Below are 72,089 nucleotides of genomic sequence, written 5' to 3'. Positions count from 1 at the left end.
GGCTCTCTTCTCTGCACAAATTGTTTTTCTAGCGGTTTATGTGTGTACATGAAAGTTAAAATACATTCAACTTTTCAGCTCAACACGTGGAGTCTTAGTGCTTGTCAATGTCACTTTTGACCAAAGCAGCCAATCAAATCAAGTACAAGGATGAACATCCATTTTTAAACTTCATTTCCCCTCCTGGTCTAGGAGCAAAGCAGCAGCAAGAGCTCTATGTGTGTTAAAATTCCATTTATCCCACTTATGCTGTTGCCACTTAACCGTTTATTTACCCGTTATTTAAGAGTGCTAAAAGGCCCCTGAGATTCTTTTTCTAATAATATGGTCCAGAGTTTATAATACTGTCATCAATGGGCCATAAGCTGAATCATAATGTTTTAACTTGGTCTGCATAGATACAAATGATCCAAATTTGACATAAACTAAATGTTCTGGAATGCATCTGTGCAATGTTTATAGGTGCCTAAAATGACTTATTATGTTATGTTGATATTAAAATTATGTGCGCAATTATTTGTAGGAATTCATCCCTTACATTTAACAAAGAATACAAGAATGCAGACACATACAAACAGAAAAAAAATATATATATATATATATATATTTTCAGAGGTACTTGTGACAAATTGTTTCCTTTTCACAGCATAAAACATAAAGACAATACTGCTGAGACATTCTGCCTTGCTCCCTCATTTTCCTGTCTCTGTCTGTTCTCTGTGTCCTTGCCTTGAAAAAGAGCTCAGATAGCCTGGGAACGGCTAACTACCAGAGGATCCGAGCAGCGCTACATCAAAGGCCACCCCATTTCCACAGCAGCTTACACACACCCACACATACACAAACAGCAGCTTACATATTTAGGGTTGCTTTCTCTGAAGTTCATTACGAGTGGCAGAACTATTACTCTGTTTGACAGCATGCATGTGAGTCAACTACAAAAGGGGAGAGTTCAGCTCATAAACACTTGAGAAGTTGGAAAGTTTTATAACCGTTTCTACATTAACATTCTTTTTTTTCGGTTTGTAAGAGTCTTGTCGTGTACAGTAAATGGTTTACAAAAAATATGTTTGACTGGTGGTTTCAGTTTGAGTCCCAAAACAGCAAGAACCATAAGTATAAGGATTAACAAATATCTCCTCCTACAACCACTGATATTTTACTGCAGCTTGGTGTGAAGAGACATCCTTATTCATCTAGTACATTTCATCTGATGTTGAAATATTAGCTTGATCCTGATGTGGTGCCAAGAGAAATGCAACTAGCACACACACACACACACACACACACACACACACACACACACACACACACACACACACACACACACACACACACACACGATGTGTACCATGTTGAAGAAAACCAGGTGGGGGGGTTCCCACATGAGCAAAAAGAAGAGTGGAAATTAACGCAAATGAACGTGAGAACAGAGGAGGAGTGTATCGTGTGTGTGGGAGGGACAGATGATGGATACAAGATGTGTGAAGATCCTAAAGCAGGATGAAAGACTTGGAGGAGTCATATTGAGTTATTGGACTAAGACTTTGAGCAATATGATAATAACAGCAGAGAGTGTGACCGCGGAGGTCATCTTGACATCATTAGTCAGAGGATTAATGTGCAGTTACACCTTAAAAATTAAGGTGGGAAGAACAATCTAATTTTCCCTGTGGCTTTTTGTTACTAAAATACGGAGCACAGTCTTAAATTTAAGGCCGGCCTGCTCCAAACATGAAACTAAAGTAAGGATGAATAGAAACGTAAACAGAGCCGAGACAGCAGCGGTTAAAGTGGATGGAGAAACTTTGTTGTAAACTTGACTTTGCATTCCTGCATCTTCAGGCAGTTGGATACAACTTGTCTCGCCACATGTTGGAACCATTACATGATGTCATGGTGGTACAATTTCCCACCAGTGCCTGCATGTGAGAGGAAGTGATGTCACAGGCTCTGGTCCTACAGATGGCACACTGATAGACCAAGAAAGATAATATCTTTTCCGTGTGTGGGTATGTGTGTGTGTGTGTGTGTGTGTGTGTGTGTGTGTGTGTGTGTGTGTGTGTGTGTGTGTGTGTGTGTGTGTGTGTGTGTGTGTGTGTGTGTGTGTGTGTGTGTGTGTGTGTGTGTTCGTCAATGAGACGAACAAACAGATGCACATTTCCATCAGTTTATCTAGAAATCACAGTTTCTTAAACATGTTTATTCTTATTCTTTTGATTTTCAAATAATATAAATAAATCTTTGGATGGGGGCATTAAAGCTGCTCTAATATGTTTTATATCTAAAATGGATTACATTTTTTTTATTGTGGGTCACCCATGGTAACAAACCCACAGAGACTTGTCACTGCTTACTCTACTCTATAGCCCCTTTCCAACAAGCAGTCCAGTATGATCAGTACAATTTGATACAGTTTGGTTTGGTAAGGTCTGACCCTGTTTGCATTTCCACAGTCAACCATGCCATATTTGGTAGGAGACGTGTGAAATAGTTCAAGCTACGGTGAGGAACTTTAATTTTGTGTTGATATGCTCTAGTGGACATACTGTAGTGGTACATCTAATCGTTTTGCTTTGTTGAGGTGTTTTCTGACCAAAAAAAAAAGTCCTTCTGCTGTCTTTAACTTACAAACATTTAGCAAAGCCTTTGTTGTAGAACATTTTAACAAAGGCCCTTTCAGCACTGCCCAGGTGACAGCAGTAAGAGTTGTTAAAAATAGATACTGTATATATGATCCTAAATCTTGTCCTTCGTCTCTTTTGCTTTAGCGGGTCATAAAGTATATAGTTAGTGGCCAAAAAAAGTTCAGCAAATTGAGAAACAATATTAGTTCAAAAGCAGATGCAAAAGTCCTAAACATGCTTCAAGTAAAGGAAATGACATGCAATCCCCCAAAACAACTTCAATAACATCAAACTTCCTGCAATTACGTTAACGTACGAAAACATTGTGGATGAGACAGCTGAAAATTACTCAATGAAAGTTTTTGATATCCAAAAATGAAAATGCTATAGAAACAAAATAACCCGTATATAAAAACCTTTTATCATACTTGAAAATACTAACATTTCAATTCTTCCGGACAGTGAAAATGACTCTCAAGAGGTCTTAATATGAATTGATTCTTTCCAATTCTGTTTTGAGTTAAAAAGATTTAAAGTTGAATTACAATATTTAGTTATACAGCCACACTTACAGATAGTTAAACTACCTGAAAAACTTAATATTCATATGCAGATGAAGTAATAGGAATTAAGTACTGACACAACAACTCACAAAGTCATAAACACAACCTCAAAAGTCCCAGGTGTTTTTTTTTGTTTGCATTTCAAACACCTCTGTCTTTGTGTGTAAACTGGTTAAGCACTTAATCACTAGTTTCAGGGGAACGGAGAGAGGAAATGGAGCGGGACGGTTAAAGTGGATTATTTTGCAAGAGGGAAAAAAATGGGGGTAGAAGAAGGAGAAAAAGGAGAGGGAGGCTGAGTAGCAATCGATGGTTTTTCCCCTGCAGCTCCTTAGGGATTTACGCTGAGTGATCTGAAGTGGCGCCCTGCTGTGCAAACCTGAGTGCTTTGACTCCACATAAAACCGTTCAATCACAGAGCACCATGTTCTACTAAAAAGCCCCTTATGAGATCATTACCAAGGATGAACAAACAGGCACTAATGAAAAAGCCAGAGCCCTTTGAATGATATGGAAAACAAAGGAGAAGTTGGAACGATAGCCACAGTCACTGAGTCAGGCGGTTCAATTACACATGTTGTCTGTTGCCAATCTTGATCTGATGTCCTGCTGTGACATCTTCGAGCAAGATGAACACATCATTTTATTATGATGATGTTTTCACTGAGATGGGCATCCCACTGATTTAAGGGTCTGTTTACCATCTATGAAATGTACTCAACTATTATAACAGTAGCAACTGTGCAAATGATCCTCTCGGTTTCCTGCTGGAGCTCACCGAGGCTCCTTCAGACCACCGAATCAAAAACTGTGAGCTGAACCGTGTTTCACCTGTCACGACGTTCTTACAAACTTTTACAGGTCGAAGATTTTCTGTTGTTTGGTCAGCTTTGTAATGTCTGCGAAAGTAATAAAAACACTATCAGGGTTATTGAACACTTAGAATGGACACTAAGAATTCCTGAAATGAATATCATGATACAAACTGTACTTAATTATTTTTAAGTTGTTGAATATTTACATGTAAGTTTGAGGGATTGTTTCTCGGAGAGATGTTAAACTTTCAAAAGTTTCAGTGTTTAAAATATGACATTTTGCAGATTTGCTTTGCCTTCTGAGATGTGTGGTCAGCTGCTGCTCAGTTTGTAGAGTCGGTCCCAAGTTGCTCCCGCTGCTTTGTCAGCGGCCTATGAGTGTGCAGGCATTAGTTACTTCTGATAGCCACATAAGTCACATCTGTGTGTGTGAATAGGTGTAGATAAGACTAGAAAAGTCAGTTTTACATGTATAAACTGCTTATGTCAGAGTGTGTTGGTAAACTCATGATAAAAATCATGATGCCATCTTGAATTCAAGGAAAGTTTGGGGAGGTATTTTTCTATTTTCTCCTGATTCATTTATTTTATTTTTTCAAAGGGACCACGTGCAGTATTAAACTGTACTAAAAAAAATGTGCGATTTCATGAATTGTACTATAGCTATAGCTTAGTGCAGACCAATTGCATGTAAAAATTAAAACAATACATGTAAAAACATGAATAAAAACAATAACAAATGAGCTGAATGGATGAAACAGTGCTCTAAAACATTGGAGAAACTTCCAGGATTCCTTTTTTCCCATTCGAACAGAGAGGGTGCCGGTGAGAACCTGTCACTGTTTTAAATTTCATCAGTCCTTAGGATGTAAGCTGGACCCTGCCGACATCAAACAAACTAGGAGGCCCGTTACAAATGAGCCTCAACAACCTCAAACCAAAACAAACTCTTCTCTTTCTCTTTGGAAGTACTTGGGACCTGGGAAAATGAAACCCAAAACGGTCATATTGACAGTCCCTGCTGTTAGCACACACACAAAAACAATGTTAGGATCATGATGCAACCCATCAAGCAGAAACAGAAACATAGGGCAGCCCCTATATGCAAAGTGATACTGCTGTGTTTTAAGGCCCTCATAATGCACCTGCTTGTTTCCACAACACAGGACAGTTCCCATTTGTGAGCAAATGGCTCTTTTAACACATAAACCCTAATGGCTCCTGACTCTGACTCGTTGGTCAACCTTAAGAGGAACGGAAGTATGCTATAAATCACAATGTCAAACATGTCCAAACCTTGGCTGTTTGAGAGCCAAATTTTCCCCCTAGGATTAATAAAGTATTTAGGATTCTGAGCCATCTAAACAATCACTGTTCTTCCTTCGTGCAGGACACATTGTTTTATCCCCTTTAGGCCAATGTCTAAGAATAATCTGAGAACAAAGAAAGAGTTATAAATCAGCTGTCAGCAGTCTTGGACAGGTGACAACAGCTTGCTTGACGAACATTACGTGTCTAGAACACCAACTGTAATACACATGTCACTTGCGGATTAAGAAGCCATGCCATGCACAATGTCCTCTGACTGCAGATGTGAGAGGGTGGAACCACATGAAACGGCCAGCAACAGCAGCAGAAACTATATCACAGGTCTGCCAGTAAAGAGGTCTTGGTCAGCGTACAGTGTGCCCTGTTTTACAGCCACATGCACACATGAAAGGCTTTGGAACATTAAAGGGGTTGACCACCTGTCTCAGTCCTCTCTCAGGCCTGAATGAGACCACAGGGAGATCCTCTTCCTCCAGCACACCACCTGCTACCACTACCTCCCCTCTAATGTCGGGCGTCTCTTTAAAGATCCCACAATGACACTTTGCAAGAGTGCCCAGTTCAGCAATGGATCCTACTTACAAGGAGCTCACCACAGAATAGTGAATTGTCTTAAAATATGAAGAGTTTAACATTTGAGAATTATGGTGATTTATTCCCAAAATAGAGCTCAATGGGATTTTTTTAAAATCATGTTGAACTGCTCCTTCAAATCAAAACAAAAACAAGATGCCTAGAGATCTGTTACATCAGGTTTTGTACCTTTTTTTTTATCCCAGACTTAAAGTCCAATTATCAAAGTTTCAAGGATATGATTGTATTTATAGCCATGCAATATCAGAGGTTTTCATTTTACCAAATGACAGAAACTTTATATAATCTTCTTGCTCACATTTTATTGCTATGTTGCTCTGCATAAGTGTAGGACAGCAAAACTCCAGCCTTTTCTTCACAAGAAGGTCATTCATTTCTTTCCACCTGGTAAATATAATTTTAAATTCCAAATTTGAAGCTGGGATCAAGTTTCTTAAACATAAATCAGGGTATGTTTTAGAGTGCGCTAACGAGGACTCACCTTTGGTTCCATAAAACTGTTTTCAGAGAATATCAATTATTTAAGGCTATACAAATACCACATATCTTATCTGCTCTATAGTGTGATGCTTTTACACTTAAGTATTTACAGTTGTATCTAAGATTAATTTTATTTCAGATAGCAGCTAACTATGGTGCAAATCAGAGCTCAAGTGAGATGGAAGATAAATCTGAAGACAATCAACACCTCTCACTATTTCATCTTTTGTCCAGTCTTATCTCTTTTTTTTTTTTTTTTTTTTTTTCGTGTAACCAGATAGCGGTCAGGAGTGTGCAGAAAACACCACGCTTCAGTAAGCATACATCCTATAAGCGAGGCCAAGTACTTTGGCTTGTGGAAACTGTTATGTGGGTTGAATTTGTGTAGAATGAGATGAAAATAAAATGCTGGATCTGGAACATAAGCAGGAGTCAGCTCAGTGGTAGAGGAAGAAGAAACAAAGTGAATGTCTTTGTAAAAAAAGACAAGTTCATCTTCCTTCTTAGACTCTGTCTTCCTCTTGTTGCTCAAGGCAACTCTTTTTATCTTTAGTACCCACCCAAACAGCCCTCCATGACACTAAGAGGTCCATTTAACTCCAGTAGAATAATAAAGACGGGATTTGCAGCTGATCCCTCAAGTTGAAGTAAATTACAGTAATAAGGAGGGGCAAAGAATATATTAGACGTATGAAGGAACAGCATATGCCCTTTGAAAGAAGTTTATCAAACTGAATACAGCACTGTGCTGACAGGAAAGAGAACGGCAAAGAAAGGACTTTTTGCCAAGTTGTACTCACTGTTGTATGTAATAGTACAAGTCAGAAGGACTTGGTAACATCAAATAACAATTTAAAGAGGGGTTTGTTTTTTTTCTGCTCAAATAAAAGACAAACTGTCATCGTCATTAGACTTGGCTACAGAAAGCTTTTTTTTATCTGTGTTTTGGATAAAGTAGAAAGATCTGGCTCTCCTCATTTCCTCCCCCTGCCATGTAGGTCAGTGTCAGTGAATCAGATGTAACATATATTAGGAGAAAAAATGCCACGCTGAAGCCAGACCCAGACTGACCATCTGGCAATTTTGGCACTCGTTTGAAAGAACAGGCCACTTTTGAGCCATTATTCACTGGAAGGATTTAATGAAAGATATTTGTAATATACTGTAGTGTGAATCTGACAAGGTGTTTTACAGAGTACCTTTACAATAGTTTAAATCCAAAACAAACAAACAAGCACACTTTTTAATTGTAATTACACATTCTCGTGGCTTTTACAGGCCTGCTTAGTTGGCTAACTTTGATATCAACAACTGTTATTTAAAGTCATAACTTCAACAGAGAATTGATCTTGCTGAATATTTTCCTCCCATTACAAACTAAAATATTAGAGAATAGATGATTTTCAAGATGTTCAGTGTAGCACACAGTGGGAGTACCAGTGACGTCAGCCATTGCTTTTGAAGACAAGTTTTGTACACACATTGGAAATGCATTTGATCATTAGCAGCGGACAAAGAGTTACAGCTGAGGCACGGCTTAAACATCACTGCAAATAGCTACAGTCGACTCAGCCATGCAAATAATTATGTAGAATTCTGGATAACACTTAAATTAAAACAGATGAGTTTATTTTAATAGTCACCCCCCATTCAGTGCTTATCAATAAAGACATGAGATACTGATAACAAATTGTAAATAGGAAATGTTGGGAGGATAGGGTGGGGGATGACATGCAGCTGAGGTCAGATTTGAACCCACAGCCACAGAGATGAGGACGATAGCCTCTTCACATGGAGCGCGCAACATAAACACTGGGCTGTCAGCACTCTCCTACCAGAGGTTGTAAACATGTTTATTTCAGCTGTAGAAATGTATCATCATTCTTGGAACTATTGGAGTTTCTCGGGTTTTACAGCCAACCTCAAGCAGATACTCAAGAAACAACTGTTTTTAATGCTTCCACATTGGCTTCATTTCAGAATGGGTTTTGTTAAGAGGCTGTTTTGATGAAGAAATTGGTACCCCATGACCCTCTAAATGGTGACCCTTTGTGTTTTAATCATCTCAGAGTCAGCTGTTTTGCCAGCTTTCCTTGTTGCAGAGTGACAGAACATTTCTATTTTCCGGAGCATAACCAGAACACCTCTCACCCACCACATCACCCCTGTTCTTCAACATCTCCACTGGCACTCCTATCACACACCACATTATCTACAAAATTCTCCTCCTAACCTTTAAGGCCCTCCATAACCTCACCAAACTCCTCCACATAAACACACCCAATCGGATCATCTTCCTCCCTCAGCCTCCTCATCCCTCCTGCCTGCATGACGACCACGGGGTCCAGATCCTTCAGCCGCTCTGTCCCCACTTCTGGAACTCCCTCCCACCTGACATCCGTAACATTGACTCTCTGTCCATTTTCAAATCACGTCTCAAAACCCACCTGTTCAAACAAGCCCACTCACTCTGATTTCCATCCATTTCACTACTGTTTTAATCTTGTTATTTAAATCTTTCGATTATAGCTCCTTTTAACCTTTTTATGTCTATGTTTCATTGTTTTTTAAACCCTGCATGTATGTCCTTGGGTTTTTTAAAAGGTGCCCTCAAATAAAATGTATTATTGTTGTTGTTGTTGTTGTTGTTGTCCATAAGTTTCTTATGTGTTTTTGGTTTGGAATAGTTTCTGAATCCCAACAGGTTTAGCTAATTAGTCTGTCACCGTGTAAAGTAGAATTGCATGTGTATGGGTACACATTTTCCAACATTACAGTATATAAATACACATACTGTCTTTGCAACATGATTTAGGTCATTACAGTGTTTTAACTGCTGGAGGTGCATATGTGAACACAGTTCACATCATCAAAGGAGGTGCAGTCTGTTCCCATGCTTGTTCCTTGGATCCCTCTATTAAATATAAGAAGATCAGGTTAAATGATCAAAGACCCTTGGTTTCTGGGGCTTAAGTGTTGCTCTATTTCATCAAAGGCCAGCAGTCTTTTTAACCTCCACTACCTCAAGGTAACATTAGCCTAACAGGTAATGGATCTTAGAATTTCCTGTAAATACAGTACAGGCCTTTTAACAGTGGGAACCCATATGAAAGAGGACATAATGACACAAAATGGCAGCTTCTTTACTCACATTCCTCCAGCCTCCGACAACAAAGCCACCTGTCTCTTTTATCTGCAAAAAACAATACAGACAGACTTCAAAAGCATATCCAGCTGACACTTGGTTTTCCTCTGACCAAAGCCTTATCAGACATGCATATATCAGACCATGTGGAGCATTGTTTGCAAGTAGCCCACTTCCTCTGGCCCCTGGTTAATTGTCACGACATGTGTCCTTACAAACCATAACTTGGGAGCCATTAGTATCAGCTTCCTGTTGATGACTAAAGCAGTCACATTGAGCTGTGTGACGCTCCTTTCAACAGAACAGCAGTTAAACACATTTCTTTGTGTATTACTCAGCTGGTTTATAAATCAGATGCTAATGAACAAAGGGACTCTTTAATGCCAAAACCAAATTGAACAAAATGTTTGGCACAGTTAAAGTATCACTGAAAGACAAAGTTTATCAAAGACTGTGTTGGCACGCTCTGATAAACAGTACATAATACATAATACAAACCACAAAGAAACTGTGTGGACTGTGCTATGTTAAACAATTGCTAAGATAAAGTTCAATCATTGGTTATGTAAAGATGGGATAAAAGTTGTATAAAATGCCTGTACCTGTCTTTAAAAGATTATAGATTTCAACATGTGAAATGATTATGTTGACGCATCTTGGGTCAAACAAATGACTGGGCATCAAGATCCTTCAGTTTATTATATTTTCCACTATTGCCTTATTGTTGTTGCATGTGTCCTTTTGTTTTGCCCCTTTAAGGCTCATTTGGTTTGGTCTTGTAAAAGCTAGTTTCTAATATCTGGAGCATTGTTGAAGTATTATTCTGCTTTTTGGCTCCCAGATGAAAGTGACCAGAAGAGAACTCTTCTCATATGCAAAGAGTCCACTTGACAACCTGGCAGTCAGTTGTTCGACTTGCTTTTTTCTCCCTCTCCAGCTCCGGCAGTTTGATAGTAAAGAGACATACTTTCTCACAGCCATGTCTCTGGTTTACTGTATCCATCTGCACGCCAGCTAGATCTCGACCAGATGGTAGGAAAATAAAGGCTCCTCTCCCATTGTCAGTGTCTCTCACTTCTTTGTGTGTGAAAGAGAAAAGCACGGAGAATGTGCGAGACAGAAAGTCTCCTAAACATAAGGTCTGCATATGTTTGCTGCTGCACATATAGACTGCTTTGTGTCCAACTTTAGGCCTGTTGAAGCCACATCATCAGTGTTCCATTGACAATGTCAAACAATGCTAAAAGAAAAGAGCTGTATTTCTAATAGAAATTGTAGAAACCCCCATCCTTCTCACTAAATGTGTAACGTTTCTAAGTGATGAGTGGAGTATAAAATGTCATTTTGCATCCTACAAAGATGCTACAAAAAACCCAAGAATGCAACAATTAATATTACTGTTACTGTTCTCTCCTACTTTCCTCGTACCATCCTTCAATTTTCGGACAGTATATGCGTAAAGAGTTACATAACTTTGATTTTATCAGGACCTCTAAAATAAAAGTTGGTTCTTTTTGTCAGTGCTGTAAGGCCATTTGACATGCTTGTAGGGAGTCAGGATATTGAGTATAAAAGTTCAGTTACCTTGAACTTGGCTGCAAAATCTGGCAGAAAATCAGGGCAGTGAGTGCCACTATGACTCAACTACAGCTATCTTTGGCAGCTCCACATGCTCTATGGCTAGGGGCAATGTTGCACTTGCACATTTAGTGTTAAAGTAGGATAAAAGGGGTCAGAAGATTTCAAGCAAATACACAGATTGTCAAATAACGTTTGAACTGCTACCTACCACACCTTTCTTATAGTGGAGAATAGGTCTGCATTCAACTGTTTTTGTATTAACCACGTTTAACAATCATGCTTTCCAGGAGAAGCTGTCCCAGAGTTTCAAACATTAAACAATTAATACCATTGAAACATTTTTACGTTCAGTTGAGCTCAGACAACGTTTTTTACATGAAAGCATATTTCCAGCACCAGCCTTGAGGATGTTCTAAGAAAAACATTGAACTTTATCAAACGTAAAACATTCACTGTCAATGACTGTGCAAAGAAATACCTGGAGGGGGGAAGCAAGATGAAATACTTTGTTTACACACAGCATAGTACTGTGCATCATTTAAAGTTAATAACACCCAACAGAGGGTTAAAATGATTGCCACAATATACAGCCAAGTAAAAAGTTAAAAAAAAAAGTACATGTCAGCTAATATTAAAATTTTTGTTAAGTTGAATTAAATAGAGGTGCTGGTGGCCTGGTGGTTGGTGTGCCAGCCCCATGTGGGGAGGATGTAGTCATTCCGGCAGACAGCCTTGGTTTGGGTCCAGCCTGTGGCTCTTTTCCGGCATGTCATTTCCCACTCTCTCTGTCCCTGATTTCCGGCTCTGTCCACTGTCCAATCTCTCCAAAAGGGGCTTTAAAAAGGACAAAAGCCATTTTTGTTGTTATGTTTCAGTGTCTCATCTTTTTTCCTTGCTTTACTTGGAAAGATGATCCCATTAACAAACAGAAGTTGAATACCTGGTATAGCTTTGCTTTTACAGAACATTTACTTTTTTTTTTAAAAATCGAACAGTTTTCCACTGCCTCTCAAAGATCCATCACTTCTAATTGTTTGCATCAACTTTCTTACGCTTTTTTCAGATTTTTGTAAAGAAGTCAGGATTGTCAGACCTCATTTAGTGACACTTCTATGAAAACATATTGCATATAGAATAGGTGATAGACTGAGCATTTAGCCAAGGTCATCTGAAATAGATGAACTCTTTACTCCCCATATGCTTCCTGCGCACTAATGAGCACCTTAGAGCCCTATGAACATTTGTTTTTTTAAAGATAAAACATACCTCTCCTTTTTCTTAACTGTATGGTCTTTTTTGGACTCCTCCAAACTCTGCTGCCAGCTGGCTGGGAACCCAAGCTGTGCTCTGTGTATCTGTAAATATTCCATACAGCTCTTTGGCCTGACATTATATCTTGTGACTTCACAGCACCAATCAGATCTTCAGTCTTATGAAGCTCTGCTGATCTCACTTTGTAACCAACAACAAATAACATGCACTTTTATTACTTGTTATAGTTTTTTATTATTTCCCCCCTAATCCTTTCGAGTTTGTCCTTAGCAGCAGTGTCTGTGCTGTGATCCGTCCCTCGCTCTCTCCCCATCCCTCATCCTTCTCTCTCTCTAATCCCAGACGAAAGGGAGTTGGACTCTCCGAAAGTTGGATTTGTAAATAGTTTGAACCACCACATCTAAGAGGTTGTCAGAATTAGCTGGGCGGGGGGGGGGGGGGGGGGGGGGGGGGGGCGGACGGGACTCAACGCTAGGGAGGGAAAGAAACACATTTTATTGTTCAATATTCCATCCAAAAAATCCTCTACAAGAGGTTACAGAAGACGGAAACATAAATATTTCAAGTTTAAAGTTAACCTTGAAGTCGAACACAATTTCCGTCCTCTCTCAAAATAAGTTTTATTTGTTTTCTGTTTCTCTAAAGAAATTACAAAAGGCTATTTGATCACTGTTAGTTCCATAAAGGCTCTCTGACAACAAAGTGAGCAATAGTGATCATTACGGAACTTTTATACTCCAAACTGTCTTTCATGTTGGTGACTAGCCCGCCTCTCCAGGAGACGCCAGCAGCAGGACACCATGGTCCGATCAGGGAGCTGCTGGCAAACAATACCAGGGCCCAGTGCCATCTCCAGCTGCTTCCTCTCTACAAAGGCCTCTCTGGAGGTGGGTTGTACTTATTTATTCCTCTTTTATATGGCTCATATGAAAACACACATTTTTTGTGTGTGTTTATTGTGACTTTGTTTCCCAGTAGGAACATTAAGGAAGACTCCTCAGAGAGAGAATCAAAGTTCGGAGATGCATGGCTCCTAATGTTTGGATCAGCTGGTAACACTGCTGTGCTGACTTTTAAGCATGTATATCTTTTCTGATTTACTTTCGGACTTCCTGTCCCCCTTATTGGGCTGTGAATGTAAAGCAGATACAGTAGGCCACGCAAGGTTATTTTCCAAAATGTCGAACAAACAGTTTTGCGTCAGTGGATTGATTCATTATTTGCACGTTCACATGGAATATTTCTGTATATGAATAAAAATGTGTTTGGAAATGTCAAATCTTGTTCAGAATCAGAGATGTGTGAATTTAGGTTAAGATTAATACTTTTAATTTCAAATTAGGACATGGCAATATAAGAAATGACCATTTAGCCCATACAGTATACAGCTCATTCTTTTGGGCTTTTTAGCTCTATTTTTGTTTCCTCTTGTACTGTCCCTCATATGTACTGCACATTTTTATACATACAGCATATATATTTCAAGAAACTGGCTATGACAAAAAAGTAGTTTGAGGTGGGACTACTACTAATTTAAAGTTGTTTCAATATTAATTTTATGTTTTTCACATTTCATTTATTTGTGAACAACCTGAAGTGATTGGTGGAAGGTTTCTCTCCCCCTGTTCATCAGGTGTATCATACTTTGCCTAATTGGGCAATTCCCCTGTAGACACAGAGCTAAATTAAGTATAGAACGTGATTGTAAATCATGAAGGGTTTCCTGTTACACAAAAACAGACAACCTCCACAAAATAACGAAATAAACACAATGAGGCCTGTGCTGTGAGAGTGAGACTTCTGTACCCGTGTCCGCAGGTTGAGCTCTAAGAGTGGTTGAAGGAATGGGATCAGCAGGAGGGTGGAAGGAATCATGATTGGTCCACGCTCATCATCCCAGCGTGGACTGGGATGATGAGGTTTTCAGCCTCCAAACCTGGCCTCAAGCCTCACCCACTATGAGTGGGGTTATGATAACGTTAGAGCAGGAGCCACTTAATTTACATCTTTGACCTCCACACCTCCTGTGTTTACATCTGACTTTTGTTTTAGGGTAAATTTTACATTTGAGAAGTGTTAGGGGTGAACTGCTGTTCTTGGTTATTGTCTTTTGGTTTTATGAGTTTTGTTTTCTTTGTTATTTGGGAATTTGTTCACTCTGAACTTATTTTGCATTTGTTTTGTGAATTCAAAAAATTGAATCCCCCCACCCCCCCCGGACAAGTGCAAACATTTCCTATGTCAACGTGTCTTCCCACTGATTACAGCAGCACAACCTCTTCGCTTCTCTTCAGTAGTATGTCCTGCATCTCAACAGATTTAGAAATGTTGGAAGCAAAAGACAAGGTGACACATGGATTTCTTTAGCATGAAAGAGAATACACTTGTGCCATTGTTCCACCAAGTTCCTCTGCACTCACTCTGAGAACTTGGCCATATCCCATGTGCAGCCCTGTGGGGAATGGCAAAGCCTCACGTCTGCAGCCGATTAGGGAGACAGATTAAGGCCTGCCAGGAGAAACCGGGCCATTGTGGAGGTGTGGGTACTGGGAGAGATGGAATGAATAAAAGACGAGTTCAAACCAAATCAGCCCTGCTGGGCTTATCAACCATCAGCTGCAGAGTGGTTGAAGCTTCCTGATAAAGATGCAAGGAGCCATGCTGAGGAGAAGAAAAAGAAGAAAAATAAAAAGCTGAACCATTAAGTTTACATAGGTTTCAACTCCCACCACCAACTGCTCACATGCTATCTGAAATCTGCCTGCCCTTTTCTTCTTTTACCTTCATGTCTACCCTCACCTGATGTGATGGTTGCTTTGATTTTGGAGCCATGCTGGCGTTTTAAGAGTTTAACGAGCCAGCAGAGATTGTTCTGCCCATACTGTAATTTAAAGTAATATATTTATCTGAATATGTTCATTTATTGATGGCAGAAATCCATCCCATTTATCGCTACTGACAGGTATACAGTATTTGAAATCAACCATTTTTTACCTGACAAACTTCCCATCTTTGTTCATACAGGAAGTTTACGCTGGTTATATCATGTGGAATTGATTGACTTTACAACAACACATGTGCAGAACTGCTGTTTTTTGTCTTGCCAAAATGTTTTGACTATTAAAACTTCCTGCTTTACGTTCAGTAAGGTTTAGATGAAATGATGATCCATTGTTGGACCCTATATTCTTCTGTGTACTTTCATCCATGTCTGCCTCACCAAGCCAGTAATATCCATGAACACGTTATCCAACTCTCCACCCCACCAACAAATTAAAATTTACCAAAAAAAACAAAAACAAAACTACCATTTGTGTTTGTTAATTTTGTGCTTAATATTTCTTACAGTAGATCACTGATGCTTCTGTCTCTGTCCTTTTCTTTGTTTCACTCTCTACACATGGTTTTTCTGAAATCTGGACTCACACTATGTGACAGATGTATGGGTACTATGTATATCTAGGTGTTCAAGGGTGTGTATTGACTGATCATGTTCATTAACACTAGGATGAAAATTTGTTTTAAATTGTGATAATGTTTTTTTAAATATCCTCTGGTACCTAATTTCTTCCTGTTATTCCAGTTTCTTCCTACTTGTAACCCAGCTCCTTCTGATGCAAGAGTAGCTCCACCATCTAGTGGTTGTAACTGAAACATATAAGCTGTCTTTGAAACACACCTACCTCTTTCACACTGCCACAGCCTCCAACACAGAACATAAAATAGTACCCATGTTGCTTCTGTGGTAACATAAATAACTCCAAGCGAATCATTTGAAGTTCATCCATACTGCGCTAATGATGCTAATAAGGCTAATGACAAAGACGATCTTCTGTTCTCCTTTCATGTCAGCCTCGAAAGAAGAACAACAGCTCCCTTCCTTAGGACAGTATTGAATGAATTTTGGCTTCAGAGAGTCGCTTTGAAAATTGCAGATTTTTTTTCTCTTTCAGAGAGGAGGCGACTAAAGCAAGTGAGAAAGCGGGAAAAGGATTGTTTGGCGTCAGAAAGACATTTCAAAGGCTTCTCCAAAAAACAGCCTGCAAAATCTGAGATGAAACTAGCTAATAAAGCGCCACACGGCAATAAATAATGCAACAAGAGGAAACAACATGAAAGATCTTTTCATCTCCATATAGAGAAGAAAAGGGAAGGAAAACAATGAGTGTGTACGCTCTTCAATACAATAGTTTTGTTGGACTTGCCTTTGAAACTTTTGGTCAACAGGAGGAATGTTTTCTTGTTTATCGTCTTGATGGTTGGCTCAATCACTGTGGCAAAAACGATAAAAGATTAAATGGAAAAGGCCTTATATATTTGTTTTTTACACAAACTGATTTTCCTGCACTTTCTTTGTTTAAATTTCTTATTTACATTTTGGTATGTGTCTTATTAAAATATGCCTCTGTCTTAGCTGACGCCAATCTTTCTCCTTTCGTTTTAAAAATAAAACCAATTCCGATGACCCAAGCCAAAAAAATCCCTGTGTGCCCACACAAAATAGTTCTGTCCACCAGCTGACGACCAAGGACAGAAATCAAACCGACCACAAAATGAGGGGTGGGCAAAAGCAACAAAGGGGTTTCCTTTCCTAATCTTTGTTAAATTAGAGTAAATGTGCATGGCAGTGTGCGCTTCCTGAAGCGGATAAAGGGGCTCAAGCAGTGACTGGAAGTAGATTGTGTGGTTATGATCTCATTAAAAAAGGCAGCATGAAGGCTGGACAAGAGCTAACATTGAATTTTAAACTTGTTCGTGTGTGTTTTAAAGGATGAATACAAGACAGAGTAAGAAAGAAAGAGCAAAGATGCAGAAGTTCATTTGTATTAGACTGACATCTTGTGGCCATTCATGTATTTTGTATTAAATGCTTAGGTTGTCTGACATCTCCTAAACAATAAAGAATTGGGGAAAAAAACAGCTTAATGCATTTACTTTTAATGAACTGTTATGGTGTCTTTGTATAGAGTCTAAACACAAGCATTAAGAATTGCTGAGCGTTCATTAATTTGCAAAAAGAACCCAAACTTAACATTGACTTCATAAAACAATCAAACCAACCGGAGATTCCTAAATGTTAGTCCATGTTTAAAGACGCTTTTATAATTACTTAAATTCAACTTCCCTGACTTATAGGTCCACCCATACAATCCTCTCTTTCTCTCAGTGAAATCTCTCTAGAAATGGTCTTTTCACTTATCAATTATTACTGAAATGTGCAAATGTTACACCTCTTTTTCATTAAAAATGACAGTGTTCTTCATTTAATTCTTTATTTTCATTTCAATCTTACACTCAATATACTTTAATCTACCTTCTAAATCTTGACAAGATCCACTTTTTTAGGGAGAAGGACTCATAGCTGTGAGCAAAGGCTATGACTGTGGGTGGCAGTAAAGCATTGACGCCAGGAGGAGGAGCCAGAGGACAATTAAATCTATCTATCTATCTATCTATCTATCTATCTATCTATCTATCTATCTATATAATAATATTGGCAATAATTGTCTATTAAGCATTATGTGAGTTCAGTAGCTCAGGTAAACTGTGTATCCTACACATATGCTGCCCACAACGTGTAAGACATAGATTGAGGAGAAAGGGATGCAGGTGTGTAAACAACACTGACCTCGCAGCGAATCCCTCTCTATTCACTGTTGTGTTGTCCTTTAGAAGCGTGTGTGTGTGTGTGTGTGTGTGTGTGTGTGTGTGTGTGTGTGTGTGTGTGTGTGTGTGTAGAGAGAGAGAGAGAGAGAGAGAGAGAGAGAGAGAGAGAGAGAGAGAGAGAGAGAGAGAGAGAGAGAGAGAGAGAGAGAGAGAGAGAGATTACTGAAGCCTAAGCCGCGTGCTCCTCACTCGTGTACATCTCGCGCGCGCTCACCTGCTCTGGAATTTTATGATACGCAGCATTTAGATCAGACATTTTGAGCTGTCCTCCTCATGCTACCGAGACGCCAGGTGACATGGATTAACTGTATTCTCACTCTGTGAACAAGGTGCGGCTTTTTGCGCCGCTTCCCGAAGTTATTCCACATCCAGGACGGTCGGGACGGCAGGCTTTGCGCTCAGGAGGGGATTAGAGAGGAGATAGCCTACCTGCCACTCGGTAAGGTCTTTACACCTAATTAACCTTCTCTTCAGACAACTAAACTGTGTGACAACAAGAAACAGAGTGTATAAAATAGATTTAAAAAACAAATGGTGTTTGTTTCACTTGTGTACCCTCTCTTGGTACAGAATGGGTGGAATTCAAACGCCGGTTAGGGTAGATATTTATTGGTCGTTCAAAACAAATTTAAAAAAACTTAAATAAATGCTCAAGTCCATTAAAGTATAACAGACAGCCGACGTGTTAAAGCTCGACATTACCAGGTGCACGTTAGCAATCATTCAAGACTATAGGCTGTTTAAATCTATATGTCAATTAATGAAATAAGGTTGCACATGGAGGGAAGTCTGACAGACGAATTGTGTTGAATGGACTCTGAGGAAGGCTATCAGAAGAAGTGTGGTCCTCATGCTCAGTCAGTACAAACACACTGAGGCATTCCCTGCCCCCTTTTAAAGCAAATGACTCAGTCATTTTCTATATTCACCCACTGCTTAAGAATTGATGAACAGACTAACAGTAGGCTGTCTGTGTGAAATCAAAATGTGTTTTACTAATGCATCACTGCAAGCACAAACATGATCAACCATATAAGACTCTAATGTTGTGCACACAGTCACTCTAAACACACACTCACACATTACAACATCCACAGCAAGATCATGCTCCAGATATTCTGCTGCATCATGCATCATCTTCAAACACATCATTCTTTGATGCTTCCATTGTAACATGTTAATAGATGGCTCATATTGCTGCTGTGCATGGGACCTGACTCCACATGGTTGGTGTCCACATTGGTGGGTGTGTGCATATACAGAAATATGTTTGTAAAGCAAAGCCATGGATACAAAGACAATGCATGACACTGGAACTGAATTGAAACAGAGGAAGAACATGAAGCTGCTTTCTGAAGGCCCTCTCAGGCTTTACTAATTTATGATGTTATTTTTAGGCTCAGCTACATTTTTGATGCTTCGTATTTGTCAAGTTTAATACTGAGCGAAAACTCGGGGTGTGTCTGTCAACCTCTTTGTAGGAAACTGTGTGCACACAAACAAAGCACACACACGTCTGCACACACACACAGACACACACATTATGAACAGAAATGAAATGTACGGTGACACAGCAGTGTTTCGATTGATTATGAAGTTAATTGGCACAGTGCTTTCCACCACTGTTAATTTTTACAGACATGAAACTGCAAACACTCAGACACAAGTGCACTTGTTTAGCTCTAGTCCCTGATGTCAGCGTATCTCCCTCAGCTCCATCTACTCTGTCAGAGCCTCTGAATTTTACACACAATGGTAAAATAATCAACGGAGTGGAAAATTCATAATTTTTCCTAACCAAAGAATTTATGCATTTTTCAGAACCTGAATATTATTGGAAGTTAATGTGTTTTTAAAAGCTTATTTAAAAAAAAATAAAAAATTCAGGAAGTGAAGTCATCAAACAATTAAAAGGGACGTCTTCCCAGGCACCAGAACTGTGAGGGCTGAAAATACAAGATGTTAGCCTTAATACATATTTGGAGAACAGTGGATCAAAAACTGGGAAGGACTGCTGTAATGAGCTCTATAAAAGGGTTAAAGTCAACCATAATCTCTTCAGCCATAGAGGGAGCACTTTGAGCTTGTTTGGCTTCAATCTGCAAACTCTGATTAAAGAGTTTCCGACAACAGCTGAAATAGTTACATAAGCACTTTTCAGGCAGTAGGGCCTGAAGAGGCTATCCATCACTTCTTATTGTAGAGACAGACAATACTTGGATACCCGTCTGCTGATTCAGTAAACTTTTCCTGTAATTCAGATTTAACTCTCATTCTTGAATTATGGGTTTAAAGTGATGTGGCACCCAACCCTGAAGAATCGTCAATCAGGTTTTAAATTGAAACTTTTCAGCTGGCCATACCTCATATGTGCCGAGATATTAGTGACAGTGATATTAGTATAGTTTTGACCCATAACATCACGATGTTGCTTCAGTAGCCCTTGTGCGTAGAGAATGTATCCTGTATTTCAAAGCCTTGGTGTTCCACTGGACACTGCTATATTGTGTTTCAGCTCTCTTGCAGGATAGTGTTGTAGTTCCTGTTAGCTGTGCATACTGAGTGTCACAAATGATGTGTCTCAGTTGGGGACTGAACACGCTTTCTTTCTCCACTATGCATGCCTTCTTTACATGTTGGGTCCACATTTACTAAAGCACCTCATGCTAGAGCTGTTCCTCGGAGACTAATAGTCTGTTTAATTGAAATCTATTCAAACCGACCCTCTCGTCGAAACGGAACAGTTTCTTTTAGATTTTCTTCAGACATGTAATAACCACATTTGCACCACAGCCTCTGGTCCTCCTTGCAGGTTAACGCCTGTGCTGAATGTGGTACTTTCCTCCTGTCGATAAGCCAGTTTAGCATTAACACAAATTCCATTCATTTCATGTAACTTTTATTTGTAAAGGGAGCATGTACAATATTAACCATACATGTTGCCATTTGATGTATATCACCAGAGTTTAGAGCTAGTTTACATCTACAGTCCCTTGGCAGATCATAATTAAAACATCACATATTAATTCAAAATATAAACATAGCAGGTTAGCTACACACACACACACACAATTTATCAATTTACACTAATTAATATTTCTCCAAAATCTTCACTCCACTATTCAATCCTTTCCCTGTGCTTGTTTACATCCTTGCAGAAGAGCCAGGGGAGAAGCCCCATTAAATACAACCATCAGTGGTTACAGCACCGGATAATGGGTGGTGGTGTTGTTGCAATATGAGCTTAACATTTAACTCTCATCAAAAATACTGTATATAAAAATATTTAAAGGACGAATGTGACTTTTTGATCCAGTAGATGTCGCCCCTGAGCACCAGCATGAAACCAAAACAAACTGCTGTTTGACGAAACATCCGTTATCCTAAAGCCTCGGCTCTCCTCCAACCCCTCTCCACTCACATGAAGAAATTATGAATTAGAATTAGGGATCTAACGATACAATTCATGAAACTGGGTTCACCATACAATTCTTTCACCAGTATTTTTTACAAAATCGGACTGGAAAAAAAAAAAACAGACAAAAAAAGATTCCATTAATTTTTCATGAAAACAATCTCTTTGGCTCTTACACTCGTTTGGGCGAACGGGGCTACAAACTTACTTGTTAGGACGGTAGTGTCGTGGGGAACAAGACACACACCAGGGTCTGAAATTAACATTAAAACTCACCGGTCAAGGTGGCAGGTAGATGAAACAATTCACCGGCCAAGCAGGTTATTAACGGCTGAAATAACAACTTGTGTTTTTGTGTCACATACACATCTGTTACAGTACATTTAATTGAGAAAGCATTATGTTCTGTTGAATCAAACACAGATTTAAGTCACAGATTCAATGGTTTTATCAGAGCAGAAAACGTGTTTGCTTGCCTTTATTTTTGAAACAGTAGAGGTAGTTCTGACTAGCTTTGTACGGATCAACTCAGTGCTGATGCACTATAAGTTAAAAAGGGACTCGCTGCGCACGTGTGTATGTATGTGTGCGCTGAAATGTATAGATGTGTCCCAGACTCCGAAGGCGTGCTCCACAGTTCTCACAGTCATGACAATGAAAGAGAAAGGAGTATGGCGGCAGCTACATAAAACGCCCTTAATACTCATAGCATAGTTTATATTACTTTAAGGGAAAACATTTTCCTGTCTTGTGAGAGATATCCCTCTGACTCAGCAAACTGAAAATCTACTCACATTTGGCGCTTTGTCTGTGTTGATTTCGGACCCTGTTGCTGCGATTCATATTTTAAAGTATCGATGTGAACCTTGACGCCTTTGAATCTATTTTTTACTGCCTCACCATTAATATGTACATCCCTAATAATAAAGCACCATTAGGAGCAAGCAGTGGACAACATTGTCTTTTTTCTAAATAAGCTTCAAATCTCATACGAAATCCTTAAAGAGTAACTTATTACTTACCAAATGGCGGTCAAGGCAGCCATAGCAAAACATTTCTCAGATAATCTCCAAAATCCTAAAGTCCTTTTCAGTCTTTACTGAAAATGTTGCTGGCATGAGAAAAAAAGTGTCTCAGCTCAGTTAAACTGTTTTGAGCCTATCACCTTAACCTCACTCAAAGAGACTCAAAGAGTTTTTAAAAAGTAATCTGCCACCTGCCCTCCAAGCTCTGATATTACTGGCCCCCTTATTCTTTTTATTATAAACAGCTCTATGTCAACTGGAGCTTTCTCCCTCATTTAAAATGCTATAAGCCCTTGTTTTTTTTTTTAAACCTGGCCCCTCAACACTTTCCAACTACAGACCCATTTTAAAACTATCCTGTCTAAAGTGCTGGAAAAGGTTATTCGTCAGAAATTGCTACCACACCATCATAAAAGAATGTTATATTTCAAATCAGGTTTCAGAGCAGCCCACTGAAAAAGAATCTGCACCCTTTAAAATCTACAACGACCTTCTTCTTACAATAGACTCTGGGAACTGTCCTTTCTGGACCTGACTGCAGCATTGACTATTACATTTTAGTTAATCTCCTGCAGCATTGGGTTGGAATTGGTGGAACTGTCCTGACATGGTTTACCTCGTACCTGAAGAATAGAACTTTCCCTGTAAACATAACCAACACCACATCCTCCAAATCTGATCCGACCTGTGGGATACCACAGGGTTCCATCCAAGGCCCCCTACTGTTCTCAATATGCATGCTCCCACTGGGTCAAATTATTCAGAAGCACAACCTCTAATACAACTTCTACTCAGATGACACCCAGTTATATCTGCCGGTCACACCAATCAATCTTGCGGAACTCACTACTCTTAAACACCTGTATTAATGTGGAGACTGAAGATAAATGTGCTGTCTGACTCAAAGCCAATAGTTCTATTCTGTTTGACCAAACACTCAAACTCGTTTAATTTTTAATTATTTAGAAAAGCAATGTATTATTTTTACCATTATGAAATCGTTTATATAGAAATCAACTAATGACAAACAGGAAACATATCAATGAAAGTACCTTGGCTTCTACAAATTACAACAAAGGCAATATGTATGCAAAATGTAAGTAAACTAATATTACAGAGGGTTAATTCCATGCAGGACTATTCACGTTTACATGTGGGTTCTCAAGAGACACAAACACTCACACAGCAGGCCACCGCCTATGTTGATGAAGTGACAGGTATTTACCTGAAAAGGTCATGAGGTTACAAGGACAGTGTGTGTGTGTGAGTGTGTCGTATCACCGTGTCTGGCCGGGATGTGAGCGGTTAATTGGATTGGGTCCTCTCCCTGCTCCCTTCAAGGTGCAAGCATTATGTGAGTGTCCAGAGGAGAACAGACAGTAGAAAGTAAAAAAATGAGCACACAATGAACACAGTATGCATTCAGTTTATGACTAGCTATATTATAAGCTGAGTATTTTAGATAATGAAGCCCAAGACTTTCTTAAAGTGAGCTGAGAGCCGAGCAGTGGAAGGTCATCAAACTGAACGTAGAAAGCAGGTCTTTGGACTGTGGGAGGAAGCTGATGTGTGTGGAGAAGTCCTGCTTTACTAGCCATTGGTCTGGACTCCTGTCACGTGTACCCTGCCTCTTACCCTTTTGACAGCTTGAATCAGCTCCAGCCCTCCATTGTCTCATGAATGAATTCAGTGGAAATACAAAAAAAAAACAATTAACTTTCTGATTGTTCTATTATCCGCAAGAAATATGAAATGTGAAAAACATCACCTAAGTCTCCTGCCGCTGTCTTCATCACTCTGTTAGTGTGAAGATTGCATGCTGTGTGACGTGTAGGTGCTAATGTAATCTGAAACAACAAGGGGAACGACTGAATGGGGCTCAGATTTTCTGCATCAACAGCCATTTGCTAATGGAGTGTTAATATTACCTGAAGTGAACAGGGGGGAGATGAAATGGGGCTCAGGTTTTCTGAATTAACAGCTATGTTGCTGATGCATGTGTTGTCGTGGTGAACAGGAAACACATTACAACCAGGGTCCGAAATTCACTTTTTGACTCACCGGCCAAGGGGTCGAGTAGGCCAAACATGTTTTTACTGGCCGAAATAACAAGTTGTGTTTTTGTGTCACGTCTGTTACAGTACATTTAATTAAGAAAGCATTATGTTCTGTTCAGATTTAAGTCACAGATTCAACTTCATCAGATCAGGAGAGGAATTTAAAAAAATATATTTGCTTGTCTTTTTTTTTTTTAAATAGGTAGTTCCCAGACCCCCCTGCTTCCATCTAAAAGTTAAAAAGGGGCGCGCGTTGGTGGCTAGCACTCCAGTGGGTGCGTGCTGAGGTATGTCGGTGTCTCAGCGTGTTCTGCGATGCTCACAGTCATGGCAGCAGAGAGATGCAAGCAGCTACATAAAACACGCTTAATACTAATACTCTGAAATGTACTCGCCAAATGGAAAATCTACATGCATTTGGCGGGCGTTCATTTCAGACCCTGACTACAACACATTCAAATACATAACTTGAAATATAACCTGATAACTGGCATGTCCTTATAACACCAGAAAGCAGTAACACATTGTTGTTTTATATAGCTGTCTCTATAGATCTGTGGATCTTTGGGTGATTGACTAAATTTCAACTATTCAATTCAGAATCAATTTTCCATTCAAAATGATTCTGGATTCATTGCTCCATGGCTTCATTTATGAGTTAGTAATACTTCAGGGTCCAATCAAGTCTTCTGTGAGACTGGCTGAATGTCTTATAGAGCTATTGACACATTACCTGAGGCCGGTACTCTTAGATCCAATACCTCTTGGCTGTTTAGTCACCTCAACAGCAGGAGGGTCCACGGTTTGAACCTTCTGGCGGCAGGGGCCAGTTTCCATTTTCTCCACATGCATCCAGAAGTACTCACTTAAAGTAAAATATTTCTGTGATAGAATGTCAAAGGTATAATCGGATTAAATGTGGAGGGGGGCACAGCTGGCCTAGAGTTAGCAAAATACAAAGGCTCTCTCTCCCCAATCTCTCTCTCCCCTGATTTCCTTCTCTCTCCTGAAAAAAGGGAAATAATGGAATTCAGTCGTTTGCGCTGTTCACGTCCTGATGTTTTCACCACACCGAGTTGATATGTTTGAAATGAAATCCTTCATATTTAGGAGCTCAGTCTTCAGCCAACAACTTGTGCTGCAAATAAAGATGAAGGACCAATCAAGAAGGAGGGGTCTGTATGAAACAGACCAAGCTAATACAAATGTTAAACTCCCCGGAATTTGTGCAGTCAATGTGCAGTCAGTTCTTCATATATTCCTTATCTTGAAAGTTGCAGTGCATCTTTAAAATCGCACATCTATCTCAAGAAACTCCTATTGCTTCCACTTGGTTTAAAGAATGTCATCAGGATTCATCTGTGATCAGATTTCATCTCTGGTATATAAATCAACATTTCTCTTGACTTAAACATTTTGAAGGAATCCTTCTTTGATTAATACTCCTTTGGCATGTTTTACACTTCCCTCAATGACTTCCAGTGTCTGACATTATCCACATTGGGCTCCTCATTTGAACTTGTCAGTGTTTGTAGTAGTAGGCTGTGGATGTTGTTTGGGAATATTTTACTCGCAGTAAAACAGGGGAAAAAGGTTCAACGGGAACGCTCCCGTACATCCCAAATAATATTTCATTTGACCTGGATTTTGGTATTATGGACAAAAAACATGAATAATTAATAACCTGTTTTAGAAAACAATCCCACTTTTCTGAGAAATTGTGCCCATTTTGTGATCTTTCATCCTTCAGTTTCCCTTTAATCTCTCTCTCTCTTTCTCTCTGTCTCTCTCTCTCTCTCTCTCTCTCTCTCTCTCTCTCTCTATGTGTCTCTTTTTCTTTCCCCCTCATTCTCTGTCTTCCTCTGTGCTTCAGGATGCCTGTTAGTTGTTCCTGGTAGAGTGAAGCGGCTGCATTATCTGAATATATTATTGATGCACGCAGCACTTTGACTAACGCGCACAAACACATGCACACATTCACACAAACCTCAACTGCTCGCTCACATAATAAAAACATAGGCCTTCATACACTCATAAAAACCAAGCACAGTGTTATACAAAGACACACGTACACAATCACAAGGAGCATGTGCCTCAATTTGTTTTGGAATGTGAGCGAGTGCAAAAAAGAGAGAGAGAGGGAAGCGCCACACGTGCAAGCTGTTTTCTGTTTTTGAAGCAGCTTTTTCTGTTTGAAATGCACATGACTTAAATGAGGCAAACCCTCCACAGGCTACCACACACTGAGCAAATAGGTTAGTGCTGTATGCCTGCGTCAGACCCTGAAGTACTTTCTGAGGAGTTTAAACACACTCAAGAGCTGCAGAAAGCATTCAATCTTAAAAAACAAAAAAAACAAAAAACACTAATCCAAAAATAGATAAAAAGCAGTAAAGTAAGACATGGAAGAGTTTGAACTCAATAGGAAAAATTATGAAAGAGAGTACTGGGAGGTCAAGATTTGAGAGAAGGGAAAGGCAGAGGTAGGAGGGGACGGACGAAAGAGTTCCCAGCATCTCTTTTCCCATCGCTTTGTGAGGGCTTCATTAAATATGGATGGTGTTTGGAGCAGAGTGGGGGCAAGTGGGACTCTGCAAACAGCGCAAGCAGCCCGGGCCGGCCCATCCTGCTGCGACGGAGCCCTGCTGTCTTTTTTTTTTTGCCTCTTCCTTAACTCACTTCTGTCGCCCCACTCATTCACACTTTCCTTCTGCCATTATCTGTCCATCAATCAGCTGTACTGACAGAGTACACATGTTTTACCATTTGGACCGTCTGCGCTGGTCTTTTTCCTCTAATAGTTTTCTTCCATTCCTCATCAGTGCTCCTGTTCCTTTCAGTCTCTGCACCCCTCTGTTCTCTCCCTCGCCGTGATGATTGCCGAGTTGTTTGATAAGTGCACGAGGATGAAAAGAAACGTTATCCACACTCCCCTCTACATAGCTGTTCCTTTCAGATGAACACTAAGAGTGGCGCATGGAACTGTCATCGTCAGTACTAACTTATGCATTTATTTCGTCTGTCTTTGTCCATCCATCATCTATTTTTGGCTATGTGCAGACTAGTTTGACTTCTCGATTCCGCCTACAACGAGTCTTTCTTCTGACGTTGTGTTTCCCTTTAGGAGATGAAGGCACGTCATGCTGCTCCTCTTCAGCAGAGCAATGGACGGAGAGAAAGCAGAGCGGGGCTGTAACTGGCGCCTTCATGGAGCCCTGATACGCAGGGCAGAGAGCAGGTGTGTGTACTGTGTGTGTGTGTGCCTTTGTGTGTCATTATTTCTGATTGGGTAAAAACAAATGTGAAACAGATTGTGTTTGTGTTAGATGACATCACTCTGGGATTAAAGAGAGTGGTATAAGGAGAGAGTGAGACAGAAAGAGACAGAGAGAGAGAGTGGTTGTGTAGCAGTTATAGACTGTGTGTGTATGTGTGCTATAGTTTAAGCATGTCTGTGACCCGACACAAACCTGTAAGGTGTCAGGGAAGCTCAGTGTAATCTGGCTCAGCAAGAGTGACGCACAAAGTCCCTGTCACAGCCTGCAGACACACTCTGTAATCCCATTTGCCTCTTCTGTGTCTATGTGCGAGCATTATGCAGAAGTTCTGTTTAAAGTTGTATGGCGGGGAAAGATTGGGAGTTGCATGTGTGCGCGTGTGGATAATATTACACATTAATCGTAAAAGGAGAGCAGACTAAAGTCGTTCGTGAACAAACCTTAAAAAAGAAGTTTCAGAAAAGGCCACAATTAAAAAATACATCGGAAATTACCTACTCCATGTGAGAGGGTTGTTCCCTTTCTGACTTATTAGTTGTCCTGTTTGTTGTTTGACGGGTTAAGAGGTTAAATTAGTTACATGGTTCAACTTTATACTTATTGATTTAAATAAAGTTTTCAGGCATGTTCAGGCCCCCAAAAATATCAGAAAGAAAACCGCTAATAATTCCTTAAATTGTAATTGTGTCCTAGCTCTGAGGTCGGGCTCGGCCCTAAAAAAAATAACTCATCATACTACACTTAGCAACTATAATAATAAAGCCAGTCCTGTCAACCTACATTCAAAACTGTTCTTCCTGGGGTTTATACCAAGAGAACAAGACAACAACAAGATCAATCAAATGCCCAATAATTATTATGAAGTGTGTTTTAGATGTTATAGTACACACTTGAGACGGGGTCCTCTACTCCTGCATCAATGCACATATCCTAGAAAAAAAAAAGCAAAATCCTTTTTCTTCTCAACTACGTTTCTGAATCAGAGGCTTGTTAAAAAAGAGTAGATACATTTTTGGACACCCGTTTTTCTTTAGCTGCCGGGGTCAGCTCCCCTGGGTGATGCCGTCTTAAGGCACATTCACGCACTCCACAGTTTTGTTCTGTGGGACGGCGCGTGCCCATTCACACTGGATTTCTGGAACGTCAACGCAGTGAAGCTCACGCATGATCAGCTGCACACACATCACAGGAGAACTCCAAGATCACATGGGAATAAAAATATGAAAATGTCTCTTCTCTTTCTGAGGAGGATTTGTTTGTTTGGTGCCTGTTTTGACGTTACGTTGATAAAGTGAGGGAAAATACAGTCGTGAGTATGTACATAGTGTTTTACTTTGAATTTGACAGGATACTGTGCCTTTTTTTTGTCTGACTTCCTGTCTGGGCGTGATATTCTGTCTTTGACAAGTATGTGCAGTGACTAGTTGAAAATAAACTTGCAGTGTATTTGAAACGAAGCAGAGCGACGTGGCGTTGGCGGCACGCTCCACAGACGGACCGCAGCGCCCGCTGTGTGAACACAATGATTAACGAGAGTGGAGCTGAATGACCACAGTGTGAATGCGCCTATATATTCATTGAAACATGTTGACGTGCACTGCAAAGCTGAACTTTCCCCACAGAACTATCTGTGTGAAAGTCGCTTCGTCGTGTTGTGCTGCTACTGTCTGTTACTTTTCTTTTTGCGTTTTGTTGGTTCTATTTGTTCTTCTTCATTTGTTGTTTAAATAGCGGTTGGCAGACACCTGGATTTGGATATGAACACTGCTTTGTGTTATTTTCTCTACCTCCAGTTGTGCCTGCATGCACCCAACCATGATGCTCGTACCATAACAGTTCAGGACAAATACAAAAACCTTTACAGACCTTTGAAGAATTGTTGCATCCCTACAAATTTAAAACTCTCGTCTGTTATATAACTCGTATATTTTCTGTCATTGATGAAACAAAGTCTGTCTGTTTAAGAAACTTTAAGGGCATTATACCTCATAGAAAAAGTATCTTGTGTTTTCATGGACTCCATATGTCATAGTAATATGACTCTTTAATTGTTGTCTTTAAAGGGACACTTCACCAATTTGCATGAAGCTTTGTATCATTAGAAACATGGTAGTAGTGTTGAGTGGTTGTCTCAGGGCAAAATGAGGGCTGGATTCACAACCATTCAACACTACGACCATGTTTCTAATGATACACAGCTTCATGTAAATGGGTGAAGTATCCCTTTAAATGCTGTTACAGAGACAACAAACAGCTTATTGTTCTTCATTGACTCGTGTGCTTTCTGTTTTGTATATAAGCACATACTTTGGGTTTAAAAAGAGTCTTGTTATTCCTCGACTGTAGTCCATGACAAATATATTATGTTTGTAAACACATTGAAGGAGAGCTTAATGTTAGTGTTTTGTGTGACGTTTTACCAGAATTCATTCCTTTCAAATCTTTAGTGCACTTCCAGTCAACACGACACGCAGATGCACATTGTGACAGAGATTAGAGTGAGGGAGGTGTCAAAAGGAAGGTTTGAATTTACAAGTGATAGCTTAAGTGTGGGCTGCAGGGGATAAACGATAAGTGCTGCCTGCTGCAGCCCGATCAGTCAGCTTGAGTGTGTTTGAGAGTTTCTCTGCAGCAGTTGTTACCCTGCCCAAATCCATCAACAACTCAATGCTCAATGAGTTTTACACCAGTGTTTCCTGCAGCACCTCCAGGTGAACCTTAAAGGCCATTCCTAATATCAAATACATTTGATGTTGAGTAAAGAGAAAAGCAACTACATTATGCTAGATCAGCAAATTCTTTCTCATTGTGTTATTTTCATAGAGGAGTAAGTATGACCACATTTTAAGCTACTTTTAGTGGAATCGTAAACAAGAAAAGTAAAATGGTAACTCAGAGAAATAAGTAAAGGGTATTTTATTTCAGGCCAGTGATTTACATGGTGCTGCAAACTGTTCCACAGAAAGACAATTAAAAAGACAGGAAACATCTAATGAAGTCCAAGCAGGACTATAGTGTGAACAATAATGTCTATTTTCTACTCACTAGATTTCAGTTTTGGACACTAATGTTTTTTGTTTAGGAAGTCGTGTGTTGTCTATATTTAAAGAAGTAAAATCCATCACATCAAATACTTGCTTCTTGTCCCCAGCAGGATTTACAGATTGATGCTGTGTTGTAACTGTGCCAGTAACAACATTCAGGTCACTAGATAGTGCAAGTACCAGGGAGATGATTTACGGAAAGGTGATGCCAGTGATAAAATCTCTGCCTGCCAAACATTTATCCGATTATAGATCTACTTTGATTTGGTGATTGGTTATAAGGATTGGGGTGGGGTGGGGGGAGAACCATGTAACTGAATAAAGCCACAATAGGCTTCCTAAACTAAATGATGCACTGGAAATTATTCGTTAAATCAGTGTTTTTAAGGAGCTCAATCAAAATCTAAATTGTCCAGGACACCCAGAATACAGGAAACGAAAGGGAAAGGCTGCCAGAGATGTTTGACACAAATACAAATAGTTGGAGTCAAAACAAAACTATCCAGCACCCCAAGTTATACACTGGGAAACAGACAATTGGAATATAATGCAGACAAAGATCTTAGTTGGTGTCTATATATACACAGACATCTTGAGAAAACCCAGGGAGAAGCTCTCACTACCTCTGAAGGTGAGATAATGAGTCAGCACAAAGCGCTGGAGACTCAGGGTTTATAAAAGCTCCCCACACCTGGGCTTAAACAAAGCCAATCAGTGACACACACACCTGATACCAGTGAGCTGATTCTCTCACCACCATCACGGAGCCCAAAGAGTGAATGCTCTCACAATGGGCCTCGTTCACTGACAAGTGCGTATGCACAAATGCTGAAACCGTTCGTACGAATGTTTGAAGCGCTGTGATTCATCAATGTATTCATACTTGAGTTTGTTCTGCAAACATAATTAAGCACCTCCTGAGACCCTGCATTTACACATAAGATGACAGACCAGCTTTCTCAGAAAATGTTAATACATTATTTTAACTAAATACATGACATATTTAAACTGTTTTCAATTTTTGAGAGAACAATAACAAAAGCTATGAATTTACTAATGGATTTGCTAATTGTAATAAATAACCATGAAATTGACGCCCTTTCAGCCTTATTCTACTTCAAATCTTGAATCTTGAATTGAAAACTTTTTGTCTCACAGTTTTGATGCGAATTAAACCATCAGCCACCCCCAACCAACAGTGCTATGAATATGCGTATCTGTTGCTAAAACCAGTTGATGGTTGGAGCTTATATAACTGCATGCAGGGAACACAATTGATTATAGTTTCTGTCCAAGAAAGGAAAGATGGCAGATCTAGCCTCGCTTGAGGAAATTGCAGCCTGTACATTCAGAGGAGAGCGCATCTTCCGAGACCGTCAAAACATGTTTGAGGAGTGTGACGGATGGCTCATCAGCCGATTCTGTCTAACAAGGAAACTGTGTGATTCCCTGAAACGACATCTAAGGTCGCTTTCACATATAAAGTTTGGTGGACTCTGTGCTATTCAGAGCTAAAGTTGTGACGTTGTTGCATTTTTCCATTTGGTATGTCAGTTTTGTTAATAAAGTTGATCTTCACACTACGAGTGTTCCTGGAACTGCCTCCAGCACAGAGAGAAAAGGGCTCATTTCAGAGATGTGTTGTTCTTGTGTTCTTATAGAAGCTCCTCACCAGCATTTGTGTGGAACTTAGTAATGACCAAGCAGCTATCCCTTCCACTAATACTATACATTTGCTGCCACCCTTTTATCATTCTGGTTGTAATCACTGACATTGAAGATTACAGGTGAAGAGTTTAAATAGGTGTAATCGGTTACAGTCTGTTCTTAGCAGGTGCCAATGTGTCTATTTGGAAGAGCTGTGTATGGTGTCCTAAAGTGTGAAAAACCTTCAACACCAGGTTTAGAAGATGGCAGCTGTGAGCAAATAAGTGTGATGCCAATGAGTATTAAAGTTAAAGGAAACTAAAATACATGATTCGCATCTTTATACCAAGCTTCAACTTTTTTTCATGACTCCTCAATCTGTCACCCGAAAGGTATTCAAGATTTGAGGATGCTTCAAGTCCCACATTATGAGAAAACATCTGTCACTACCATCAGCAGTGGAAGCACCCATAGGTGATTCCTGAATAGTGTAGGATGAGACCTGAAAAGTGTTTTGTGAAGTGAGAGGAGCGTACGGTGTAATATTCCCAGCAGCCTCTAACGTTACTGTTAACGTTAGAAAAAAAATCTGCTCACATCTCCTGTATCGGTCTCATATCTTAAAAGGCTGTGATTGCAAAACTGGAACAGCCATGCAGCCTCAACACTATTTATTCACTGAAGTGGATTGAATAATTCAACCACTGTGCTTGTACTTCATCAGTACAATAAATCAAATCCATCCAAATTTATTGATTAAATAAAATAAACCGTGTGTGAAGGCGTTGTCCCAGCAACACTGCATCCCTGATTTTTTTTGTTCACATTTTTGAAAAGACTAACTTTGGACGATCCACGATTGTCAGAGCCTTGGGGTCCTTATATTTGCACTGTATTGTTTCACTCATGAAATCAGCATGCTGGTGAGCAAGTCAAATCATTCTAACCTGATCAAAGCTGGGAACACAGCTGCTGCGTGTCCCTGTAACCTGAGACGGCTGATACTGAAAGCGAAGCAAACAGGAAGAGCAAGCAATAGAAAGATCAAGTGAGGAGGCGCAGACAGGATGAAATGCAAGAGAGTGAAGTCGGAGAGGGGGATTCACAGACAGATGGATGGATAATGTGCTCATGAGTCAAGATCCCCCAGGAGGCATTGCGGTGTGTGCATGTGTGACCAAGTTCATCTCTAAGCCATCACCCTCTCTTACTTTTATCACCCCTGTCTCTTTTCTATCGCCCTTTCATTCAGTGCATTCGTTTCGTGGTACGGGTACGGTTCCTGGGAAATGACTGGAACCCCCATGTTTCTTTTTTTTTTCTATATCTTTCTTCCTCCTCTCTCTGCTCTTCTGCCCTCACCACCCTCTGGTTTCACTAATGGATGGTGCTAATGCTCATCATCAGCCACGTCCGTCTGGGGGTGATTCCTTCCTGCATCTGCTCACTGACAGACCGAACGGGCCCACTGAGATCATTCACTCATTCATTCTGCCCATCTATGAAATCATTCAATTATCTTCCACCCATCTGTCCATTCACTCATTCAATTATTTTGGACTCAGATATCCACGATTTCAAACAGCCATCAATGGATCCTTTTCTATTAATGATTCATTTGATTCTCTGCATTCGTTCACAGCTAATGTGTTTTTCAATCTGATATCCAGAGTAACCAAACGAGACATAACAAGTGTGGGAGCATCTGTTACCCTGTCACAGGCCGGTAGATTCAACCCTTCATGTAAAGGGGGTGTTCGGTTACGGCTAATGATGAAGACTTTGTCTGACTGCCACAGTCATCAGAGAGGGAAGAAGGGTTTCAGTGTGTGTGTGTGTGTGTGTGTGTGTGTGTGTGTGTGTGTGTCTGTCTGTCTGTGCATGTGTCCAGTAAGTCAGAAGAAGACATTATGAGCGATGATCTTTGTGTTTCCCAGTTGTGTAGCTACCCTTTGTTGGGCCTTTATTTTCATTTTTTTCATTTGTTGTTTTTTCGAAGAGTTTGAATTTGACATGTAGGAGGTAGGATGGACAATGGACGGACTTTGAAATGGGGAAGAAAGAGTGGAGGATGTCGTGCGGTAAAGGGGCAGTAGGTTGGACTATATCATATAGTTCATGAGACATGTTGTACAGTGTAAGCACTAGGCTAATCTGCGCCCCATCGAGCCTTTTATTTAACCACTTACTCGCTACAAGGCCAAAGTACTTGTATTGTGTCTTTTTAATGATAGATGTGTTCATATAATTTCCATTTTTTAAATCTGGTGGTCCAGGTCAGGGTCCTAAAAGGTTGCATGGCAAAACCAAGCAAACAAAGTGTCTGCAAGATCTCTCCACATGAAGCCCAAAATGTTCAACTCCAAACAGGAACTGAAACATGTTAACACATCCCTCTAATCTCCAAGTGTTATATGAACACACTGCAACACATAATATCAAAACATGAATCTAAATTGGTGCGACATGCTCTGGCCTCTGGCAAAAATACAAGCCTTGTGTATCTGCTTCAGGGGGCTGCCAGAGCTGAGACACACTGAATTAAAAAAAAGCCTATGAGCTCTGCTACCGAAACAGAGCGGAGACGCATCTGGTGGAATTTAGCGGTCAGGCTCCGATTTTTTAATATCTGTAATAAGAATTTGAAACAATAATGTATCTATTAAATGTCTAAATATTGTAAAAGTTTTGTTGGAGCTGTAAAAGCACCATCTTGCATGTTTAAGCGTATCCGCCAGACGAGGGCTTTAGTGTCTGTTGAGTTTTTTTCATGTCTGTAACCTGATATGGTTTATAGTGAGGTTTCACAAAGTCCCATTAACTCACAGCTACATGTCCATGTACCAGCCTGTCTTTACCTCACTGACACCAGAGGCTACCCATGTCCATTAAATCCCGCCCACAACGGCAAGTCGATAAACATTTAAAACAACCATCAACCTCAAGTAAACATCAACAGGGACACTTTTACTGGAGGGCTTTATTTTATTGATAATTAGGAATTAATGACAGTGATGTTTACTGGGGGCTTGAGCCCAACATACAATAAATTGGATCATAGCCTGGGCTAAGAGCCTTTTAGGCAGCATGATTCCACAAGTGACATCATTATTGGCCTCGGCCCACATTTAATACCCAAAGGTCCCGCTGTAACGCCTGGCGTGCATGTGTGTTTGTGAAGCATTACATTTGCAAGTTGTTTTGACTACTGCTATAAAATGGATTCATGGCGCCTTCAGGGAGCAGACGACCCCTGAAACCTTATCGGCCACTCCCTTTCTCACTCAGGAAGTCCTATTACTGATACCTGAGATTTGGGTATTTTCTGATTGAAGTACTGGTCAGAGAAATAACCTGTCAACGTCACTGTAATGATACAGATTATTTGGCATGAGCCGACTGAATGTACCATGTTGCATTTGCAATGCTGCTGACTCACTTTACAGATATTGCAGCCCTACATTTTGTTGGCCTAGCATGTATAAATAAATCAATCAAAACAGCTTCTGTTAAGCTCTTTCCAACATAGCACAATGACAAAAAAAACAGCACAGTAGTAGAAGTAGAAATAAAGAAAGTTGCAGTACCTTCTCCCAGAGCCAAACTTGAAGATGGTTAAACCTAAGAGTGTTGCGGTTAGCAGGCAGGAAACAGGGGGGAGGACCCAAGTGCAGAATAAACTAAATTTATTTGAACAAAAAGGCAAAACAAAAACTTACTTAACAAACTAAATCCAAAACGTCTCAAAAACCAAAAACCAAAAATCCAAAAACCAGGAGGAGAAAACACAGGGAGCAGGGAGATGAAACATGTTCCAGGACGACAGACCACGAGACACGAACGACAAAGACAATACAATGAACCGACAAGAAACTGAGGCAGACACAGAGACTAAATAGACATGGGGTAATCAGACACAGGTGAGACTAACGAGACAGGTGAGGAACATCAGGGTAATCACTAAGGCGGGAAACACAAGGAACAAAGAACACTGAGGACAAGTACAAAGTACAACCTGACACCACAACCAAAACCAGATATACAAAATAAAACAGGAAACACTAAAGACTAGATTTGGAAACATTAAACACCAAACTAAGAAACTGAAAACACAAGTAACAGGAAAACAAGCCTACAGACAACGTAGAAGAACACAAGGACACAGGGAAACACACTAAGGACAGAATGAAACAAAACCAAACCATGACAAAGAGGAGTAAAAACGATGAGTAAAAACGATGCCTATCATTAATGATCAACACTGTAGGTAAGCATGGAGGTGAGCCTGATGTTCTGATGGAATTAAAGAGAACTATAAAAGCAGTCCATGAAATGTGTTTTCTTGGGATTGTAAAACGACATTACAATCCCACGCTGGTCAACATGGACAGATTGTGATCAAGACAATATGTTTATTATCGATCAATATCAACACGTATCATGATGTTTCATTTTATAGATGCCTGTGTTCATCAATTATTTAAGTACAATCTCAGTCAAAAAAATCTTTAATCATTCATACACTCTTGGTTAGAGGCCAGAATTTTAAATGTCCAAACACAATACCTCAAAGCTCATATGATCAGGAGTCCTATATACCGTATCTATAAAAGTTCAATAAATCTCCAACGTTAAAACCAGGACAAACCCCAAAGAGAAGCTGCAGGGGAAAAAAAGCAAAGCAAAGGCAAAACACATTTGAGAAATGCGAGGGACGCATGTCTTCTGCTGAGCTGACAAAGAGAAGGCACACAGACAAATAAAACGCTCGTGAAACAGGTGAAGGCAATCCAAACGGGTGAATGGGTGAAGGAGACAAACAAATCGTAAAAACACAAGAACTCAACTTGTACATGAAAAATAACCAAAAGAAAACGAAGCAACAACAAGAAGAAGATGGTCCAAATAATACAGAAACATAAACTCAGCAAGGGTCAACCATGACAGAAGCGGTTTATTTCATTCATTAACATGTATTTTCATCTGAATGAAAATCATATTACATATATATATATATATATATATATATTACATATATGATATATTTCCTGATCATGGTATCCAGGGAAAGAATTGTAAAGGTTAATTCAGTAGAAGTGGTCCAAGCACTTTAACTTTTTCACCAACAATTCTTTTTTACTTTTAACTAATATAGCCACCATGAGCACCTGAAAGTGTTTTTCAAAACAATTATTGTTATTCTTCAACTATATATGTATGACTACTTTAACCTTTGGCTGCTGTAGGTAAATGGAGGTGCAGGACAGGAGCCGCTCCCCATCCCGTAGGACCAGTCGGGTAGAGCAGGTGGTGGGACGATGGCTACGACGGTCCAGAGACTTAGGCAGCAGGTCTCACTCTCTGACCAGGTAAACAGTGGTGTTTGTCTGTTTTATCTGTAAGCCAATGTGAAATGGATGGCTGTAATCCCCCGTCTGTGCCAGCATTTTCCAAGGAACGACGAGTGATGTCATATACTGTATCTGTTACTGTCTGATTTCCCAGTTATCTGTCTCCTTATTTGATGATTTAAAGTTCTTTGAAAAACAACTGAACTGGCCTTCTGTTCTGCCAGGTTAGAAGGTATTCAGAATGTTTTATTTTCTTCTTCATTCATGTCAACCTTTCCACTTTTTAGAGATCGGGCTGCTGTGGAAGGGAGGTCAGAAGGGTCAAGTGGCTCTGATCAGAGGAATTACCCCTTCCGCTTCAATGTTCAGATCCAGCGGGACCCGAAGCTAAACTCTCATGGCCTGACTCTGTCCTCCCAGACCCCCATCCTGGTGCAGGAGATCACCCCAGGTATAACATATTCATGCAATGAACATATAGAGGATAAAGGAGAGAGAGAGGAGAGAAGTATTAATTATTTAAAATAGGCCCTACCACTGCTATCAATCAATCACAAATCCATTTTAAAAACTATGTACAACCTTTAAGTGTTTCTACAACGTTCTTTTACACACAGATATGTAACCCTCTTGTCTCCTATACTCTGAAAATAGGAGAAGCATATAGTACTCAGGACCAGCAGTGGTTTGCACTCACCTAAATGTAGCCCAGCTTGAATGTCTCGAGTTTACACCCTAATGACATTTAAGGTGTTGCACCGGCTGTTATAGCTTCAACGTAGGCAAAAGTTACAACTTCAATTTTTCACCTCGCGGCCGATAGGCTTGAAAATCCAATCCAATCTAATTGTCAATGTGATCCGTTTTGAAAGGTGGGTAACTTGCAGGATGAGGAGGAGAAAAGGTGTCAGCGGTGCGTTTTCTGTGATAGATGACTTCCCTCAGATATTACGACTTTGTTGTACCTCCCGCTTTGTTTCTCATGAGCTGAGATAATTCCACCTGTCCAGCAACAGAGCTCCTTCAAATCCCCTCTTTGTTTTAGTTAAAGATGTCAGCACTTGATGTCTCCTTTATTTAATACAAGCTGTAGATTACAGTTTCAGTCTGGTGTTGTAACCTAATTGAAATGTTTTGTCATGTTTTACATTCCTATTTGTTTTTGTCCGCGGATAAACAGCAGTCCATTTAAAGGAAGTTGTTGACAGTTATTGGAGGCATCTCTGCACTACCAAGCTCTACTTTCAAAAAAATAGAGAAGCTTTTCAGTAATTGAAGAACAGACGTCCTTTCTGCAAAAACCTTTTTCAGCTAGTTTGGATGAAAGATGGTAAAGATGAACCGAATATCATCATGGTGAAACCAAACAACTACTTAACCTAAGTGAATAAAACATACTGATTTCAATGTGGGCTTTAGCGTTGTCTTTAGACCCCTAACTCAAGACACAACTATACAGAACTGGAGCAGCAGTCCACAGGGATTTTAATGTCATAGCTGACACAACATATTTGCGTAGACCAGCTTGTTTTCACATCAGCAGCTGAGGCTTCTCACTCTATGAAGATCATTCTTTACTTTGCTTTGTTTCAGAGTCCTTTCAGCTAAAGCTGCACCTGTCTGCTGTGTAGGCTGTGAACCTTTTGGAAGTATAGTTACTGGAGGTAGCACGAGCAGGTAGCATATCTAATTAAATGAGACTTAATATGTGTGGTTTATCTCAGCCCTATTGGCTTTGTTTAAACCACCAGTGTACATTCTTAAAATGTATTGATATGTGTGTCTTTTCTTCTTCTTCTGCAAAGAGCCTTACTTTACTCTGTTAGTGTGGTTACCAGCACCATAATTGGTAGGAGGGTGTTAAAATCACGTCCACTCGGCTCTCTCTATAGCAGAGTACTTTTCCATTCCTTCTTTCTGTTGTCTCTTGTTTTGCAAAGGGCAAGTCCCCTCGGCAAGTGGAACTGTGCCAAATCTCTGCAGGCTTCTGGCCATTGTACAAGGCAAACAAAACAAGTAGAAACTCCAAGGGAGCTGACTCTGTGCACTCAAACTGCAAACATGCACACAGAATCACATCATCAAAAGAAATGTAAATGCTGTGTTTGAGAAAAAGAGTCTATTAAGTATCTTCAGTGTTAGACAGAGACAACACATCTTTTTGGAAGAAATGGAATCTTTCCCTTTTCTATCACAGCAACTTCTTCCAGTCTGTGTACTGTAAGCATGTAACACTCTCAATGAAGCACCCAGTGGACTCTCTCTTATATAATAAATAGGTCTGTCTGGATGAGGGGGGTGAAGGTCCGATCACAGGAGGTCGGATGTGAATACAGCTGGAGGTGTGTTTGAGAAGCTTTAATCAGGGTGAACAAGTTGGACACACGTTTAATCTAAAAGAACATCATGAGTCTGTGAGAGAAGGTAGACAAAGACTTCTACCAGATCTCATGACACAAGCAACCACAGTGCAAACTTCAGATATTCTGTTATGCTAAAGGAAACATTGTGCACCCCTGTTCATGACACCGAAAACATGCTTCCTTTCATCACCGCTACAAATGCTGACCCATCTAAAGAGAGGCACACTCTCTATGTTTATCTGTGTCTGTCCTTTATAGAGTAAGGTATCATAAGCCCTGTTTCCACCAAGCAGTCTAGTGTTTGTTTGTTTCGGTATAGCACGCATTTATACCCATCGACTAAAGCCGGCAAAGATCACCAAATTACCAACCTGTACCGTCCTACTTTTTGGTACCCTTCTGTTGGGCTGCCAAGAATATCGATCTGACACTAAAAGTTGCTTGCTGGATGTCTTCCATCATTGTTTTTGTTTACTGTGTTGCATTTTTCTCCTTTGTTGAATTTATTTGCGGGGTTGCTGTTAGTTATTAGCTGCTATGATGTGACGTTATTACATAACTGACGCAGCAATCGGCATCCGGCGCACACGCCGCCTACCAAATATGGCATGGTTGGCTCTGGAAACGCAAACAGGATCAGGCTTAACCGAACCAAAGCATACCAAACTGTACTGATCCATACCAGACCGCTTGGTGGAAACTGGGATACAGTATATTGTATGTCCTTTAATAATCTAGACTTCTCTTTTATTTAGCCTTCCAGGGCTGATTGCTCAGTAAATCTTTCCAAGATTTTTGGAACAGTTGTGAGCCAAACGGATGTCTGTGACTATAATTTGTGTTGCCTTGTCTTGACTGTACACCATCTCGTTCCTTTTATATTTTAACGTTCTCTTCAACTATCATACAGCCAAGATTTCTTTACTGGCTCATATCTCAAATTATATATGCTAATGCAGATGGCAGACTAGTTGCACTTGGTCAAATGTAAGCATAATAGTCAACACAAAGGTCATAACATGTTTAAAGATCAGTGTCCATACATCAGTCAGTATTATATTCTCACTGAGTATATCTAAAGCAAACAGGGAATCTGTTTAAAAGCATTTGATTAACTCACAGCTGAAACTGCTGTTAGAAAAATAGAACCACACATTTTCAATGAAACAGCTACTTCCAGTGCATGAATAATGACTGCACGTTACATTCAGTTTGTATCTGTATACTGAAGTGTCTCTGTTTGTTTCTGAGCTGCAGAGTCCAAAAAGATCTGAATCCCCCCGAGGTCCGGCGGCCGTTACCTTGCTTTGTCCTGTGTGGCTGAAGTCTGTTCTGTCACCATCTGCCTCTGCCTGTTCCCTCAACACTCACTCACACACATACGACCAAACACACTGTTATTCATGTCCCGAGTGGCTCTTAGCTCGATATTTCCTCTCTGGGTCTCTGCAGCACATGGTGCAGCATCTTGACAGTGAAATATGAGGCCTTAATTTAAAAAAAGCTTTTTCAGAGCTCGCTTCTAACTTATAGTTATGATAAGTAGGAACATATATAACCAGAGAACAACTGGAAATCAGGGGATTACCTGATGTGCTGAAAAATAAATGTGCTGAGGATGCTGTTGATTTGTTATTGTTTATTTGTTAATTTTATTGTATTTGTTTAAACATGGAAATGATCACTCCTTCATTACCCGGTAAGGGGGGAGCCAGGTTATGTATGGCTTTGTGGGTGAGGATAAGGAGTTTGAAGTTGATACGCTGGGGGATGGGGAGCCACTAAATAAAATATGCAAACACTCTGATAGAACTACCTCCAACTCTTCCACATCTTCCATAAGTGTAGCTTGTTGTCACAAAGCACTGTAAACTTCCTGCTCCATGCCTCTAACACTGATACTTAGCTCGAGAGCATAAAGGTATCTTTCATAGTAACATCCTTTTGTCGCACACTGTCCACTGTCTGTGTTCTGTAGAGATAGGGAGAGACTGTACTGTGAGGAATTAGATACAAACAAGAGAAGGAATACAGCAAGAGCTCATTAGTCACTACACTCACTTCTGCTCAGATGTCTGCTCAACTGTTTTACAGTGTCTATTAAGGTCATGTGTTTTCTATATACCTTCCTTTCTTATATTTGGCTGCTGCTTGTTTGTTAACTGCGCTGCTACCTGCCTTGGCCAGGAGACTCTTGAGAAATGTGTTTCATTTAATCTCAATATGTTTTTTTTTCTACTTAAAAGAAGGTCCAATATAAAAATAAGTGTATACTGCATAGTGAATTGAACGGTAGAAAACACAGAGAGCACAAACTGCTAGACCCTGCTGATGCAAACACTGAGAAAAGGACAGGTATTAAAATGGATTTTAGAGACAGAGAATATGCAGTTTCATATCAACAGTAATTACACCACTTTAAGCTGCTCCTTCTGTTTGGCTTGGATAGCCTGATGAAAAATGATGCATGTTTAAAGATGAAAGGGTATCCTGAATAGAAGCTGCTGCCTGTCTGTACCGCCGGAAACAGAATGAATGCAGGCGAATGAAAACACCCTCAGGCATGACAACACAAGGACATTTTGTGTGTCCAGGTGGTCCTGCAGATGGCCGGCTCGTCCCTGGCGACCAGCTTGTAAAGATCAATAACGTCGCTGTCGATGACCTGACCCCGGAGCAAGCTGCTGAAATAATCAGGTACTCGCTGACAGCTGCCCTCAAACACACACACACACACACACACACACAAACATTTACAGTTAGCATTTAGTAGTATATAGAGCTTATGCTCAAAATGATTTTCTTCGTTTTATGCCTTTTATTTTCAGGGAGTGTCAAGAATCGCTGACGATGACGGTCCTCAGAACAATGCTGGTAAGCATGTTGTAGTCACACAAACACCGCTTCATGAAACAGTTGAATTATTTGACGCTTTTGTCTGAGCCTTCCTGCTTATTCAAACATACTCAGGATCGTGTGTTCTCCTGATTATGGATGTTGTGTGTCCTTACATATTGAATTTTAAACGCTGTTGTCAACAAAGCCATTAATCAGCAAGTCGATGAGGCTTGAGCCTCAGTGCTAACAAGCTTCCTGTCGTCAAGATCTCAGTGTTAAGAGCGACAACATGTTACACCCTCTGAAACTACCCCCACAGACACATTCTACATGATCACTCCATCTACTCTATTTGTGTGTCTGTGTGACTGTGAACTGCTTGTGTGTGTGTGTGTGTGTGTGTGTGTGTTGAGGCGGTTCTGGACTCAAATCTGTGTTAGCACTAAGATGGAGTAGATCGGGTAAATAAATGGCTCCTCCTCTGCGATTCTCATCATCAGCTCTGCTTATGGTGGCAACTTTACTGTCTAATTTATTGCCCAGAGCTCCTTAAGGAAGTATTGGCTTTTCTCATAAAATATTTATCCCTGTCATGATTGCCAAACATCAACTAAGTTCAGAGTGGAGACGATGCTAAGTGATGGAGTTTTTTTAATCAAAATCAGACATTGATGTAGGAGCAGAACGCATCGTCTGGTAGTTTTAATCCAAACAGCATTTTGCAGTGATGAAAGCAACAGCGTGCCTATGTTTGTTGCTGAGCAGCTAATGGTACAGACAGGATACTTGTTTACAGTCTCGAATGTGCTTTTTAGAAAACTGTTTTACTGAAAGTAAAATTGTTTTTGTAGCTCTGTTCATGTATTTGTGTTGATAGATTTATCCATGTATACCATTTATGAACCTGCCAACCATTACTTCCTGTTGTGTACAGCTCTTGTAATACAGGACATGTGATTTATCAAACATTTTAATGTTTACCCTTGTCTTACATTATCTTAACTTGTCTGATAACATTATCTCTGGAGTTCTTTTTGAGTATCTTATTAGTAGGTCAACAAGAAAAAACATAACGAAACGCCTTTAGCTTCACAGCGCATAAAGCTGCATTGTTATTTAAATTATAAAAAACGACTTTGAAAAACATATTCATTGGTTTGCATTTGTCACAGGGGCCAAAGTCTTCTTTCATCACACCAGAGAAGAGGGCCAAGCTCCGGTCAAACCCGGTGAAAGTTCACTTTGCAGAGGAGGTAGAAGTCAATGGACACTCTCAGGTAAGTCCAAAAATATATATATATATATTTTTTTTTTTTCTGGAATCATGATGTCCATATCTTAAACATTAGCTCTCCATCAACCAATACCTCCATCTCCTCATTGTTATTTAATAGTTTAGTAAAGTGTTCATGGGCGAGTTAAAGCTCTTCACATTCAGTCACAGCTTCACACCATGTATTCATGGCCGTCAACACTTAACGTTTGTTTTTATTATTTGGCTGAAATCACAAAAAAAACTCCCATCACGACAAACATTCGTCAGTCAGTATGAGCGCTGCTCTGTGTCTTAAAGACTTGTTCATGTGCTCATCTGGACCTCTGTAGTTCAACCTGTCATCAGTGTTCCTGTTATGTGCTGTTTTATGATTGTCCTTCAGTACTATCAGAGAGAGGATTGTACGGACTCTGTTACATTGCTGAAGAAACAGTCATCAGGGAAATGATCACTGTAGTTAATACTTATTTAATGTAAATATTTTAAATGTTTTTTTTGAGGCGACGGACTGATTGTCCAACTTACACTGTTGTCATCAGTTACTGAATGGTTTCCTACTTGTATTTGCCAATAAGATGAAGCCACATGTAATGACATGTAGGATGTTAATTCAAGAATGAAGTAAACTTTTTGGTTGTTTACAAAGACTAAACGTGCAGCGATATCTGCTTTCTTAGATTTTAAGTGGTCAGAATTTGTCACACACAAAAATCTTTGCTTAACAAATTAGATATATCTTCTTCTGACGCACCTTTTCAAATGCAGACAAGTGATCCTTCTTAATTATTCCTTATGAATGCATGCAGTGTGCACTTTTTCTCTCATAAAGCCCTGGCTCTGCTCGGTTCCCATCCTGCCACCGGATGTGAAATTAGCTGTGAGAAGAAACCACAGAGACTGAAGTGCCCATTACTGATCACAGAGAAAACACAGATCGATGCCTCCCTCATCCTCTAGTCCTAATGTCTGTGATTACAGGACAATAAGCAAAAGATTAAGGAGAGGGATGATGGGAGATAGAGAAGTGTGTGCGTCTGTGTGTGTATGTTTGAACTTCAATTATACAGACCTCAGTGTTACATTTAATCACAGTGTCAATATAGACATTCACTTTCTTAAATGATAATAAAAGTTAGGATAATGGTGGAAACTATGACTCAACACAGTGAACAGGCTGTGCAGAAACAGACCAGAGGATATGAAAGAATGAGCTGAAAATAAGACAAGGCCAATCACTCTCTGTCCTCGTCTAAGTATGTCTTAATGTTTCCAGCTATGAAATGTGTTTATTTATTTTTTAGGTCTTTTAAAATTCAGAATTTTCTCTGGTTTTAAAGCAGAGGTTGTTTTTAAATTTCTTCAATAAAGTTAAACTGAAACCAAAATTATTTCATTTTTATCAGCCTGTCTTTCATTTCAAATTATGGCTTCAAAGAATACACAATGTCCACATACTTATCACATTAAGTTGTAATCTATACACCATTTTCCATCTCAGCCGAAGTGCAATGGTAAGCAGACATGATGAATAAATCATGGCATACATTAGGCATTTGACTAGACACTGAAGACATGAAAAAAAAAACTGTAACCTTCCTCACATGAACACAAGACACAGATGAAGGTCACACTCCAGTTATGTGTGGTACATCTTTTTAGTGGCTTTGTGTTTAAAATTTGATGGACACTTCTTTTTATTGAGCAATCTTAGCACACTCTTCTTCAACAACAACAGTGTCATGACATCATCCTGAATAATTAACCCATCAACTCTTTGTGCCACTATCATTTAATCAGGCTCTTTTTCATAATTTCCTTGTGACACATGTTTAGTTCTATGATGTGCAGTCTGAACTGCACTTATCACCTGGTGCTATTTTCACTATAACACATCCTTTATGTTAAATGCATGTTAAGGTTAGCTAATTTTAGGAATATTGTTTATACCTATCCAGACACACCGAATCCAATATGAATGCTTTAATGTCCTCTTCACATTTCGATCACTGTGAATCAGACACATCTGCCTCCAAAGTCTAAAGTCTGACAAGCATCAGCCCAACCATGAATAATGTGCATGTGCTAATGTCATTAGCCAGCCGCCCCGGCTGTGGTTCGTTTGGTTGAGTCAGACGTCTCTCCTGCAGCTACTTGTCCTAAGTTACACCTGCTGCATTGGTGGCGGTGTATGAATGTATGGTATATGAATGGAACTAGTTACTGTTGGTGGTCACTTTACATAGCAGCCTCTCCCATCAGTGAGCGAATGGGTAGGTTTGACATGCAGTGTCAAAGAGCTTTGAGTAGTCAGAAGACTAGAAAAGCGCGATACAAGCTCAAGTACGTTTACTATTTATTTGTTGTGTTGCATCAATTTAACGTTAGCAAGTGAGTGTGCCTAACTGATTTAGAGTTTTTATATTATTATTATTGAGCAGATGAAGTCACCTGTGAGACAAACTGATTCGTTTTTGTGTTCAATTGTGACTGAAAATGTCAACATGTCTTCATTTTATTGACTCTATGTCATCTTTTTACATCAGGCTGTTTAGTCCTCTTGAACTTTATGATGCCAACACTTCATCTGACAGTTCCCATGACCTTTTTGACCACCATGTCTGATTGACAGGGCAACTCGCTGCTCTTCCTGCCTAACGTCCTGAAGGTGTATCTGGAGAACGGGCAGACCAAGGCCTTTAAGTTTGAACCCAGCACCACAGTCAAGGTAATCGGCAGTGATACAGTCATGTTGATAGATAGATAGATAGATAGATAGATACTTTATTGTATGTTGCTATTTATTGCTCACTTCATGTCTCCCTTGCCCTGGATGCATAACAAGTGAGGGGGGAATCTGTGAGATCACACCCTGAAGTTCATGTTCTTATGCAACGACAGCAATTGCTGTGATTCTTAATTTCCACACATTTCTTGTATTTCACAGAAGGAGGAGCCTGACGCTGTCCTCAATAAGCTCTGTGTATAAATAGAACCATAACAGAACTGAGCTCAGCTTCCTTCATCAGCTATGTCCCTGACTGTAAGTGATGTCATTAAGAAGTCATTTTCTTTGTGTACCAGGACATTGTGATGACCCTGAAGGAGAAGCTTTCTCTGAGCCGTATTGAACACTTCTCTTTGGTGCTGGAGCAGCAGCACAGCATCACCAAACTACTGCTACTACATGAGGAGGAGAGGATACAGCAGGTACACACACAAACAAACACTCCCTACAGCTTTGATGTGAATGTGGTTTAATCAGCACTAAAGCTCTCACTGAAGCTAAATGTATGTGTAGGTACGACTTCTATATGTTTTATGACTCTTTTATTTGCACTTTGACTTGTAATTGTTTATTTGGTTTAGGATTATTTATGTTGTGGTAGATTGTGTATGAAATATGCTGTATAATAAAGTTTGACTTGACTTCAGGTGGTCCAGAAGAAAGAGGCCCATGACTACAGATGTCTGTTCCGTGTCTGTTTCCTGCCCAAATTCCTGCAGACGCTGCAGCAGGAGGATCCAGCTGCCTTTGAATACCTCTATTTACAGGTAGATTGATAAACCTCTTTCCAACTAAGATCTACAGATCTACAGTACATCTAATCAATCTGGATTCTTTCTTTATTCTTGCTTTTTTCTTTTTGCGATCATATGTGCAGATGTCAGAACAATAACATAATAAGCTGTTGTGATGTAATTGTACACTCACGAGCAGTGAAATAAATTAAGATATAAAAGAAACTGCATGTGTTAGAAAGCTACAGAATGTCTGTTATTTTAAATCCTGCCATCAAGAGTAGTTCTCAACCAGTGTGACCTAGTTTAACTTTCCTGCTCTCATCAGTTGAAATGGTATCCAGTAGAAGCTTTTTTTCCAATCGTATAGTCTTTCATTAAAACCCACCCTGGTTTAATTCCTGAATGGCAAATGGCACATTTACTGGAAATGTTGTCCCATAACAAGCTAAAAATTGGCTGCAAATTCATCATGGTTCATGAGTTAATAAACTCCCTGCTTAGTGGAGACACAATTCATAGTGAAGAAGAACATGAATGCATCTGAAATGTGTACGAACAATACATGTGCCTGTTTCACCAAAAGTATTCTTGCCCATATTTTTAATTACTTACACTGCTTTTTGTTTCTGTCTGTTCTGTTCATATCAGGGAGTGAATGATGTGCTGCAGGAGCGCTTTGCGATAGAGATGAGGTGTAACACCGCCTTGAGACTTGCTGCTCTTCATATCCAGGAGAGACTAGCAAGCTGTGGACAGTCACCAAAGACCAATTTGAAGAACATCACGTGAGATACACGAACATTTAAACCATTCCTGCGGCGATCAACGAGGCTATAGAGCAAAGTGGCGTTCCTTGCTGATAACGAATTATTTCGAAGCATCAGCCCACCTAAGTGAACAACTTGAATTGTATTACACTGCAGCCTTGAAGTCTTTTAGGTGAACATCAAGGATGCGTTGTTCAATGTAAAATTCATTTTGTAGATAGGAAATCACACCAACACACCAGTTCGCGTGTGTGTGTGTGTGTGTGTGTGTGTGTGTGTGTGTGTGTGTGTGTGTGTGTGATTGTTTCAGACTGTCCGTTGTCTTTCTTTAGACATTTTTGGATTACATTTCCATAATAGCATCGTAAGAAGGTTCCACTACACGTTTGTACTTAAATATAGCCTGATTTGACATTGTGTTTAGGTTTTCACGATGAAGAGAGGCATGGCACACAGGAGCGTCACATACACACTCAGTGTTATTCCATCTGTCCAGCTCAGCATTAAACATAGTGTCTCACACCTTTTACATCGCTGTGACTACACATACTACTACTCAAAGGCAGACTGCTGTTGAGGCGTAACAGGGCATAAATATTCCACCTTGAACTGGAAATATGTAAGCAGCTTGTGTTTTTTTTTTCTTTTGCTCCAGGAAGACATGGGGCATAGAGAACTTTGTGTCGTCCACCTTGTTGCGGAACATGCGAGAGAAAGATCTGAGGAAGGCAATTGGCTACCACATGAAGAAGAGCCAATCACTGCAGGATCCCAAGCAGAAGGGCCTGTCTGTTAATCAGGCTCGCCTCAACTACCTGGAGGAGCTGAGTGACCTTAAGTCATTTGGAGGGAAATCCTTCAGTGCCACTATGATGGTAAGCGTTCAGACAGAGTTTTGTCAACATTTGTTTTTTTCTATGTTGGGACGTGGTTGATTGAAGTTTTGATCACTCTCAGTACATTCTCTTTCTCTGTCTCTCCTGCATCCCCACCTTGCAGCTCCAGGACAGGGAGTCAATGGTGACCTTGTTGGTTGGCGCACGCTATGGTGTGAGTCAGATAGTCAACCACAAACTGAGCATCCTGTCGAATCTCACAGAGTTTACCAGCATCACACGCATTGAGCTGCTGCCCGAGTCTGACAAGGTCAGCCTGGTCAAAATCTACCTGCAGGACATCAAGGTAAGCACACATCCGACACCTCCGATACAGCCAGACAAAGAACAGTAACGCAGTTCAAAAGGAAAAATGACTTTGAAGTAACTGAATCAGCACTACAAAGGCTAGCTATATTGGGTTCTGTTCCAATTAGCCATATTTATTCTAGCTCTGTTGTTGCACTGTCTGTAATAAGCCTTATGTCTTATGACTTGGTACAGGAATGGCTCAACTTAGTATTTTATGCACCAGCAATCTGACAGAAGAAGAAGCCGTGTTCTAAAAGCTTTATAAACAAAATGCAGGCTGATATGATTCATATTGTCAGCAACGTCTTCTAAAGATAGATAGAAGAATAAAAGGCTGTTTTTTTGTTTTGTTTTGGGGGTTTTCATATTCTGGGTAACCATTTGACATAAAACTTATAGTAATTTGGATTCCATACAGAATAAAAACTGATTTTATGTCAGTGATTGACAAATTCAGAAAAGTGAAAGCAGCTTAAAGATGAGACCAAATCCATACCTCTGGGATCTGGTGCCACTGATGGGAGGATTAGGGTTAATGTCTGAACACTGCAGCTAATGAGCATTCACCTTTACAGAACTTTTCATTATAGCAGTACAAGGATTTATTTTTTTTACCTTTAAAGAAGAACATCAACTTTTTCCTCAGTGGAATGATTTCCAACTGCTGACATTTATTTATTTTTTTAATTCGCTCACATCTTATGTCATCTCTCTTTCAAAGCCCATCACGTTGCTATTGGAGTCAGTGGCGGCCAAAGATATGTCCTGCCTAATAGCAGGGTATTGCCGAGTATTTGTGGACCCCAATTTGAACATCTTTCCCTGGCTTGATGACTCAAGAAAGCACAAAGTGTCTGCTGAGGAAGGTACAAAAACAAAACCAATCACTTCCCATTAAACTACGATAAAAAGTCCCATATTCAAAAGTTCCTTTTTTCACTTTGGTGTATCTTCACAGGTTATGTGTCCCGCTGTGGCAGTGACTCAGATAACTCGTCTGACTTGGACATGGATCCACTGGTGACCCAGCTGTCTCGAGACGACAAGCCCTGCCCTCGTGTCAGATCCGCATCAGATCCAGACGGAAGAAAGAGAAAAGCCAGGGAGAGGAGGAAAAACAAAGAAAGCAATGAAAACAGAGATAAACCTTGGGGGGATAAGAAGGAAAAAGAAAAAGAAGAGAAGGATGCTGACACAGAAAAGGAAGGTCCGCTTGATAAAAACCAAGTGGCTACGAAGGAAGATACCGAGCTCAAGGAGGAGACAAAGGGAGTGATAGGAAGGGATAATTTGCAAATACAGATAGAGATAATTAATGATTATGGGGGAAAGCAGAAAAAAATTAGGGGAGCAAATAAGATGGGAGATGGGCTAGAGATGGGAGCAGCAGATGAGCAGCCTCCTGTATCAGAAGCATCAGATTCTTGTCACTCTGACTCTCGTGTACTCACCAGCCCGTCCAGCGACTCGCTTGATGCTTTGGAGGAAGATGATTTATTGTCATGTTCTTCTTCCACCATTAATCCCAGTGCTCATGGTCAAACCCAGGCTCCCTTTCTGTTACATCACTACTCACATGGAAACTCTCAGTCTCATTTGCTTGCCCCTCCACCAGCCCACTCTCATCCACTCGTCCACCTCACAACTCCACACAGAGAAGGAGGATACAGGAGGTCAGGTGATGGAGCTGATCCCCAGCTCCTCGCACCTGCCTCCCCCCTACCAAGCCTTCACTATGTCCAAAAATGTATCGACAACCCTTATTCAAGTGACGGCTCTCTGTGTTTCGCTGAGCTCTCCCGCCTTGTGGACTTTTTGCCGAGCCCTCCAGAGGCCAGCGAGGAAGAAGATGAAGAGGAGGAGCTGAGGAGGAGGAGGATAAAGATGTCAAAAGAAATGAATGAATGTGTGAGGAGAGCTGGTGAAGGTGGAAGTGTAAGCGGAGAGGGTTGTTATAAAGAACTTCCACTTGCCCCTTCCCCGTCCTCCCCCTCCTCCAAAATGGAATTTGTGTTTAACTTTGACCAGAGCGATGCCCGCTGCTACTACAAACTGTGCTCTAACATCACCCCTGACAGCGCTCGCAGCCTCCCCCACCCAGTAAGTCATAATGAGGCAGAAGATGGTAAGGTGGTGGAGGGAGACCCTGCTCAGGGGGTCGACTTGGAGTCCGCTCCCATCCTTCAGCCTCCCCCTGGCTTTGGAGACAGCAGCTCCGATGAGGAGTTCTTTGATGCAAGAGATCGCTTCACCTCCCCTGAAGATCCCACATTAGGGGCCCTGCCGAGAGGTAGAGGAGATATTTTCTTAGTCTTGGGCTGACCATAATGGGGGTTTTTTCAGTTCAAATGGACCGTTTGTTAATTTTGGCTTTACTGCCATCTACTGTTGAAAGTTTATACTCCACAAAAGAAGCATAGCAGTGTATTAAAAAGCAATGCAGGATTAGAACCAGGAAATCAGTAGACAGACTGCTGACCACAGTTTTAGATTTACTATGAAATCCATTGTAAAAAATACAATTATATCAATGTGACGACTTCATGAAACTCTTACCCAAAAAAATATTTTCTTTCCCTCAAAAATAAACTTAAAAGTGTTATTTATTCTGTGAACTTGGCCAAACATATTCATAAAACGTAATCATAATTAGCAGCATCTCTGTGCCTGCAACAGCCACCACCAATCATACAATACGAGCACAGAAATAAAATTCAAATTTCTGAGTTTTCTTGATCAGATAAAGCTAAAAATCTAGTACTATTTTAGAACATTATTAATGTACTATGACTGCTTAAAAATGAGTTTGCTTTATTAGGTTCCTTTTAGATTCCTTGGTGAAGATCTCAAATGTAAAGGTGAAGATTCACGATCAGAGAATCTTATCTTTCTGCATAGTTACTTGATATTTGTATTTGAATTATTCGACATTTAAATTAAAGAAGGATGTTGTTGGTTTTTTTTGTCAGTAAAGACTACGTACAAAGATAACATCAACACAGACAGAAATCGCCCATCTTTGGTCAAACTTTAACAATTGCAGATGTTGTATTGTTGTCTCTACGGCATATTTTGCTGATTCACTGAGCACAGCTTTAGTGTTGTCTCACAGTGCCTTTTATGTGAGGAAAATATTAACTATTTTAACCGGAAAGAAAAGTAATCAGTAATTTGAGAAGACGTCAGGATTATGAAAAGTTTCATACCCCTTCATCCACAAGAAATGTCCTCCTTGGTACCAATAGGGACATAGCTTGTTTTTTTTAAATTAAAGCGATTTTTGTCAGTGTGTTTACAATGAAACTTTGGCTGAGATGTTTTTTGTTTTGTTTTTTCAGATATTTGCACAGAAATGAAACTGGACTTTCTCAGTACGCTCAGTCTCAGTGACATTGGAGTGTCTGTCACTGAAACAGACAAAGATGAAGAAGAAGAGGAAGATAGACAAGGTGAAGATGAGGAAGGAGGAGGAGGAGAAACATTGTTCCAGCTCAGGAAACGATCACGTAAACGCCGTTCCTTCATGGAAACTGATTACACCTCTACAGTGTCATACCCAGAGCATGACCCAGGATCAAGACAGGACAAGATCTCTAGCAAGATTAACGAAAACCTTCCATCAGAAAACAATGAAGCACAGATTTTAAGTTCAGATCCTGAACCTTCCAAACAAACCCAGAACCCTAGTCCTACAGTTTCCTCCTTGACTCACTCTGAAGGGGAACCAGCTCTGCTTGAATTAAAACCCATCTTGTCCAAACAACGTTTGCAGAGACCTAGCTCGCCTTGTGTTTTCGATACTAATGACCAGACAAGAGAACCACATGCCCCCTCCAGATCCAGAAATCAAGAAATGGAGATGGAACCTGATGCGATGGAATCCAAATCGGTCACAGATCTGTTGAAGGCAGCATCTCCTACAATAAGCGTTGTCCGCTGCCGGGTGGATCCAGATGGTAAGGAAAGTGCTGATCGTAGGGGTGACGGCAAGGAGGAGGGAGAGGGACAGGGTGAGATGGGCAAGAAGAAAGAGGAGGGAGAAAAGGAGGAGGCAACCATTGTTTCAGAAAATGGGCCTTTCGCCCATCATATGTTTTTACCAGAAATCCACAAAGAAGAAATGAAGAGGGAAGATGAGAAGAAAACCGGGCTCAGTGAGAGCTCATCAAGTTCAAAGAGACCTCTCATAGCTAGTGTGAAGCAGCCAGAGGCTAACAACCTGCCTAAACGTTCCATAGGCGTAAATAAAAAGAGTAGTAATGGCCATTTAGTTGGCCCTCTGATCACCCCGCAGCAGAATTCATATTTGGATGAACATTTATTTGACAGCATGCACGAAAAGTCAAACCCTCCACCATACTCTCCACCACCACCTCCACCATCATCCCCTCTACCTCCAATACCAGTGCATCAAAAAGCACCAAGGGACTGTTTGATAAAGGACGAGGGGGGCAGCGAGATCAGGAGAACCTTAACCAAAACATCTGTAACTAGTTATGCTGAGCTGCCACTTGGCAAACAAAACCATGTGAACAAAGCACAATTGCATTTAGGAGTCACCACCAGTGTTAATGAGGAAGAGGCCCTAAGTGGTGTTAGTCCTACTATGACTATTAGCGATGAAATAACTGACAGCACCAATTCAGACAATGTTTTCGATGATGATGAGGTCAGTAATTCCTTAAATTCTCTTTCAAGTGGCCAAAAGGAAGGCTGGGCCACAGATACAAAGCATTGCATCACTGCTAATTCAACATCAACAACTATCAAGTCTCCTACAAAAACTGAAGCTCATGCAAATATGAATTCAGTTCATTCTGGTTTTACTCATACTATAAACTCTATCACGGCAAAGCTTGGAGCTGCGACAAGTGTCACTTCTCCTTCATTTAACTCAGATACCATAATGAAAAGTGATAGTTCACACGAGGGTTTGTCATGCTCAAATCAAAGTGTAGACAAACCAAGTGATTCTGCGATTCCCAGAACTGAAGTCAAAGGTAGTTTAGCAAGTCCTTGCTTAGTCCAAGCGTACACAGGCACATTCCATGATCTATCCAAAGAGCCTCCCTCTCCAACACACTTCCTCTTTCAGCCATGTTCTCCTAGCATAATGGGTCGCTTATCTGCATCCACGCTTAGAGGAAAGATTCAACAGCTGCCCCTTTATTTATCACGCTCCCAGGATACCCTCAACCAGGCTGGGGTTGGCAATGTGCGTCAAAGTCCTGCTGAAGACAGAAGCAAGGATGATGTCGAGATAACCATCAAAGTTACAGATGTTCATGACGTCACGCAAACCGTGGATTCTGAACTGAGCCTATCTAAGTCCGTGGATTCAGTAGGATCAGATGGTTCAGATACGACTGTTACAGGATCAGAGGTGGACAGAGACTGTTTTGTAGAAACAGCTGCTGCAAAGGGTTTTCATTCTGGGTCAAAGGTGACGGAAGTAAGCTCTCCCTTGCCGGTCCAGACTGAGCCTAAGTCCCATCACCGAAATCAGCTACTGTACACAGGACCTATCAATAACGCACCAGGACCAATAACAGAGCCTCCTTTGTCCATAGTGAACAACTTTCAGAGAGACTCTTTAGGCGTAAAGGCGGACATTCCTGGACCAATAAAAGATGCTGTACCTTCTATCTTTCCTCCGATAGTTGTCACCACACAGAATCTAAATGGGCCTGGTATCCCTTTTCATAGTCAGTCACAGAAATTAAGACGGACCAGTAGCGACAGGCCTTTGATGGGTCTATGTAGGCCCACTGGGCAGAATTCAGACTCACCGAAAACACTTAATTCAGGTTGCAGGGTGTTCACAATCTGTGAGGATTCACTACAGACAAAACCCCAAATGGAGGTGGGCAATGCCCCTCCCTTTAAGTCTGAGTTTGGCTGCGGGTCTGTGCTAGTGTCTGGATGTGAGACAGTTATGGAAGAAGTGCAGATGCCTCTGGATGCCTGCGGTTGCCCTACAGTTTATACAAACTGCTTCAGTAGTGGGGAGGGCTTTGATGAAGAGCTGACTGTCTATGAGTTCTCCTGTCGTACTCAGAGCAGCGGTGTGACACAGACTTCTGGAGTGGGGCTTCCTCTCATGACTTCATCACCTATTCACTCTGTTCTCTCTACATCGTCCACCATCTCTCCCTCTTTCCCGCGCTCCATCCTTTTCTCTTCCTCAACCTCAGAGCTCAGCCCCCTCCTCTCACCACTGTCTGACAGCTCGGAACGTTTCTTGTCTCAAACACAAAAGGACACCATTAGTCGGCTGGGTCAGCAGCGCTACCCAGAACCCCCAGCTGGTTTCCAAGTACTCCGTATAGATGTGGATCAGCTCTTAACCATCCTGGAAAGTACTGGTGTTGACCGATCAGTGGGAGGATATGGGGGTCGCCATCCAAGGGACACGTGCCCCGCCCATTTTACAGAGAACAAGCGTGTTCTCCAAGTAGAGGCTCGGAGACTGATGTCAGGCTGCCAGAAGGTGGTAGGGATTGGACAGAGTCCAGAGGAAATGCTGTACTCCCTTGCTAACAGTTTCAGGACCCTGGTGGAGTTGGCAGGTATATGCCTCTGGTTCTCAGGCTGCGACAGGTGTGACCGGAGGAATGCAGAGGCAGTTGCAGGTCTGGTGGATGTTGCCCGCTCATTTCGAGACTTCTGTCTTGCAGCAGAGCGAGCCAGCAGCAAACGCAGCTGCCAAGACCTGAGCACCAAGCTGCTAGCCAAACAGTGCACCGCGCTCACCGCCTCTGTTTTCTGCCTCACTCAGCTGTTCCGCACCCTCACTGCTCTATGAGAGAACCAAACCTTCTGAAAGCTTGACACTGACATTACGTCAACATGTGGTGTCTGACCTCACTACAAGGGAATAACATTGAGACCGAAGTTGCTGCACATGTGGGCAAAGTGTCTTACATGTTCAGACTGAGCAGTTGAGCAAAAGGTGAGGTTTCCCCAGAAACACATTTGTGTCGCTGAGCTCGATGAGAGCTCAAATGGTCACAAAACTATCAACATCATACAGTAGAGCCAGTTTGAGATTGTCGAGGTGCATGTGGTTGTTGACTATATGCTGTGCACGTACTGCAGCCAACAAACTAAACAGTCAGCCAACACCTGGACTTCATAGTGGTGCAAACTGCAAAAGCAGAACCTGCTTGCATTACAGTATTGAGGAACTGCTGTACTTGAATGTATTCTATGTTATTTATTATGTTTATTTAATTTGATTAATGAGTCCATACAGTGAGCAAGCAAGGAAGAAGGAAGACATTTGGAAATGTTTACAGGCAAAGCTTTAAGTATAGTGGTGGTGTGTGAGAGCCGTGGGCCGTATTCACACATACACAAGCACACAACATCAAATACACAGTATGAATCAGTATTTGATTCCATTCATACACAGGCCTTTCTGGACTGGCTGACCATGTAAAGATAAGAAACTCTGCAGTTAACTGTTGCCTGCATGTCTTTACATTTGTGAGGGTGTCAGAGAGGAGTTCCTTGAATGTTACTGTTTACAAAAACCAAAAACTTGAGTGAGGAATGATTTAACTGAAACCACTCAAATCAAGACTGAAGGTGTGTTTGCTGTTTTATAAATCCAGTAGCAGAATGCTGATATTGGCGCAGTATGTGAGTTTATGAAACAGTTCAGATGAAGTACAGATCTTTGCACATTCAACTTTTTTGTCATTTTGCACACAAATTTGGTCATACTTATTTTGAGACATACATTTGTTAGATTTTGTAATTTGTTAAACACTCTCTTTCTCCACCTCCAGTTGAAACACAGAATCCTCCAGTGCATGGTGAGATGGGTGTCAACACTAAGTGCATTATTTCTTCCAGTTATGACTATAAGTAGTGAAAAAACCAATGAATGATCACAGGCACAGATAGCCTTGGCAGTGACGGTTTACAATATGTAGCACTGTTGGCCATCTGTGTGTGCATTATCAGCTTTTGACTGGCACGATAAGTGGGAGGGGTCTCAGGAAACATCACTGAACTGACCCAGTCATCCGTTGACAGCCTATCATTGCAGTTCCTTAAACTCAACACATTTGTCACTAAACGACAACACAGATTCCGTAAAGTTAATTGTGAATAAGCTGTGTGATACGGCATTTTCACTTGTAATGTTTGTTGAAGTTAAAAGAGTTTGTGCTCACTGGAACTGCATGTTCACTGGAGAGTTTAAAGCTTTCACCACTGCTTTACTGGGAACACAATTTATGCAAACAGTATTTCTATATATATACATGTATATATATATATATATATATTTATAATGGCATTGATCCACTTTATCATTTACCTGTCCTGTTTTGTTCTCTGTGGTTATTACAGAATATGATTTCTGTATTATTTGTCCCATGTTTCTGTTGAAAACTGATTTACTTTGGACCTCAATAATAAAACTGTCCCCCAAACGAAGGATGCAAAACTTTTTTTTTTTTTATCATCTGTGCTCACAAAGCATGCTAATAAGCCATACAATGCATTGTCATTTCATCAGGGATTTTATCTGTGAATGACTGAATGATGACGTCTGCTCTTGCTTTGTAATGCTCAACTCCCACCATTAAAAGTACGTCAAGAAGACTCCTTGTACATTCTTTGCCCAAATCAAAATGCCCTAAATGAACTAAACGGAGAAGTTTCAGTTCATTTGAGATATCTGTTTTTATTAGCAATACCAGAAAGTCTTTACTCTTCAAATAATACTGGGGTGACAACATATATAGTACAATAAGTACAGTATATAGTACAAAGTAGGCTTACATACAAACAGAAGTGACAATGCACTTGTACAAATTATACTCAAAGCTCTGCTCTGTTTGCATGTGTTTTAAAAAAAGATGACACTTAAACTGATTTCCTTTTAAGTGTGCTTACTATTCATCTAGCGTAAGGTATCTACTAATATACACATGCATAAGTTTGATAGAGTGCATTAAAACCAGCACAAAGGCAAAACATGGAATGGGTCAAAAAGAGTTCAATAACCTCAAGTTGGGTCATAATGACTGATCTGTCCCGGTCAGTTTTTGGTAAGTGCTATTGTTTAGGAGTGGAAGGTTTGAGAAGAAGCAATTTAGCTACAAAGTGGTGAACCATGTTTATTCACAGAGCGTAACTAAAGAGTGATATAGTGCGTAAAAATATATCTTCTGTTGCATCACATACTACACAGTAAAAAAAAACTGGAAGTGACATGAATACAGTGAAGAAGCTTCATGTATTGGGTTTTAACTGGAAGACATGTAGCCTAAGTCTCACTTCACCATCTGAAATGCAAGGCTTCAGCTAGGGTTAATGAAAGAAATTCAGACTTGGCCCCAAAGCAAGGTTCTGCAGTCAGATGCGTAAATGCAAGTTTCTGTACAAGACCTGCATATGTCCTATTTGGTAAAAATTGGAGAAAGTAACTCTTTCTCTGACCTCCGGCAAATTGAAATATTGAAATGTTTTTTTAGACAACACAGTCCATTGTGGACCCTCTCCTCAGGGTTATGATGTTACCCTGAGCCAAATGAACAGTTTGCACACTCACAAGGCTCCTATACCTTGACGTATTGTATTAGGTGTTTTATTTTACTTATTAGAATATTATCTGTTTTGTTTGTAAGAATGTATTATTTTCTCTCTTTCTTACTTTATTGCAATGTTCTTTTGCCCTAATCTGATTAATTTCTTTTATTTGATAATTGTGACTAAAGTAAAGGCTCCATCTTTGCCATTCAAGTCTACACAGGCTCTGATTGTTCACACATTTATTCTGGTTCTTTATTCATTTTAAATGTGTATGATTTGATCCACATCATGAATGATTAATGTTATTGCAAAGTATTATTTACAAAATTAATGCACACCACACTGCTAGCAAAGCATGGTCAATTTTGTGAGAGGACTGTTAGGTAAAAAAAAAAAAAAATGAATACACCAGACCAGAATTTTCATCTGCCAAAGAGGGCCCTGCAGGAAAAGTTTGTGAAAAAGTTTCTTATTTTATTCTGTATATATAGCTATTCCTATATTTGCTGATGCTGAATTGTCTAGGAGAAACAGTAACGACCCAATTTCTCCCCAGGAATAGATAAAGGATTTCTGATTCTGAGTTAGGGCTGTGGGTCTAAAGCATTAAACATCAACACTAAGTATTTATTTCATCGATAACCAGCTAGAAAGTTCTCATAGGACCTTCAAATTGAGAACAGCTGTCTCAAAACGGTAGAACTAAACTGTACACATAACGGGCACTTGAACGCAAGCTTATAGGTCGATAGCAGCCAGTGACGCCCCAAAACTGCGGGAAGTGGTTGGCTTTGCAGGACACTACTGTAGCACGTGCGCTCACCCCTCTGACTCGCTTCAAGTTGGATCTTTAAAACGCGTTGTGCCTAACCCTTCAGTCATTGACACTGTCAGGAAGGGATAGTTACAGCTGTCAATCCTGGCAGTTTGCTTAGAACATGTCTACCATGGAGGGCTCTGATAAAACACAAATTAAACCTATAGCGGAAACAAAGGAAGATTTAAAAGCTTGTGAAGAGGCTTCCTCTGTTCAGAGCTCCACTAAAGGCTACGGCTCCTGTCTGAAGCGCACGAGAGGCTTCATCCCGCCTGTGTACCACAATGAGCTCGTGCAACTTTTCAAACTCGCGGGACCAGTGGTAAGACTGAAACACGTTTACTGTAGACCACTATGTGTGCAGTGTGAATGGTAACAGATGTAAAATGGGCAGTTGGACTTAGAAACAGTGACGTCAACTGATTTTTAAATGACAATTTGTATTTAAATGTCTGAGGCTATTCATGTTTCCCCCGCTCTGTGTATAAGTGTATGCCCATGTTAATATTTTGTAATAATCATATAAAGCACACTAAAAATAATGTGTAATAAATGGTGTGGTATGTGGCCTCAGCATGAACTAAAATACATTAGAAGCAGGATAAATTATAGACTGAAGAGGTTTTAGATTAGGTGACTCCTAAAAGAACCTTGACTATCATACTATGTGTGCTGTCAGTGCAGTGGAAAGTTGTGCCACACAAAATTATCCCTTTATTATTATTATTCCTTTATTTTTCTTTTTTTTTTACACAGTTGGAAGCCTTAAGGACCTTTAACATCCTGGGGCTCCTGAAAAACCTCATAATGCTTGATCACAACTATCTTATTTGTAATTGTACTCTTTGATAATAATATTCTGCATAGTATTGTAATTAATGTGTCTCAGGCAAGAATGTAATTTATTATAAATAATTACAATAATAGAATATAGCAAGCAACATATAAACAGAATGTAAAGTATGTGTTTGAAAAAATGTACATGTATTTCAGTTCCTAGTTTTAGACAGGTAGACCAAATTGTTTTTTTCGTTCCATAAATTTATATTGTTCCAAATGAGACAGCTGTCACATAGAGTTGCTTTTTGTTCAAAACAGTTGCATAAGAAATGGACACAGGACATCAGGAGGGGCTGCAGAACGTGTGTTAGTGAGCTCAGCATGTTTTGGTTAATGATTACTTTATTATTCATCTTTGACTAGGTGCCTTATTATTTCCTCCAGTTATCCTTTCACCAGAGGCCAATTTATTTGCATAGGTCTCCTCATCTTTAAAACACTCAAGCCTTACAACAGTCAATGAATTACAATCATTAAATAAAGCAATCCCAGGTAAACTGTGACTCCCCAAAATCTTAAGTGGAAACAGGATGTTGTTCTTTGAAAGGGAGTTTTCTTCTCTGTCGATTTGTGCCGCCCATGTCCACAACAAACGTAATCCTAACATGCACTTTTTATCCAGCACTTTGACCATTGTCTTTCAATACTAAGTGGGTGTGTGCTCTCTTTCACAATCAGCCTGTTTTGAGCTTTACATATCGACTTCAATCATGATCCACCATTAGGATTGTTTCACCATGGAGCCCTAGTCTTAACTTTATGCATCTTATGATTACCGTTTGTTTCTGTATTCCAGGTCATATCCCAATTACTGGTTTTTATGATCAGTTTCGTCAGCACTGTGTTCTGTGGTCACCTGGGAAAAACAGAACTGGCAGGCGTATCATTATCAATTGCGGTGAGATTTTTGTGAGTCTTATATATGTCTTTGTATGTATATCAGGCTGCTTTTATAGGGTGTAAATCCTGTTTTTATATTTTTCCCTAAATCGTGTTATTTTGGTTGCAGGTTGTGAACGTCACTGGTATTTCCATTGGCACCGGCTTGTCATTAACTTGTGATACTCTCATATCTCAGGTACTCCTAACCCGAAGATGTTCTTTCACTTTATTCATATTACATATACAAAAGCAGTTCCACCTTAGTTCCCAGGTTGTCCTGCGGTTTGCTTTAAAACAACTCCACAATGAGCTTTTGTATCAAGTTAGTTTTCTTGACAGGTCAACCGTTGTTTTTGGGTTTTTTTTTTGGGGGGGTGGGTTGTGAAATGCGTGTTTTCCAACTGTGTTTATTGAAGAGTCTGTCCACATGTTTCACGCAGACCTATGGGAGCGGTAACTTGAAGCGTATTGGTGTGATTCTCCAGAGGGGGATTCTGATTCTGTTATTGGCCTGTTTCCCCTGCTGGGCCATCCTCATCAACACTGAACCCCTACTACTTGCTGTCAAGCAAAGCCCAGAGGTTGCTAGGTTTGTAATGAAGAATCTGGAAAAAACTAACAGCTTTAGCAAATTATTTATTGATTACATTATATTGGGAAAGGATATAGAAAGTAAATAAGGGTTACGATTAAGCATCTACAGCCACTCAATGAGACAATTTGTATCTTAATTAAACAACATAATGAATTGTTCACAGTTACTAAACGTTAGTCTGTATTAGACAAAATCCAGCATGTTTTCATCATAATAAAGTGATTGACACATTTCTCACATATTGTCAGGTTATGGCTCCCACAATTATTTAGTTAATTGTGAAATTGAAAAGCTCACCGTTCATTACTTTTGTCCTGAATGACACAATAAATTAGGTAAGCTGCCAATTTAGTCCAAGACCAGTGGATGAGTCAAGCCTCATTATATCCAAATAGAGATTTCTAATATAGCTAACAGTTTCATACGCATTTTTGTTTCTTGTCTTTTTGCATTAAGACTCTCTCAACTGTACGTGAAGATCTTCATGCCTGCACTGCCAGTGAGTTTGGTACCTTGTCAACCCTGTTTTTATTAAAAATATTTATTGTTATTATACCAACAGATTTCAGAGAGGTTTATGCATTTTTGCTTGATTAATACTCTCAAGTACAATTTGATGTACACGTGTCTTGGATTAATTTTTTTGTTTCTTCTTCAGGCTGCTTTTATGTACCAGCTGCAAGGGAGGTATCTTCAGAATCAGGTACAGCAAAACAGACGCACTGTTTTTAAAGTGACCTACTGGACACCATGGTTATTGGTATAACCACTGATGTAACGTATTGACTCCAGGTTGTTCTGTGGTTTACAGGGAATTATATGGCCTCAGGTTATAACTGGAGTAATTGGAAATATCTTCAACGCCATCATTAACTACGTCTTGCTCTACTGCCTGGATATGGGCGTTGCGTGAGTTTTTAAAATCCCTTTTGTCATTATTTAGTCATGAAATATAATGATGGATCATTATAACAATAGACACAACTCACTGCTGAGACAATAAATAAACTTAGGCAGTAATATTTCCTCTATTACTGATATTTTTGATGAAGAGAATATTTGGGCTTTAGTTAGTATTGACTGTGTCTTTGTTATTGTTTCTTTATTTGTGTTTTAAAAATAGATGTTTGTGTTAATTAAGTCACTAACAGTGGTAAATAATTCTGTGTTTCAATTGCTCCATATATACTGCTGTACATTTAGGGAAATATGTGTTTGCTTTGGGTTGAGGGTGATGCTCTAAAGTGCTATTTTTTAATTTACTTGGTGTGTCATTTATCTTAAATTTTAAGGTCAGGTCTGAGAGAATGATTGGAAACAAATACTATGTTTTGGTTTTGGATGTATTTGGTATGAGCGTGTTTCCCAGGATCCATTAGACTATAATGTTTAGCTCCTTGTGTCAAGGTGGCAGTGAAATCAGCAGGTGTTGTTGCTGATGAATACTATAGTATCACCTGCATGCAAAGTAAATTTAGCATTTGTTAATACAAAGAGGTATATCATTGGTTTAGATGTCTAAAATCAATGAAACAAGTATCTGATTAAACTGATTACTGTTATGATGAAGTAAAGTGTCGTTCAGAATCTAATGACCAGCCAAGTATGCATGTTCATCAGGCCTAGTGTTATAGATAGTAGCAACTTGTTCATACATTGCACCAATCTGCCTCTTTTGTGTGTGCTAAAAGTGGATCTGCAGCCGCCAATGCTATCTCTCAGTACCTGCTAGCTGTGGTCTTGTATGTTTACATCTGCTGGAGGGGCTTGCATAAGGCCACATGGGGAGGTTAGTCAATTTCAGATTTTAATTGACTTCAAATTAAAATTAATCTAAACGTATCACATCCTCTATTTAATTTGAGCTGTGTTGATTCTTTTACTCCAACCAGTAATTTCAGACTCTTTCAATTCAACGTTCCCTTTGTGTAATGTTTGACAAACTAGTTTCACTTTAACTGTGTAATGTGGTGGAGAGGAGAGGTAACAGGTAATGACGCAGGTGGCTGAGAAAAAGCTTTTGTCGTATGTACCACGGCTGTTGTATAATATGTCAGCAGTTCAGCAAATTTGGCTGATATCACCTTAACCATTAACATATTGTGTGAATCATTTAGATTGTTAAGCCCACTTCATGGCATCTAAAAACAATTACCTCTAGTATTCTTTTCTGTATCGTGATGTAGTGAGAACAACCAACTGCTCTTCCATGAAATGAAAAATGGAACGATAACCTATCCCACTCTGACCCACAGGTTGGTCACTGGACTGTCTGCAGGAGTGGGGACCATTTGTCCAGCTGGCAATCCCCAGTATGCTCATGCTGTGCCTTGAGTGGTGGATGTTTGAAATGGGAGGGTTTCTCGCAGGAGTGATTAGTGAGGCCGAGCTTGGAGCCCAGTCCATAGTTTATGAGCTGGCTGTTATAGCCTACATGGTAAAACATCTAACTGTTTTCCCTTACATTTATGGTGAAAGAACTGTAAATACTTAACGCTCCTGTGTGCATCTGTTTTTGTCAATGGCCCTAATAGGCAGGTAACAGCACCTTTAATTCATTTTAGGTTATCATGTGTCTTTTTTTCCCCATAGTTCCCATTGGGGTTCGCTGGTGCTGCCAGTGTGCGGGTTGGGAATGCACTTGGAGCGGGAGATGTAGAGCAGGCTAAGCTGTCCGCCAAAGTCCCCATCATATGTACTTGTAAGAACCAACACATGTGGCACATGTTACATTGAACACCTTCTCACAAAAAGACTATCCAACTATCATCGTTATCATACACAAAGCATTAACAAAGTCACTTTCAAGAAGTAATGCATGGCGTTTATTAAAAGCTGCAGTAAAAAAGATGGTATGGAATAAAGAACATGGGCTGTACTTAAAGCAGATCTCAGGAATGTAGGAAGCTTGCTCCTCAGGTTGGGGGTAAGACAAACTGAAAGCTGCTTCCCTTTCCTTGGTTTTGATCCTGGGAACACGGAGTAGACCTCTCCCAGAAGACCTCAGGGGTCAGAAAGCTTCAAAGCATATAAGTTAGTCAATCGTATATTGAGTTTCAGGACCTGGAGGTGTTTCATTAATAAGTCATTAGCAATTTAAAACCTATTCTTCGCCACACATGAAGTCAATGCAGTGATTTTAGTGTTAATTGCTTCACTTCCTTAGTGTTTGTGAGTACTCTGTAGGAAGCCCTCTGAAGGAGCTGCAGCAGTCTGTGATTGTCTTTTTTTCCCTTTAACCTTTGAAGACAACTATACAATGGTCCTGCCTGTTAGAAAATAAACGCACCAAAGGTTGTTCTGTATCTTGTTTAGACAGAAATCATTAAATTCTCGCTATATTGTTGTGCTTTTATCAGGCAGATTTAGTTATTTATCTTTGTGTAGCTGCTAAAATTATTCCAAAAGGGGGATTTACAACAAGATTATCAGCCCGATTTGTAAATGTATTTTATTTAAGACGAGCCCTAACAAAAACTTCCTCCTTTGGGAATTAAAACAATGAAAAAAAAAAGAAGAAAATCCTGGTGTTCAGAATTCTGGAATATTCACTTAAATACTAGGGGGCTGTAGTCAAGGTGTGTGTGTGTGTTTGTGTGTGTGGGGGGGGGGGGGTGCCTTTGTTCTGGCAGCAAATAAGTTTCTATGCTGGAATTAATAACATTTTCTAAGATGATCCCATGTAAATCAGGCTTTTGGTACATTTTCTATTAATGAATACTTTGTATTTGTTTGTGTTTCCTTCTATGTTACCACGGCAGTCATAATTGCGTGTTTCATTGGAGCTGGTCTAAGCATCACCAGAAACGTCATCGGGTACATTTTCACATCAGAGCAGTAAGTCTTAGACACAAGAGCCTTCACACTCTCTAAGTGATTCATTCTGTTGTTTAACCAGCGCTCATTGGCAGACAACATGACATAACAGATTCGGGTTTGCATTGTTCTTCAGACTTTTATATATTAACTGAGTTCACCAAGTTCAATGCTCACTCACGTTTGTTCCACATTAGTAAACACACGCAAACGTAACCTACACGAGTCATTACATAAGGTTGTTACAGCTTTTCCCAATTTAAAGTGACATCAGCAGATACTTAAAACTTTTTTTTTTATTGCTTAATTTCACAAAATCTAGCAGTTTATGTCAAATTGCATTGTTTTTTAATTTCAACCAGTGAGAAGTTCTATTTTATTATCAGTTGATTGTATGTATTGATCATGTGGACATTTTTGTATCCAGTAATGTCATTACAGAATTTACAATTCATTATCTCTTTATAATCTAGTGTTGTGATCAAGGCCAAACTAACCGACACCAAGACAGAGCAGAGCAATCCGAATGAGACAAGACTAAGACCATAAGTATCAATGAAAAATCTTCAACTACAGACGAATTGAAGTTATTACTTCTTTTAGAAAGAAGCTTTTTTTCTTCTAATTATATTAGTGGTGTTGAAAAATAGCCTATCAGCGATGGTCTTGATTTGAAATCTGGAGGCCGCCCGGTCTGAGACTGAGACATGACCGAGTGAAAATGCTTTCACTTCCAAGAAGAGACTGAGACCTTGAAAAAGTTATCTCAAGACTGGTCTTGAGACCGATTTGACCAAGTACTACTACACTACCCTAATCTCTGTCTGCATATTTTTTTAGAGACATCATACAGAGGGTTGCTGACGTCATGATCCTATTTTGTTTCATGCATGTTTTTGATGCAGTAGCGGTGAGGAAATAGTTTTTAAGTCATCATGATATCAGACACAAGATCTACAGAATGTAAACTGACCCTTGACCCGATCTCTGTTGGATTTCAGGGCGTGACTGGAGGTGTTCTCCGCGGTGTAGGAAAACAGTTAATTGGTGCTCTTTGTAACCTGGTGGGATACTACTTCATTGGGTTTCCAATCGGTGTGTCGCTCATGTTTGCAGCAAAAATGGGCATTATAGGTAAGGCTAAACTATAGCTGTCCAGGTAATGTATTGCTGTGGGTTGTCTTATCTCCTGCTTACAGTATTTATTCGGAAAAAGCTGAGAACTTTCCTTCTTTTTTTGTGTAGGTCTGTGGACAGGATTTGTCGTTTGCGTGTTCATGCAGTCCCTCTTCTTCGTCATATTAGTGTGCAGACTGGATTGGAAGAAGGCTGTTGAAGAGGTGAGTACCAACAGCCCTTGAGCAATCGAAACTATTCTTTTAAGTTTGTCACAACATGCATTTAAAAATAAAACGTCTTAAATTGATGTGATCAGGCTCTTGTGAGAGCAGGTGTGCAGGTCAAAGAAGAAAAAGAGATGACTGGGATTGAAAGTACACGTAAGCTCTGACGCACAATCTGAACATCATCCTTTGTAAAAGTATTTTGTTGTGACTCAAGTTTCTCCATCTAACCCACAGACTCCAATCACAACCAGGCAGAGGTCAGTACTGCTGAATCCATCTATGAGAATTCTGAGGTCGACACCAAGGAAACCGAGGTGCATCTTCCAGACCAGAATAAATCCATTACCACTACAGTGGGAGATGTCCTGTCCATAACACAACTGGTTTTACGCCGTGGTTTAGTATTGCTTCTCATGGTGGTCATCCTGGTTGTTGGAGTGTTCGCCACTGAGTTCCTCACCAAGCTACTGAAATGAAGCTGTCAGTTCTTTAAAACTGGCCTTCAGAATGTTTGGTTCTCTATTAGGTGAGCTTCATGTTCCATACGTGTGAGTATGATTCACCTCGTAGTGTGAGAGGGATACCAGTTGGGTTGATTCCACAGGAGGATCAATGCTGTAAAGTCTGTAAATGGCCTTATAGCTTCTCTGTGACTGAGGCTGAATTAAACATGAGAGAGCCAAATATTTGATAAGGAGCTAGTTTAAGTTCAGTTATGGTTTAAAAAATATGGGCTTGCAGTGATGTAATGAATTAACAAGTTCAAAAAGAGAGGACTGTAGTGGGATAACTATGTTGCTCTCTTTCTGTCAAGATCTTGAGTAGCATCAGAAAGGTGTTTGTCTAAATGATAGCCAAAACACATAAAAGCTCAAGTTCTAAGATTCAGGATCAGGATTTTGTTCAGCTCATTGATAGAAGACCCATAACACTTAACGGTAATAAAACTTAAATGAAGAAAATGATCCATGCTTGTTTTTGTGAGTTAAAAAAAAAAAAAAGAATTGTAAGTGTACCATTTTTGAAAAGAATGTACATACTTCGGATTTACAAAATTCAAAGTTGATAGATTTCAATGTGATTGTATTTATAGGTAAAGAAGGTAATGGTGACATGTCACATCCATTGGAGGGTCAGAGATTTGTTTGATTTATGTACCCAGGGCCAGAGTGGGATTCATTTTCAGCCCAGCCCACTAGAGTTCACATCTTTTCTCTGGCGATGTATCATTTTAGACTTAATATATTTACTTTACGTACACTATAAGTCAGAAATGGTGCCCTGTTCTCTAAAACCAAAGTGTATTCAAAGTTTATTTGATCAAAGCAAATGGACTCAACAAGACGCAGCAAAACCAAGAGAAAGCAGGAATGCATTGGCAGCAAGAAACTAAACGAAAAAGGAACACTTAAAGTCTTGTATAACAGACGATACATTGTACTATAGTAAAATAGATTCAAAGAGACTTTACAGCTGTCATCTTTTATTTTTCTCTGTCTGGTCAGCTCAACATGCCAGGTACAGAGTGAGAAAGACCAATCACCTACTAATTTATTTGTCTTCTGATCCAAAATACCTTGGCAACAATTAATATACCTGAATTGCACGTTAAGTGAGAAACACTACAATTATTCCCAAGCTTCAATTGCGCCTCACACTACTTGGAAAACTACTGGTCTATAGTGGAATACTGTCTGAACTCGAGTACACTCGAGTGATTTCAGCTAACTTCTCACACATTGTCAAACTAAAGATTATGAGATCTGTGTCCCATAGTGTGGCTTACAATAAACTTAGAATATTGAGTGTCTGTACACACTCAACAAGGGCCTTTTGCAAGACAAACACAGAAGAACTATGAGATGACTCATTTTTAATTCAGGTCTTTAGAGAATTTTTGTAAATTAATTATCATTTATACCTACATAGTATAGATAAAAAGAGACGTCATTTAATTGTTTTAATAGTTCTTGTGTTTCGCAGCAACACAATCACCACTCTTTTTTATGACTCTTAAAGCATTCATGACTTTAATGAGCAGCATATTACAGCTAGTAACCAAGGAGAGTAACCAAAGTATAAAACTCAGTAACACTAATGAATCATGACAACAATACACTGTAATTACTTTTTGTAATGAGCTTTCTCTTTATTGTCATCTCTCATTGTGAATAAATAAATGATTAATACAAACATGTTGACTTTATTGTCTTGGCTAAAACCATCTGTGGGCAGGGATAGTTATTTTTAGCATCCCACAAACACATAAATGCTCATTGTACTTAACCTTTGTTTTAGCATTTTCAAAAGTTTTTTAATAAAATATATGGATTTCTTTATTGTAATGGATGGTACCTTATCATAACTTTTGCAAATGCCCCTCATGATGAATACTACTACAATGAATTATGAGCGTCTTATAAAAATGTTTAGCTTATATTGTTGATGGAGCTATAGGTCACCCAATTCAGCTATGCTGAAGAGGTTTTTGGACCGTTGACATTTTTTCCCTCCTTTTTGACAAAAAAAAAAAAAAAACTAAGGCAACAAAACTCTTAACATTTGGATATTTTCATATTTAAGAGGCAGAACAATGAAAAGATGCTGCACTGTATCAAAGGTTTTTGAGAGCACAAGAAAGAAGAAGATGACCAGGGGGAATCTGATGGGGAGGAAGAAGAAGGAAGTGTCAGAAGTGGAGAGCAACACTGGAATTAATTATCATGCTTTAGCTGATGATGAGGAAGACACTTTAAGGTTGATTTGTTCTTCCATTCCTCCAAATGACAGGTGATGCACGCCGGGAGCAGAGAACGAGAAATTCTGATGGTGCCCCATGATCTCTACCTAAACTAATCTTTAACATTTTTACATTATTTGGACAACGTTTAACCCTCCTGTTATTTTGCGTGTCAAATCTAAACTTTTTAGAGATTAATGTTATGTATTTTTTTTAGGATGAAACTCCTGCTGGCCTTAATTAGTGTAATCAATATTTTAAAGAAAAAGATTGTTAGTTTTATGTATTTTGGAAGGGGCAAAAAAACTCTGCAGCTACATACAATAATCTATACTCACTGTCAGGTCTCGTCAATAGAAGCAACACGAAAAGAATGACAATGGCCCCTGGAACAAATCAAGGCAGATCAATGACATTGAGCAGGGGTAGCCAACCGACAGCTGTCGAGCCGCTTGCGTCTCCTCAATTCACATAACATTACCCATCGTCAATATTGAAACCTACTCCATGCTCGCCGTGGTCCGTCAGTGCCCTGCACTACGCTGGACATAGCTGCCAGTCTTAATATAGGATGTATCTGAGGATGTTGACTATCTTGAGTTCAATTCTGAATCTGAACCATCAGATGAGCAAACTAATGAGTGAGACATTTACTGCCTTGTTTTGTCTGTTGACAAACTGTAACATACAGAGGTCCTCATCCTCCAATATTCGTCAGACAACCTTTTATTTGCAGAAAACATAAAGACAGGGCCCACCAGGATGGCAGTGACGTCTTGTCACAGACATCAAGTCAGCTTTTGAGCTTGTCTTCCCCCAAATGTATATGGAAAACTATTTTAGAAATGACAAATCTTAAATGGAGATGTATTTTGGGGCAGACTTGGAAGGAGCTGGACGACTCTCATTTAGATGCGGATTTAGAGCTCCTCATCCTGGCTGTCTTCTATAAGTCGAGTAATGAATCAACAGCCAGCCTGTAGGATACAGAGACAGACAGGGCTGTATTATAAGCCACCATGTCCCCTGGAGATTTTTCACATTTTCTCCAGAGTATTGTGTTTTGATATTCGGGAAACAAGAGCTGGCAGACAGGAGTGAGACAAGCTGGCAGCTATCAGGACAGTGTGGTACTAGTGGATAGAGCAGCTTCCAGTACTGTATAGCCCAGTCCTACTGTCTCAGTGGATGAAAAGCTGGTGGCATTCAAAGTTCGCAACCATTTAAGCAATAGATGCCTTCCAAACCAGCAAAATATGGCACTTAAATCTGGGCAGTATGTGATGCAAACTCGAGGTATGCATTGAATATGCAGGTTCACACGTGAAAGCTGGTTGGAGGAGTCCCAGAGCAGAATCAGGGCATGAGGGTCGTGTTTGACATGGCACAGGGACAGGGGGCACAACATAAAGTAACAATTTTTTAGCATCCCACAAAGGAGGGCAGGTCCATCCATCATACCTTTCCAACAGACACCAGTTTATTAGCATAAACCACTGTAAATCCCCCACCGCTCCCCTTTCCCAAGGTGTTCCCCAAGGATCACTTCTCGGAGCCCTTCTATTCATGTACATGCTCCCTCTTGGTCACATCATCTGCCGCCATAGACTACAGCTTCACTGCTTTGCCCACAACATCCAGCTCCACATTGCCACCAAAGT

General features: G+C 40.0%; 2 protein-coding genes across 3 annotated transcripts; both read left to right on the top strand.

The window, feature by feature from the left end:
* The first annotated feature begins 18,241 nt into the window (after positions 1–18,241).
* On the top strand, positions 18,242–58,452 carry frmpd1a (FERM and PDZ domain containing 1a). Of its 2 annotated transcripts, XM_079337498.1 has the most exons (16): positions 18,242–18,512; positions 27,695–27,808; positions 37,786–37,908; positions 38,178–38,341; positions 42,848–42,950; positions 43,082–43,127; positions 44,264–44,368; positions 46,997–47,092; positions 47,449–47,574; positions 47,800–47,919; positions 48,538–48,674; positions 49,312–49,531; positions 49,656–49,838; positions 50,565–50,709; positions 50,802–52,133; positions 53,182–58,452. In XM_079337498.1, the coding sequence occupies exons 3-16, from the start codon at positions 37,790–37,792 to the stop codon at positions 56,646–56,648; spliced, it is 6,363 nt and encodes a 2,120-aa protein (XP_079193624.1). In that variant the 5' UTR covers positions 18,242–18,512; positions 27,695–27,808; positions 37,786–37,789; the 3' UTR covers positions 56,649–58,452. The 2 variants fall into 2 exon arrangements, with proteins under 2 accessions (XP_079193624.1, XP_079193625.1); XM_079337499.1 differs by lacking the exon at positions 18,242–18,512 and having other exon boundaries at positions 26,405–27,808.
* Positions 58,453–60,161: 1,709 nt separating this feature from the next.
* LOC306819890 (multidrug and toxin extrusion protein 1-like) lies at positions 60,162–69,014 on the top strand. Its single transcript, XM_079337505.1, has 16 exons — positions 60,162–60,531; positions 61,846–61,947; positions 62,059–62,127; positions 62,372–62,520; positions 62,983–63,025; positions 63,185–63,229; positions 63,338–63,435; positions 64,218–64,315; positions 64,782–64,963; positions 65,119–65,227; positions 66,288–66,363; positions 67,183–67,252; positions 67,344–67,476; positions 67,588–67,682; positions 67,778–67,841; positions 67,923–69,014. Exons 1-16 carry the CDS (start codon positions 60,331–60,333, stop codon positions 68,162–68,164), a joined length of 1,776 nt encoding a protein of 591 aa, XP_079193631.1. The 5' UTR covers positions 60,162–60,330; the 3' UTR covers positions 68,165–69,014.
* The last annotated feature ends 3,075 nt before the right edge of the window (positions 69,015–72,089 follow it).

Source organism: Symphodus melops (genome assembly GCF_947650265.1).
Source record: "Symphodus melops genome assembly, chromosome: 2".
NCBI classification, from domain to species: domain Eukaryota; kingdom Metazoa; phylum Chordata; class Actinopteri; order Labriformes; family Labridae; genus Symphodus; species Symphodus melops.
This window is presented reverse-complemented; position numbering and strand designations above follow the sequence as displayed.

Coding starts and splice junctions, on each gene's coding strand:
- frmpd1a (XM_079337498.1), top strand. CDS start 37,790: ATGGAGGTGCAGGACAGGAGCCGCTCCCCATCCCGTAGGACCAGTCGG. Junction 42,951..43,081: donor CAAGCTGCTGAAATAATCAG/GTACTCGCTGAC, acceptor TTTTATTTTCAG/GGAGTGTCAAGAATCGCTGA. Junction 47,093..47,448: donor AACCCAGCACCACAGTCAAG/GTAATCGGCAGT, acceptor TTTGTGTACCAG/GACATTGTGATGACCCTGAA.
- LOC306819890 (XM_079337505.1), top strand. CDS start 60,331: ATGTCTACCATGGAGGGCTCTGATAAAACACAAATTAAACCTATAGCG. Junction 67,253..67,343: donor ATGTTTTTGATGCAGTAGCG/GTGAGGAAATAG, acceptor GTTGGATTTCAG/GGCGTGACTGGAGGTGTTCT. Junction 67,842..67,922: donor GACTGGGATTGAAAGTACAC/GTAAGCTCTGAC, acceptor TCTAACCCACAG/ACTCCAATCACAACCAGGCA.